Source organism: Miscanthus floridulus, chromosome 3, assembly GCF_019320115.1.
Source record: "Miscanthus floridulus cultivar M001 chromosome 3, ASM1932011v1, whole genome shotgun sequence".
NCBI lineage: Eukaryota > Viridiplantae > Streptophyta > Magnoliopsida > Poales > Poaceae > Miscanthus > Miscanthus floridulus.
This window is the reverse complement of record NC_089582.1, coordinates 136,967,749-137,039,620: the sequence shown is the minus strand read 5'-3', so window position 1 is coordinate 137,039,620 and position 71,872 is coordinate 136,967,749. Positions and strand designations below refer to the sequence as shown.

Sequence of the window (71,872 nt, the reverse complement as noted above, 5' to 3'; positions counted from 1 at the left end):
TTCAAATCATCAATTAGCCGTATCAACTCTTTAGCCTCTTGCCTATTAGAGTTATCCTTGGCCAGCAAAGCTTCATGATTGGACAGGTTCCTCTAAGTCTTTTTCACCTTCAGGGCTTGATCTTCAAAAGCAGACAAATATGACAAGACTCTAGAGAGGGCTAGAGATAGATCACCCTTTATAGCTAAGAAGACTCTTTGCATTGAATCAATATCTTGGATCAAATCAGCTATGTTCTTCTCAAGCATTGGCAATATGTGTGTTAGCTGATTTCTGGTCTCCTCCGACAGAGCTCCGCTAGAGGAAGTGGCTGACGATCTGATCTCATCTTCATCAAAATATTCCTCAAGATTGAGAGAGTAGCTCCGGGCTGGAGGATTGAGTACCTATGTATAAGGGAAATCTTGATTAGAAGGATCTGATCAGCTTATAATAGAATGAACGAGTAAGATGAGATATAGTACCTTTTCTGTGGTAACTTCTATCTGAAGGAAAGGAACAACTAATGATACACCAGTAATATCTGATTGAATTGGCTCAGAAGTCTCAACATTGGCATCTGCAAACATAGGAAGGTTTTTTAGTTCATGCCTGTTGTAGAGAGACAAATTGAGCAAATGAATCCCTCACCATCAGTTGTTTGCCGGACTAGAGAATCAACAGTCTGAGTGTTGACAGTAACAACACCACCTTCAACGCCGATAGGATTGTTGAGCGGACTATCAGGCTCCCGATCTTGCATAGGTGTTTTGTCAGGAAGTATCTGGCATAATAAAAGGTCAGGTGAAGGGTAAAAGACTAAGTAAATCAAGAAGTTAAAGGAAATACTTCGATAAGCATCAAAGAAAAAATTCATATTTTCTACCATTGTGGAAGCATCGGTTACTTCCACCGAAATTGGCTCCTTTTGAGGATCGGCCAAAGGAGGTTCAATTGGTGCTGAGTCAAATGCTTGATACAACAATTCTGCACCTAGGGGAGGTTGAGATGCGATGTTCAATAACTGTCAAAGAATGGGGTCAGGAAGTTGAACATCAGTTCGAGGAAAATTTGGATCGTTCACTTGAGCAGCTGATGGTCTCGCCCTATGGAGTCTTTTTCCAGTAGTGGCCTTCTGAGTTGCCCCTTGGACCGCCTTGCACTTTGGGGATTGACATGTCATAATCATGGGAGTAGCATGAGTCCTCATCAACTTCTTCAATGAAGGTGCGGTTGATCCCATCCTTGAAACTGGGCATGGTGGCTAGTAATGTATAGGACACCCTCTCCTATCTAGGCTCATAGGATCGAGTTCAATGTCTTGAAAGGGTCGGTTAGAATAGATGGCAAGAGAACTCACCGAGTAATCTCTTTGAAAAGGGAATGAAAAGATTACCTCACTATTAGAAGTAAATTCCTCGTCCAGAGCTATGCATAGAGGGATAGGAGCACCATTCTTGCCACCAGGAGTCAAAGATATTGGAAGAAAAGCTAGCCCTAACCTAGTCATGCAAGTAAAGGGAAGGAAGGTCTGATCCTAATTGAAAGACTCTAGAAGCTTCAAACACCTCACTGATATCTTCTCTTGGCTTCAGTATGTTCTTGAAAAATAGGCAAGGGGGAAGTTGACCGAGGCCAAACAGACAAGCCACAAATGAAGAGTTGTAAAACTCATAGGTTGGAGGGTTGCCTGGGATAGAGAAGCCTTTAACCATTTTGCCACGACCGTGATGAAATTCGGTTGGAAGAACACATGGCTTGATAAAGGAATTGAAGATCGCAGCCGCTGTCTCATTCAAACAGCCGAATTCAAATCGGAATTTGAATGGGAAAGTTAGTTCATCATCCTCATTATAAGGTAGCCAAGTTAGGACAACCGCATCAAACCCCCTGTAAAACTTTTTGAAGAGGTGGCCAACATCGAAGTCAATTATTATGGCCGATGCAGCCTCACCATAGCTCGTACACTGACGAGTTCTTCCTTCTTCGCCTCTATATTCCTCATTAAAGTTAGAGGAATGAAAGCTCAAGTCTCTGAGATCAGGCCTTACAATCTTGTGCATATACAAATTGAGCCACAGTTATATCATCCACCAAGGACCGCTAGTAGTCTGAATTGGTTCATTCTTCAGTAATTGGGCAGCCACCTGGTACATCAGATGATAAGCAGCTCCTAGCAAATATTTTCCGAGAGGAATATCCTTGCCTAATGCTAGGTACTCCACCATGAGTTTGTGATTGTAGGTTGGACCATAAGATGACCCATAGAAAACAAACCTTTCTAGCCACATGTTCAGGAAGGCCACGTATTCCCTTTCGGTGACAACTGATCCATCTCCAACGTGGTTCAAAATATAACTGGCCCATCCCATATAGTCTGCTATTTTGGCTCATCTCTTGGAGCCAACACTCAAGTACTCATAAGGCTATACTGATCCGGTGACTCTAAGGCCGGTCAACATGTAAACATCGGCCAGGGTGATGGTCATTGGAACGTGACAAAAAATAAAAGCATTCAGAGCGTTGCACCAGAAATAAGAAGCAGAGATAAAAAGTGAATCATTCCTCTCCATTTCGGACAACGTGAGTGTTAAGCATTGATTCAGATCATAAAGCTCTCAATCTCCACCCCTTTTCTCGGATATCCTATGAAACCAATTTCTCCATCCCTTAGGCGCTTTAGGCCAGTTTTTTAAGAGAGTTTTATTCCAGGAAGATGAATCCACTACAGAGTGTTTAAAGGGGATCTAGTTGGTTTCTTGACAAATAAAATCGGATAGATCAGGATCACCCATAGGCCCGAGAAAATAGACATTAGGGACGATAGCTGATGGAATCAAGATTTCGTTCCTTATTTCCTAGCAATCGGATGAAATAAGTTTAGAAAGAGAAGAAATACGGGGTAGCAGCCGGTACTTGGAGAACAAAAATTTGGAAGCAGACCTCAGGAACGTGGTCGGTGGTTGCCATCACAGCCGGAATTGGTTTGGATCTGACAAAGATAGCTTGAATGACGGTTTGATGAAACAGCGGATTGGCTAGGGTTTGAGGCCTTGGCGATGACGGCGTCGGCTGTTAAGGTTGGCTTGAGAAGGAAGGAGAGAGCCAACAAGCTGAGTGAGTCGAAAAATATACTATTGGAATATTATGTAAGATTCAGTTCGGGAAGTCAGGACTCACGCGTATATCTCGGAGCAAATCGGTTGCGGCATGGTAAACGGATAAATAGGAATTTTGGAATAAAATCACTTTTATCCCAAAATTGGGAGCATGTGTTTACACCAAGATTTGGGAGAAGAACTCGAGAACTCGCTGGCTTCCAAAATTGTGCCAATCAAGGAATCGATTGCATAAGGATCGCATCAGCCGATTCAGATACGACCCTGGAATCGGATCTCCTGGGATGACGTTAGCGGATAGCGATGATGATCTACGGTTGGCGACAGAAAAATACATATCAGACTCTACAAAAAGGGAAAGATTAGGGTCCAAGTTATCTTAAATTAGGAATGTTTTTCTTTTATGCCAAAAATTGTAATGAATCGTGCTCGAGTAGGATTCATGTTTAGACTTCAGGTATAAATACCAAACCCCGACTATTGTAAAAAACACAATCAATCCAATATACAAGTCATTTACTTTTTTTGGCTCTAGCCACCCCTTAGGAGTAGGAGTAGAGTAGATCTCGGTGAGTTCTTCAGCAAATACGGCTGCATCGATCCGGTCGACCTCCACTGCTTGTCTGTAAGTATCGTCATGGCTTATACCTCTGTTCGTACGGTTGCATCGATCCGGTCAACCTCCACTGTGACTCCGGTATAAGTTAGTTATCAATTCTTGTCTAGTTTTAGTATGGCTGCATCGATCTGGTCAACCTCCACTGCATGAACTAGATCAAGGTCAAGTTATCGGCTCTAACTTAGAATGGCAGTCTTTGGTAGATTCATTAAGTTACCGATATTGCTTATTGCCTCTATTATTTATCTAATTACAGCAATATCACTCTGCCCGATTGGGATTGATCTAGATCGGCCTTATATCTTATTTAACCCATCGTTTGCTAATCTCAAAACTGATCTAATCTACACCTTAAACGATGAGTTATGTTTTATCGGTTGTTTTATGTCAATCCTAATCGTGCATAGCGTGCGGTTAAGGCATGTTGCATCTTGAGTAGATCTATTGGCTAGCAAAAACCGTTCCATGGCCTATTATCATGGCCTGTGTGATTCTGCCTCACACCCCACTGTTAGCACCGTGGAGTGGGGATCGTTATTTAGTAGATCTATTCCTGATAAGGCATGACCTTAACTATGCGCTATTCCTAAATCGGTTGTTTTAGCCGATATCGAGTGCTTTCATGAACAGCTCGCATCATGAGACCATTGAAGTAAAGATAGGTTGAAAGATGTGTTAGCCCCATGATCTTATTATTATATTATGGCCTGCATGATTATGCCTCATGCCCCACTGATATTAGTAATGAGTTAGGGTCATCGAGTCTATTGTTGTTTCTACGGCCTGCATGATTCTGCCTCATGCCCCACTGGTCATAGCGATAGATAAGATCTAACATGTTCATTAGATTTATCTTCATTAAATAGTTAAATGGTGTTGAATTGTTTCTTTATATAAAAAGGGGTTCGGTTGCCTGTAATCATTGGCTCAGCATAAACCAAACATATTGATATCTTATTGCCATTGATTAATATCTGCTCAAATGATGATATTTATCCTGAATGATAACCGATTCTTCCTACATAACCATATGAGTTTTAACCGATTCATTCTTATGAATATGCTGGAATCGACTATTTAGTCGATCTCCTTCCATATCGGCTCTCAGAGCCGCACATTCGGGACTGTCTGGCAACACCGGCATGTTTCGTCCTTAATTACTGATAAACTTTCTCTCCTTGTTAATTGCAGGGTCAAATTGACTGGCATGTCTCGGGAGAGATTACGCAGGATCGACCATCCCTGCGCTAAAGCTAGGCGAATCTCTAGCTCCATTGAGCAGACCCTTCTGGCTTGCTATGTGTGTCCTCGGCATGAGACAAAATTTTGTGTCGACACTATGGTACCGGCTACGGAGCTGGATACAACTACAATCATCACGAGGACGACGGTGTGCTCTTCAACAGTCAGCGCTTCAATCCTAACCTCGAGGTTCTTCTGTCTAATTATGGCCCTAGGTGGGAGTATGAGCAAGGATGACGAGGTAGGCACAGAGGCAATGGAGCTTGCTGATGGAATGGCGGGTACCGACAGAGTCACAGTTATCAACGGCAGCGGGTGCCACCTCAAGGACTACCGCAACAGCAAGTGCCGGCTCCCCACTAGGTACCGATTTAGCAACAATAGACTCATGGGCAAATGCATCAGCATGGACAATAGCAACAGCGTGTGATGCAGCAAGGACAACAATGATAGCAGATACCGACTCATGGGCAACCGCAGCAGCATGGACAACCGCAATAACATGTGATGCAGCATGGGCTGATTCAGAATCAACAACAGCATATACCTCAGATCCAACCAATAGCTTCGGGGATGATGGTTCAGTCTTCACTGCCACAATCGAGGCTGGGTTTATAGGAGCAGCAAGCCGTCAATGTCGATTAGCAACAGCTACCAAGGAAAGGGACAGCAGGGACTGAACATACTATGGTTAGAACTGAAAACATACAAGAATCTCAAATTTTGCAGGGCTCCTCATCGGCCGTGGGAACAGGTGAGGTACATGTCGAGAACTCGGTGATTGGTACGACTACTGCTGGTGCTACGGGTGTGATCCAGAGGACAGCCACTACTAAAATGTGTAGACGGTGTGGAGTGAAGGGACACCTGATGTTCAATTGCATGGCGTCAGTGTTTTGTGATATTTGTAGAAGCACTGAGCATGCCATGAGTCGGTGCCCAATTCTCAAACAACCAAAACCGATAGCCCAGTTGGTTGGTCAGGCTACTGATGCACTTGCCAGTTTTCATATTCCGCATCCACCAATTCAACCAACAAAGAGAGATTCTAGAATGGCTATAATTTTGACTTCTGGCAAATTTAACATAAGTGGATGTTCTGCATTCTTGCGTGTGTTGGTTTCTGACACTTTTGCTTGGGAAGTGAAATGGCACAGTGGTTCTGATTTCAAGGCTCTTTTCCCAACAAAAGGAGATCTTACAAAGATGATGAGGTTTAATGCAGAAATGAAAGAAGGGGTGACTCTCAAGTTTTAAGAGTTTAAGGAAGAAGAAGAGTATTTTGGACATGCTCTACCAGTGGTCTAGATGCATGTTATGAACCTCCCAATAATTTTAAAGGAATATGTCATTATATGGGCAGGAACTCTTTTTGGTGTCACTCAGGAAGTGGATATGGTGACTACCAGAGCGAGTAGGCTTGGGCGGTTCACAGTGCCTATGCTAGAACCTGTGGCAATTCCGACCAAGCTAGATGTTATTATTGGCAATAGATATTTCCAATTGATCTTTCAGGTTGAACCTTACTTGCCAAATATTGGGTTGCGGAGCATTTGGAGCACCCAAGATGATGGGAACGGTGATCATGCCAATGGGGCAGCAAAGGACACTGAAATGAGAGAGCCACCAAATAATGCAGGTAATCTTACTTCGGATGCAAGTGGGGGAACTGTAGGGAATAATAGCATAAACAGAAAATAAGTCAATGTCTTTGAGGCACAGATGGATATAGATTTCTCTAAGGATGATTTGTTAGGCGAGGAGAATGAACTAAGTGAGGTGGCATGTGATTTTCTAGGAGTGAAAAGGGGTCACTCGGTGAATGTGAAGAGAGCTACATCTATGGCAGGCCATTTTGCGCCAGGACGCTTACTGCAGCGGCCTTCACAGTTCGAGCGGGCAGCAGGGCATGGTGGATCAGCTGAAGGTGCAGGAGAAGGGGTCGACTTCAGGCAGTGCAATGGGCCAAAAGCAGCAGCCTATAGAGGAGTTTGTGGCACATAATGTAGGTGCAACCATGGGTGCAACCATGGGTGCAACCCTTGACTAACAGCAAAGTCTCAAGCAGCCGTCTTTCATGATTGAGGAGGAACAAGTGGAGGTTTCAGTGGGATAGTCCGATGGGGCAGCAGGAGGGATTGCATATGGTGCTCAACACCTTGGGCCCCTTCTTGACGCCATGTTAGAAGCTGGAGTCTCAGCTGATGGTGGGGCAACAAAAGAATTGGGGAGTGTCATGACATTGGCGGTTCTATCAGATGGTGAGCTTACCCCAGTGTGGCGCAACAAGCGAAATGCAGGCGTGGTTGATGTTGACTCTCTTGAGAAAGCAGAAAAAGGGTTGCCATCAAGAACCTTGAGGAAAATGAAGGTAATGCAAAAATAAATTCATTTTGTTCTTTTTCTAACATTCGTATTGAGCAAAACTTAAAGGGAGTGGGGATCAGCTTGGGTGACAATGAAAATTTAACTCTTGGGTCTATAACATTAATCAAAGAGATAGAAAAAGAAAGGATGAAACCTTCTAATCTCTTAATTACACATGACAACGAAATTGATTCTGAGGAGGATGAGATTGATCCTGACACCACCACTATCAGTCGACTCTGTGGTGACTTGACGGAGGAGGTGATGGACGATAATAGTGTGGGTCTTGATGGAGTACTTGTTGATGTACCCATCAAGGTGGCAAAGAGTAAGAAGGAAAAGAAACTCCTCAATAAGAAGGTAGCTGCAAAGAAAAATTGTTCTAATGAAAGGTGTGTTCTGGAATTGTAGAGGGTTGCATGACCTGGCTAAACATACTTTTTTACATGATGTGGCCAAAGATAATAAACTTGATTTTATAGCTCTATCAGAAGCCAACAGAAATAGTTTCTCGACTCAGTGTCTGTAAAATTTCTGTACGGGGGCTGATTTTGTTTGGCATTGGCGGTGCCCTCGGGGTATGTTCGGGGGGATGCTAATGGGAATAAATCAAGGATGTTTTGAAGTTGAAAGTATTATCGATGGTGACTACCATATCAAGTTTGTCTTAAAAAACAAAGTAGATGGTTTTCGATGGGCCCTCTTGTCTGTATATGGCGCAACACAAGAGGAGCACAAAGAACACTTTCTATCAGAACTAGCACAAGTGTGTACTAGCTATGGAGATCTACCTTTCTTAGTAGGTGGAGATTTTAATATAATCAGGAACCCGTCAGAAAAAAAAACAACTCAAGATATAATAACAAGTGGCCACTTTTGTTTAATGCTATTATTGAAACATTGAATTTAAGAGAATTAGAGATGATAGGTGGAAAATACACGTGGGCTAATTATGCGAAGGTTCCAACTTATGAAAAGCTGGACCGTATCTTGGTAACAACAGAGTGGGAACAAAAATTTCCGCTTCCTTCTGTTCAGGCACTCACCCAGGAAGTCTCATATCACAGATCGCTTTTGCTAGATGGAGGGGAACCATCTCATAGAGGCAACATTAGAAATTTTAAATTTGAGTTAGGGTGGCTGTCAAGGGATGTTTTTTTAGTTAGTGAAGGAGGTTTGGGAGTCTGAAAATAGGTGTAGATCACCCATGGAACGGTGGCTAAATAAGAGTAGGAGATTGCGATGGTTCCTTAGAGGTTGGGCTAGGAATTTGGCTCACCAAAACAAAAGGCTTAAATCAAATCTGTTGGCTAAGATAGATGCATTTGACAGAAAGGCATAGACTAATTTGTTGTCACCTCAAGAGGGGGAACTTAGACATCATCTTAAAGAGCAATTAACTAAGTTGCTCAGAGAGGAGGAGATATATTGGCTCCAACAATCAAAAGTAACAAAGTTATTGCAAGGGGATGATAATACTAAGTATTTCCATATGGTGGCAAATGAGAGACACAGGAAAACAAAAATTATACAGCTAGAACAGGAAGAAGGAATTATTGTAGGGGACGTGAACTTGAAAGATTATATAACTGAGTACTATAAAGGACTGTTTGGACCTCATGTACAGAATTCTTTCTCAATGGATGAGACTTTGAGGCATGACATACCTCAAGTGTCGGTGGAGGAGAATGAAGTATTAGTGGCTCCATTCAGTGAGGATGTTAAAGTGGCAGTCTTTGATATGGAACATAACAAGGCATCTGGTCCAGATGACTTTCCCGCTGAATTTTATCAATTCTTTTGGGAGGTTGTGAAGACGGATTTGGTGAGCCTCTTTTATGAATTCCATGCTGGGAGATTTCCTATTCATAGTTTAAACTTTGGGGTAATTACTTTATTGCCTATGATCTCTGATGCAATTCGGATACAACAATATAGGCCTATTTGTCTCTTAAATGTGAGCTTTAAGATTTTCACGAAAGTGCTAAATAATAGAATTTTGAAAGTGGCTGACAAGCTGATAGGACCGTCTCAGACGGCCTTTATTCCGGGTCGCTATATAATGGAAGGAGTTGTGATTTTACATGAAACTATTCATGAGTTGCATAGGAAAAAACAAAATGGTGTCATCTTAATGCTAGACTTTGAGAAAGCATATGATAAGCTAAAGTGGCCTTTCATACAGCAAGTCCTCAGGATGAAAGGATTCTCACCAACTTGGTGTGAATGGATTTCAAAAGTCATATCTAGAGAGAGTGTTGCAATAAAGGTCAATGATAATTTAGGTCATTATTTCCAAACAAGGAAAGGAGTGCGTCAGGGAGATCTGTTATCTCCAATCCTTTTTAATACAGTGTATGATATGCTGGCTATCCTTATTTCTCGGGCAAAAGAAGCTGAACAAATTGAAGGGGTTGTTCCGCATCTAGTAGAGGACAGACTCTCGATCCTTCAGCACGCAGATGACACTATTATATTTATGGATAATGATTTAGAGAGGGCTAAAATCATGAAGCTCTTGCTTTGTGCTTTTGAACAGATATCAGGGCTAAAGATCAATTTTCATAAAAGTGAATTGTTTTGCTTTAGAGCAGCTAAAGCTAATCAAAATGAGTATGCTCAAATCTTTAGGTGTAATGTAGGGTCGTTACCCTTTAGATACTTAGGAATTCCTATGCACCATAGAAAGCTCATGAATAGGGACTAAAAACATGCTGAGGAAAGATTTCAAAAGAGACTAAGCTATTGGAGGAGTAAGATGTTGTCGGTAGGTGGGATGCTTGTCCTAATTAACTCTATTCGAAGCAGTCTTCCCATGTTCATGATGTCCTTTTTTGAAATACCTAGAGGGATTTTGAAAAAGTTGGACTATTTTAGATCTCGGTTTTTTTTTTGCAGAGTGATGAACACAAGAAAAAAAATATAGATTGACGAAATAGGAGGTAGTTTGTACACCCAAAGACCAAGGAGGGTTGGGAGTCTTAAATTTAGATGTTCACAATAAGTGTCTCCTAAGCAAATGGCTTTTTAAACTAATTAATGGAGACGGGGTTTGGCAGCAATTACTTACGAATAAATATTTAAGGGACAAAACCTTAACACAGGTTCAATACATGTCCGGGGATTCTTAGTTTTGGGCTGGCCTCATGAAGGTCAAGGGGGAGTTCCTCTCGATGGGTAAGTTTGATCTAGGTGATGGGTCTCAAGTGCGTTTTTGGGAGGATTCGTGGATAAGACCGCACCCTCTAAAATCGCTCTTCCCTACACTATATAACATTGTGAGAAGAAAAAGTGCGACTGCAAGGTCAGTGTTGGCTACGACGCCATTAAATGTAGCCTTTAGTAGATCTCTGATGGGTGTGAATTTGCGAGCATGGCACGAAGTGGTGGCTGGTTGTAGATGTACAACTAACGAACCAGAGAGATCGCTTTGTGTGGGGGCTACATCACAATGGGTTGTACTCAGTCAACTCCATGTACATAACTTTGTTAGAAACACAAGCTATACCGTATAGTACTTTAATCTGAAAACTTAAACTACCTCTCAAAATCAAAGTTTTCATGTGGTACTTGTACAAGGGAGTAATTTTAACAAAAGTTAATTTGGCGAGGCGACAGTGGCAAGGAGATAGGAGGTGTTGTTTCTGTTCTTCAAATGAGTCCATACAACGTTTACTCTTTGATTGTCATTATGCTTCAGGTTTTCTTTAATCTGATACCTCCAACTAGTGTACATAATTTGTTTACATGTTGGTTGGATGGGGTAAATAGGAAACTAAAATCTCAAATTCTTGTGGGTACAAGTGCTATATGTTGGGCGATTTGGTTAACTCGAAATGACATTGTGTTTGACAAGATCCCAGCACCATCTTATTTGTAGGTTATCTTCAGGGGGATTTACTGGGCCAGGTCCTGGTCCCTACTACAGAAGGAGGAGGATCGCCATTCGATGAAGATGGGATGTAGATCTATTGAGACAGTTGTGATGGAGGTGTTTGCTAGATACGGCTGGCGATTCAGCAACAGACTTGCTTTTTAGTTGTGTTTTTTTTTGAAAGCTTGTGTTTTCGCTATGGCTCAAAACTTTATTTTTTGAGATTCCCTGGACCATTTTATTCTTATCTGTAATAAGGAACAGTTATATGCATTGATCGATGCAGAAGCTGGGATATTAATATATTTTCTTTTTTTAAAAAAAAATCTTGTACCTGCATGGCTTGGCTATGGCTACAAAGTGTGATGAAACTGAGGTGTACTATCATGTCGTGAAATTGTTGGTTGGGCCACAATTACCAATCAGAAACAATGGTGATCCTACAAGGCTACAAGCAGCACTGGAGCCAGCACCAGCCGATGAGGACTGTTGCTGAGGAGTCCTGTCCATTAGCCCCGTGGGCTGTACAGGGAACATGTAAGGCGGGCCGCCACTCTTCAAGTCTGCATTGCCGTGCCCGGTCTAGGGCATTGGGCCATGACTTCTTTCGGATGGATTGGCCAGCTCGCACCAGGTGGGCTTTGCCCATCCAAAAATAGCGTCCCTGACTTGGCCCAGTGCTTTCTTTTAAAAACTTGGCCCAGTGCTGGGAACTTGCTTCGGCTTAGCATTGGCCACAGTGCCTTTTTTCTGATGATCTAACCATAGTACTCTACGTTTTTTTTAGATATATAAAGGAAATAAATCTGGCTTAGTATCTCCTGTAACCAAGAGAATCAGACCATGTATTATAGCAAAATAACAGTAACAAAAAATAACTTAAAACTTAATTCTAGCACTGTTTTTAGCCCACCTAGCTACAGGGTGCTGTGATAACTACCGGGCCGAATCATGAACATTTGTGTAGTTGCTCTAACTGTGAACGCGTCGGCGTCAACCAGACACCAGGGAGGCAGGGAGTAGCATCAGAATGGCCCCGTTTGCGTGCACTTAAATCCGACTTGATTCGTTTTTTTTATTTAAAATAATATTTTTCTCTCACAAATTTCTCCAACGTTCCTCCAAATCATTCAAATTCCTCCAGAATTCCTCCCAGCGAACATGAGTGCATGACGATGCCACAGAAACATTCCCCGCCTGCCTAGAGGCTACAGAGGCGTGCACTACTAGGCGGTCAATATTGCTCTGCACACAGCACAGTCCTGTACTCTGTACCTGCTGGCCATGGCCAGTTGGCCACCCATCATCTTCTTCCGGTCCATTTGATCTCGAGTGGACAGGCAGGCAGACACTGAGACACCGGCGATGATCCGAGTCTCGGCCGCCATGATGGGTCGTCGTCCGTTAGGTAAAGACGCCCTTTACGACGGACCGGACCGAGACCATACGATATGGGCACGATTGGGATGGCAGAAAGAGAGGCCGCCCGCCTCTGCGTCGTCCTCGTCCCCTGCATGCATGTGCCGTGTCTGCCTGTCTGCTGCCCTTCTTGTCGTGCCAGCCAATCCCTTTATTCCTCCGTCCGTCCGTGCGTGCACAGCATACACCATCGATACATGCATGCATGCACAGAAGATTAAGTTTACCACGTTTTGAGAGCATACAGACAGTGACTCAGTGAGTACGAGTCCAACCAACAATCAAATCCCATAAAGAAAGAAAGAAGATCTACGATCTGATGCCCGTCCGGTCGGCCGGCCGGGCTCACTGCCACCAAGCCCCATAGGCCGATAGATCACCCCATCCTGGACGGCCGGCCGGCTGGCCGGTTGTGGGTCGTCGCGCGGGCGCACGGACGACGCACGGTTGTGGAGATGCCGTCAGAAAAGGCTATCAGCCTGTTCGGCACATCGTAAACGATCGTGGATTATTTACTGTTAGCTGGTTTGGTGTGAGAGAAAAATAATATTTCAGCTTATAATTCACGATCGCATACGAGCAAGCGAATAGACTGTATATGTCAGGAGTGTCGAAACTCACTACCGCCGATCAGAAGCTTCCAGGGTGTTGATGCAAAAGTGGACCTGCAAACACAAAGGACTAATACCCGAATCGATATCCAAAGCGTGCCAGTCGATTTGACCTGTTAATCGACAAGGATGAAGATACGAGCACTTTGGTCCTGACAACAGCGATACGCCCGGAAGTTACGGCCAAGAGGTACTCACGCGGAACTCGAGAATCGCCGAAGGTCGCACTGAGGCTATACAACTCGCCGAATCAATGAGAACTCGTAAAAAGGAAAAATATGCAAATTGACGAAGTCGCCGAAAAGTAAGTAGATGCAAATAGGAGTAAAAAATTGGTTTTGATATTGATTGATATATCTTTATTACATTGCCCCTCAATCTATATTTATACCCTGATCTAAAGAGACATAACCAAATACAACTAGGACAACAAGTCAATATCTAAGGAAACACGTGACTCTTACATGAATCATATTTTAACAAATATAGAAAAGAAAATCAACTCCTAACTATTTCCCTATCCGTCTCAATTACGATGGAAATCTCACCGACCTCCTTTCCATCGGCATACTTCCTGTTTCATCGGCAGTAGTCTTCAAGCCTTCCTTCATCGGCATCGACAATAACATCCCCAACCTTATCGGCAACGCCCGAGTCTAAATCAACCTTTCCATCGATCACCACCATTCATCGGCAACCATCTTTATAAGCTGATTTTCATCGGCTGTATACAGTAACTTTCCTCCTGCCGATTAGCCTACTCTGATTATTTTGACACGTGCAAAAAACGGTGTCAACACATGCCCCCCAATTTCGGAGTATAAAACCATTAATGCTCCAAAATTTACTCCAGATAACGTTTGCCTTCGCCTAATTACCGTAACTCATCCTTCAAACCAAAACTTGATCTATTATCAAATCTAATCAAATCTAGTCCTGATTCACGCACCTCAGCAAATATCGCACAATTTCCAACTACTCTTGCCCTGATTATGGTTAAGATACCGAAACAATAATCCATCGGCAAGATCCTAACATAATAATGCTGCCATTTTCAGAATTAAAATATCCTGTACCGAGATCTCTTCCAAGTCATGATTACTTGCCATCGAATCATCTGTACAATCCCTTGATTATCGTGCGAACAGTTACCATATCCATCTGAACCACCTCGATCTACATGCGCGCGGCATAGAGATAAGTCCAAAATACCCCTACTCCAAGCGGCTTATAAATAGATTTCTCCGGAACGCTCGTCTTCTATCCTCAGACTCCAATCTTTGACATTCTCTCTTTCCGGCGGTGACTCCGACGAACAACTGCGCGACCTCAACCAACAAGAACTCTTCTCTAGCGTCAACCTCGAGTCTCCGGCTCGTGCCCCCATCTACCTCAAGATAATGGCAATCAACTTCGACGTCCCTGCGGTTCGTTCCACTTCCGTTACCTTTTACCTCGATTCCTCTTGTCTTTGCGAGTTCATACAGTTGGTAATTTTTCTTTTCTTTTGTTCTTCGGATTCTCTAAACTTAGGAACTGCGCAACAAATTAGTTATTCCAACCGATCAGCCGCATGTCCAATGCCTAGGACCAATGGGCAACCTAGATCCAACTGATCTGATTAATGCGGAGGTTAACAGAATCCCCTTTAGAGCCCAAAATTTCTCTCTGAATTTATGGAAAGATACATTCCGATCTTGGCCCAAAACCACCAAAGGGTGGAAAGATTGGTACTTGAGGGTCAATAGGTCGATGCAAGTACACTGGACAGAACGGAAGCTAGACCAATGCATTAGGCTATCCATTGCCGATATGCAAAAGAATGAGTCAATGATGATTGCAGCTGCTTACTTCTGGTCAGACACAACAAACACTTTTATGTTTGGACATGGCCCAGCTACTCCCACACTTGTCGATGTCTACATGCTCACTGGCTTGGATATTTCAACTGCCGATGAAGGCTCCATCTATGGCAGAAAATCTGAATATAGGGTGAATACCCGCAACATCGGCGGTTGGACGGGATACATTCAAGAATGCCAGAAGACCGGGACAGTTAACCAGAGGGAACATGCCATATTCTTGAATATGTGGTTAGAAAAATTTATCTTCTGTGGTCGATCAGTAGGACCAACCAACGCCTTCCTTCCCGCGGCTGAACTCTTGGCTAATGGTATAAGGTTCCCTCTTGGTCGATACCTTCTGAGCTCCACTTATCATCTTCTTCATCAAGTGTCTCAGAAACTTTTGCTTGGCGAACCCATCAGCAACTTAGGAGGCCTATGGTGGTTTATCAACATGTGGCTGAATGCCCATATGCACAAACGTTTGCAATAGAACTTCTTCGCCCAACAATTCCCACGAGAAATTGCTGAAGACCACGTGCTTGGGGATGAGGAATCGGCAACACGCTCACCCCTCAATTTTGGTGAAGCCATAATTGTCCTCCCTGGAACAAAGGCCAATGAAGACCAGATCGACAGATTCTTCCAAAGCTTCTACAATGGTCTTTCTCGTGATCATAGGGCCTGGGTACCTTATATTGACGAAGAAAACAGATTCCCCCTTCTTTTCAACTTTGCCGATGACACTCTGAACCAGGATAATGAACTCATGATGGCCATCATTACTCCCAGGGCAATCCCAGTAAACACCTTCGGTAGCGGGAAAAACACCAATATCACGTATGAATTTTACAACCCATCGGTAGTATCCCGTCAATTGGCTTTTGGACAACTGCCAATCAAACTTTGTTTTGCCGATGTGATTAAACCCAGAGAAACAATCACCTGTGGAACAGATTGGAGCAAGGTAGTGCGACTCTCCCCCGATGCCGATACTACAGATGTCGATATATCCATCTGGACGCTAGTATCTTTCATCACCGAATCATATAAGTAATGGTGGCGAGAGTGGAAGGAACAACTGTTTGCAATATCTACTCACACATATCGGCACATGATCGACCCTGAATACGCCATCCCCGATGACGCAGTAAGTTTCTTTTAACTCCCTTCTGCTTTTTTCTTTCATATATCGGTAACTGACTTTCTCATGACAGGTTAACAACCTAGTACCATCTATGAGCAAAAGTGGGAAACCCTTCGATCTTTAGCCTGTTTCCCCGATATCACCGATCGGCTACAACGCTCCCATCTTAGCTGCTTTGACTCACCAGAAGATCCGTGCCAAGACCATCACCTCCAAGTCCAAATTGGCTATAGCTAGGGCCACTCCATTGGCTACCGCTACAACCCTGATCAAAGCATTCAAGGTAACAACCCTATTTATTTCTACTCATGCCGATCATAAACTGTATTAACATTAATCATCAGGGTGTAAGAGTCACTGCTAGATCGTCATCGGCAATTCCTCCGACATTAAGCACCACTACCTCTAACAAACCTTCAGAGGTATTCCTTTGATTTTACATTTTATTTGTTAAATATCATATCTTACACTTGTTTTGCAGCAACAAATGGGTACATTGGCAAGCGTACCAGATGTCCAAGCTCCACGACCAACAAGTGCCGATGCCCCCCAGCCAACCGTTGCTAAGGCCCAAGCAAAGCGCAAAGCCTTAACAGATGCTGAGGCACAGCCAAAACGACAGAAATCCATGCTGATCCCCACATCTGCCACAATGTCTGCAATCCGGCCAGAATCAGTCGATGCAACTGAACAAGCAGTTAATCCTCCTGTATAGGACATACCATAAGTCATCATACCCCAAGAGCCAACCACTGATGAGGCCACAGAGGATATCCCATCGGCAAGCTCAGCCGATCCTCCACACGGCATACTCCAGACTGCTTCCTCCAGCCAAGTATAGGAAATTGCCTTGAAACAGGTAAGCCGATTGACCTAGTCGATTTATAATATTCATACTTATCCTTAACTGACCTTTTTTTCTTTTCCTCAGGAACAAGACTCCCCAAACAGCCTATTTTCCTTTGCCATTGACGTTTTTGACGATGATGGAGAGGAAACAAGTTCTTCCCTTACACTGGGAACAATATCGGCAGAAATTAAGTCCAAGTTGGAAGCTCTCCTAAACTTGTTACAGCAGGATACCGCCCAACTAGTAGATGACTCAGACCCTGCAAAGGCAATTTTCAAAACAATTCGTGGCCAGGTCCCTGCCGATGTTGAAGAAGTACTCTTCCCAGCAGCCCATTTAGAAAGCCGCCAACTGCAATATCAACGGGCTGCTCAACGCATTGCCAATAGAGCAGCTCAGGCTCAGCTCAAAGAAGAGATGCTACAACTGAAACAAATTGCCGATGAGAAGCACAAGGGCATCGGCAACTTGCAGACTTTGGGCGCTGAACTTAAGCAGAAAATCTTAGATTTATCGACAAAGAAGATGGCTTTATTGGCTGAATTGAAAGAAGTCGAGGCAGCCTTAACTCATGCTCAACAAGAAGAAAGCCAGCTACCCAATGCCATCAAGGCCCTTCAGCAAGAAAGAGACACCTAGGCTCGCAAAGCCTTAGCCATGAAGAAAAAACTCAAGCCTGTGGAGGGTGCTGTCGATGAAGACATCAAAGAAATGAAGGACGCCGACCAGATTCGTCTGCATGCGATATTGGCTATCCAATCCTTGTTAAACTTGTAAATCTTGTCTATTGCATCAGCACTTTACGAGACATTGACATCCTTATATAATTCTAGCCGATAGGACTGTTATCAGCACTTGTACTTTTATGCATCTATCCAGATACTAGGGTAATATTTTCTTTAAATATTTTCCATTTAATGCTCTGGGAAACACAACCCCTTCGAGGGTTTCTAGAATATATGCGTTACCAGGAACAGACTGATTTATCCGATATGGACCTTCCCAATTAGGAGACCACTTTTCAAACTTTGAACTTTTAGTCCCAATCGGTAAAATCAATTTCCAGACCAGATCTCCATCGGCAAACTCCTTTACCTTCACCTTCTTGTCATACCATCTGGCTACTCTTTTCTTATTTTCTTCGATGCTAACTAAAGCCCTTAACCGATGACCCGCCACATCTTCCAACTCATCCTTCATAAGAGTATCATAATCATCGGCTGTCAGCTGATTTTGAGAACGTATTCGCCTAGAGCCAATTTTAATTTCCCAAGGTAATACTGTGTCGTGTCCATATACTAACTGATAAGGCGTTACTTTGGTTGCACCATGACATGACATCCGATATGACCATAAGGCTTCATTTAATACTGTATACCACCTCTTAGGATTTTCTTTAATTTTGCGCTTAATGAGTTTGATGATCCCTTTGTTAGAAGCCTCAGCCTGACCATTAGCTTGAGCATAATATGGAGAAGAATTTAAAACTTTAATTCCCATACCTACAGCAAACTCATCAAATTCTCCTAATGTAAACATAGTACCCTGATCGATAGTGATAGTTTGAGGAATACCAAATCGGTAAACAATATGCTCTTTCACAAAATCGATCATATTAGCCGATGTCACCTTTTTTAAAGGAATTGCCTCAATCCATTTTATGAAATAATCGGTAGCAACCAGAATAAATTTATGTCCTTTACTCGATGGCGGATAAATCTGACCGATGAGATCGATAGCCCACCCCCAGAACGGCCAAGGTTTAATTATAGGGTTCATAGCCGATGCAGGCGCTCTTTGAGCATTACCAAACTTTTGACACCCCTAACATCTTTTAAAATACTTAAAACAATCTTCAAGAATAGTCGGCCAATAGTATCTATTCCTTCTGATCATCCACTTCATCTTGAAAGCCGATTGATGCGCTCCACACACTCCTTCATGAATTTCACCCATCAAGCTTTTCGATTCATCACCGCTAACACATCTGACTAAAACTCCATCTATAGTTCAATAATATAATTCATCATCGAGGAGCACATACTTGGTAGCTTGGAACCTTATACGTCTTTCAACCTTTTTATATGGATCCTTTAAATAATCGACAATCTCCTTTCTCCAGTCATCGGTATCGACCGCCGATGTTAGCACTTCCTGAATAGGCTGATACCCTGAAGCATGCTGAGCCAGTCAATTAGCCTCTTCATTATGTAATCGAGAAATATGTTCAAGACGAAAATCTCTAAACCCTTTCAACAATTGCAAACATCTTTCATAATATGAAATTAAAACTTCACTTCGGCATTCAAAAATCCCAGCCAATTGATTTATAACTAGCATAGAATCATCAAAGATTTCAACAGCATCGGCACGTATCTCCTTCAGCAATTCTAACCCTTTTATCAAGGCTTGGTATTCAGCCTGATTGTTTGTCGACGTAGCAACAATCGGCAATGAAAATTCATACTTCCTTCCTTGAGGTGAAATCAACACAATGCCGATACCTGCTCCTTCACCACATGTGGACCCATCGAAAAAAGTGTCCAAGGAGCAACCTCCAGAGAGTCCACTGTATTACAATGCTGAGTGACAAAATCAGCCATAACCTGCCCCTTAACTGCCTTAGTTGATTCGTAACGTAGTTCAAATTCTGATAATGCTAAAATCCACTTGCCGATTCTACCACTTAATATCGGCATCGACAGCATATACTTGACTACGTCGTCTTTGCATATGACCGTACATTCGGTAGATAATAAATAATATCTTAATTTGATACAAGAAAAGTATAAACACAGACATAATTTTTCGATGGCCGAATACCTTGTCTCAGCATCCACTAATCTTCTGCTCAAATAATAAATAACACGTTATTTCCCTTCAAATTCTTGAATAAGAGCTAAACCGATAACGGTATCATCAGTTGACAAATACAACCTGAAAGGTTTCCCATGTTGAGGTGGAACTAGCACTGGAGGATTTGTTAAATATTTCTTAATTTCATCTAGGGCTAACTGCTGCTTAGCTCCCCATACAAATTCCTGATCGGCCTTCAATTTAAGTAATAGACTGAAAGCCTTGATCCTTCCCGACAGATTAGATATGAATCTTCTAATAAAATTAATCTTACCGATCAAAGATTGCAATTCAGTTTTATTGGCAGGAGCAACCACCTTGTTAATTGCATCAATAGACTTCCTACTGATTTCCATGCCCCGCTGATGCACCATAAAACCTAAAAATTGACCTGCCGATACACCAAATGCACATTTATTAGGATTCATCTTCAATCCATGCTTCCTTGTGCACTCCAGTATCTTTCGTAAATCGGCTAGATATTTTGTGATATCTCCAGACTTAATCACTATGTCATCAATGTAGATCTCCACTAATGTGCCGATGTATTCATGAAAAATAAAGTTCATAACTCTTTGATAAGTAGCACCGGCATTTTTCAAACCAAACGTCATGACTATCCACTCAAACAACCCTACATGACCTGGACATCTGAAAGTAGTCTTAGGAATATCTTCTTCAGCCATGAATATTTGATTGTAACCTGCATTACTATCCATGAAGCTGATAATTTGATGTCCGGCTGCAGCATCAATCAACAAATCAGCAATCAGCATTGGATAGCCATCCATCGGTGTGGCTTTGTTGAGATTCCTGAAATCAATACAAACACGAAGTTTTCCATTTTTCTTATAAACAGGAACCACATTAGAGATCCACTCTACATATCGACACTGCCGAATAAACTTTGCCTCAATTAATTTAGTTATTTCGGCCTTAATGTCAGGAAGTATATTAGGGTTGCATCGGCGCGCTGGCTGTTGATGTGGCCGAAATCCAGATTTGATAGGTAACCGATGTTCAACTACCGATCGGTCTAACCCAGGCATCTCAGTATAATCCTAAGCAAAACAATCTTTATACTCTTTTAACAAATCAATTATTTGCTGCTTATACTTGGAATCTAACTTAGCACTAATAAAAGTAGGTCTTGGCCTATCGCTATTACCAATATCTACTTCAACTAAATTATCTGCCGATGTAAACCCTTGACCTAACTTTCCATCATCGGCAAACCTATCCATTAAAACTCTTCTTCAGAACCGACTGTTTGGATCGGTGGAATTTTATAATCAACAACTCTAAGGAACTCTTTTTCCCAAACTTCTCCTGATATGCATTTAGTTTGCTCATAAGTATCTGATTCTGCCGATGCGATGATATAAGAAGAATCACCAGGGACAAACTCAATCTTATCCCCAATCCACTGTACGAGGCATTGATGCATTGTAGAAGGAACACAACAATTAGCATGAATCCAATCCCTCCCTAGAAGCAGATTATATGCACCATTGCCATTAATAACAAAGAACATCGTCGGCAAGGTTTTACTGCCGATAGTCAATTCAACGCATACTGCCCCTTTAGCCGGTGACACATTGCCTTCAAAATCCTTCAGCATCATATCGGTTTTGGTCAAGTCTTGATCTCCCTTACCAAGTTTTCGATACATCACATAAGGCATAATATTAATCGCAGCCCCTCCATCGATAAGTATCTTAGATACAAGCTGCCCATCAACTCTGCCTTTCACAAACAAAGCCTTAAGATGTTGTCTCTCGTCATCGGTAGGTTTCTCAAAAACAGCCATCATTGGATCTAGTGTCAACTGAGCTACTTGATTAGAGAGAACAACTTCTTCCTCATTATCAGATAGTGCCAAAAATTCCATCGGCAACATGAATACCATATTAACATCTACCAATGGACCCTTATTTTTGTATTTTACCTGCCACTGCTGATGACCAGACCTCTCATTGGAGAAATTTTCCTCTTGGTATAAATCCTCCTGATGCTCACATTGCATCCTCCTTTTCTATGTCTTTGTCAGACCCTCCGGGCACCATCGAGGAAACTTGGTTTTCCAAACCGGCTGATAACAGGTCCTAGTTGATTCTACACGACGTATATTAGGGTCCCTGTAAAATATTTCTTCATCGGGAACTCTTGCGTTTGCCATCTCCTCAAGCTCCTCTTGATTCCTTGGAAAATATCCAGCGCGTTTACCAAGCCTCTCATGTACACTAAGTCTGCCCCCCAGCCGATCATGCACTGATGCTCTGCCTCTGATCGGCTCATTGATAAATAAACCCTGATTGTCAGGTTGAAACCTCCTTTCTGACCGATTGACCCCATAATAACCATTGCACTCAGGGCAATTTTCAACAGTTGGCAATTTAATACCTTCTTCCCAGCAATGGATGAAAAACAGGCACCTCCAATGATTTTTATGCCAATACCATTCTTTCCGACGTCTCTCTTCTTGCTGTTGTCGATATCGGTCCTCACACTGACGCCAACCCTCCTGCTGCCTTTGATGAGTAATCACAATGCCAGGTCGAGGAGGATTTTTGGAACTACTGCTTTCTCCCAGCAAACCCTTACTTTTTGCATCATCGGTAGTTATCCGATGTTGGGGATCCACTGATGCGTTTTTCTCAGCAGCCTCTGACGTTAATACCTTGGTCTTTCCTTTGGCCTTCAACATATTTGCTGGAAAAGAGTGTTGATCAATTTTCATCGGCTTCTGGGCTTTGGAAGTACCAAACTTAATTCTCCTAGATTCAATAGCCGATTGTAACTGTTGCCTGAACACCTTGCACTCATTTGTACTGTGTGAAGTTGCATTGTGCCATTTGCAGTACAAGATCTTCTTCAACTCTTCTGCTGATGGGATAACATGATTAGGTGACAGCTTAATTTGGCCCTCTTGAAGCAGAAGATCAAATATCTTGTCGGCCTTGGTGATATCAAAGGTAAACTTTTTTGGCTCTTTCTGACCAAAGGGACAAGATATCAGCTTTTTATTATTAACCCACTCAGCTAAGCCGATAACTGGTTCTTCATCAGAATCAGAATCTCCTACTTCTTCAACAAATGATACTTTTTTACTCCAATTCTTTTTAGGTTCAAAGACCCTAGTATCTTGATCAGAGATCCTTTGCACAAGATGACTGAGGCTTTCAAACTCCTGAGAAGCATATTTGTCTTTAAGATGTGGCAATAATCCTTGGAAAGCCAGATCGGCAAGCTGCCGATCATCCAGCACCAGGCTGTAGCACTTATTTTTCTACATCTCGTAGCCTTTGCACAAAGCTTTCTACCGATTCATTATTACGCTGTCTCAATTTTACTAAATCGGTAAGCTTCTTTTCATGGATTCCAGCAAAGAAATACTTATGAAATTGTTTTTCTAGATCAACCCAAGGAATAATAGAATTTGGTGGTAATGAAATGAACCATGTAAATGTCGATCCAAACAAAGATAATGAAAATAATCGAACTCTTAATTCATCTCTGCTAGCTGCCTCTCCACATTGAATAATGAAGCGATTGACGTGTTCCATTGTTGATGTATTATCTTGCCCAGAGAATTTAGTGAAATCTAGTACCTTGTACCGATTTGGGAGAGGAATTAAATCATATGCAGGAGGGTATGGAGTCCGATAAGAATAAGTATTGACCTTGGGCTTTATCCCAAACTGATCCTTCATAATTTCTGCTATCTTATCGGCCCAAAAAGCATCAGCCTCCTGCTGACGAACTGGCTGAATTTCTACGGGAGGTGCCTGCTGATATCCCTCCACATATCTTTGTGGCCCACGATCTCCAGCAATCGGCATATTTGCCGTTACTTGTGGTGCATTAACCTGTTGGAAAGGATTCATCGGCTGAGCTGCCGATGCTTGATTCTGGAAACCAGCTTGCATATGACCTTATTGAATCTCTGTAACCTGCTGATTTTGCTGAACTGTACGTTGAACAGGTAACTGTCCTGACCAACCATTATTAGAACTCATCGGTACAAAACTTACCGATGGCTGGTAATTTGCTGATATTATTGGATAATTATAACCAGCTTGAGGCATGAACTGAACCCCAGTTTGACTCATAGCAGGGGCTTTCTGCTGCATCGGCAGTAAGCTTGCCGATGGACTTGAATTGGGTGTTTGAACCAAAGGCATCTGGAAACCTCCTGGAGTTGGTTGCACAGTAGTTGCTGTGGCATATTGAGGCACTTGAGCCATCGGCAAAACAGCTGATGGTATAGGAGCTTTTCCTACAGCATCAAACACTTGAGGTAACCCAGGATTGAAAGCAGATAACTCCGGAGGCATACCATATCCCCACCAATTAGCAGGAATCTGGCTATTCTGAGACACAGGGCCTGACATAGCTGATGCCGCTAGATCTGTATTAAGTTGAACTCGTCCTCCTGGTAGTACCGGATCTGATCGTATCGGTATAGATTGAATATTAGGTAAGCCTGCCGATACTGGAGGAGAAGTAACTTCTGTACCCACAACGGCCGAGGGAGCCGATGGAGTATTAACAGATGCCGGCTCTGGTTGGTGATAGGCAGGCCCAACGTAATGCGGTGATGCTTGCCCTTCTTTGAGAGTTCGAACCACAGCATTATGAACAGTATTGGACAGCACATTGGAATGATTAATCAAAGCATGATTTACTGCAGAATTAATCATCTCTTGAAGTTTACCAGGATTGGAGTCAAAGGTAACCTGCCGAGGCAACGGCAAATCTTGCTTCTGGATGACTTGTCCACTCTTGTTCAGGCTAAACGATTTCAGACAAAGCTGCCTGTATTCTTCTACAGCCTTTTTCATAGCCTGTCTCTGCTCTTCCTTAAGATCTTCTTCTGATATTCTTCTGATACCGCGATAATGTTCTCTGAATTGATCTCGGAATTGAACATATTGATCGGATTGATTGGTCCCACCGAGCGTGCCAAAAGATGTGTTGATGCAAAAGTGGACCTGCAAACACAAAGGGCTAATACCCGAATCGATATCCAAAGCGTACCAGTCGATTTGACCTGTTAATCGACAAGGATGAAGATACGAGCACTTTGGTCCTGACAACAGCGATACGCTCGGAAGTCACGGCCAAGAGGTACTCACGCGGAACTCGAGAATCGCCGAAGGTCGCACTGAGGCTATGCAACTCGCCGAATCAATGAGAACTCGTAAAAAGGAAAAATATGCAAATTGACGAAGTCGCCGAAAAGTAAGTAGATGCAAATAGGAGTAAAAATTAGTTTTGATATTGATTGATATATCTTTATTACATTGCCCCTCAATCTATATTTATACCCTGATCTAAAGAGACATAACCAAATACAACTAGGACAACAAGTCCATATCTAAGGAAACACGTGACTCTTACATGAATCATATTCTAACAAATATAGAAAAGAAAATCAACTCCTAACTATTTCCCTGTCCGTCTCAATTACGATGGAAATCTCACCGACCTCCTTTCCATCGACATACTTTCTGTTTCATCGGCAGTAGTCTTCAAGCCTTCCTTCATCGGCATCGACAATAACATCCCCAACCTTATCGGCAACGCCCGAGTCTAAATCAACCTTTTCATCGATCACCACCATTCATCGGCAACCATCTTTACAAGCTGATTTTCATCGGCTGTATACAGTAACTTTCCTTCTGCCGATTAGCCTACTCTGATCATTTTGACACATGCAAAAAACGGTGTCAACACAGGGAGACCAGTTTTTGCCCCGTGCGTTTTACTGCATGTTTGGTGTGCCGGGCCATGCGTGCATGAACCGATGGATATATATATATATATATATATATATATATATATATATATATATAGTAGTACTTCCTTCATTTCAAATTATAAGCCATTCCAATTTTTTTGTATAGTCAAATTATCTCAAATTTGACTAAATTTATATAATAAAATAATAATGTTTATGATATGTACCATTAGATTCTTTATCAATTACATTTTTATAGTATACTTATTTGATGTCATAAATTTTTGTATCTCTATATAATTTTAGTCAAAAATTTGAGATGCTTTGACTCTTAGAAAAAGTTAGAATGACTTTAATTTGAAAGAAAGTAACAATTAATTGGAGACTTAGAGGTGTGTACGTACTTACATATATATATATATATATATATATATATATATATATATATATATATATATATATATATATATATATATATATATATATACGGTAAGGCTATTCTGCACCTGGCTACAGAATAACTTATTCTATAGCCACCTTGATTTACGATAATGTTTGTACCAATTTGCGATAATGACAATACACATTTATGATATATGGATTACTATAATTCAATATGATACTTACCATAATGTTATAGTAAATCACTTATGAGAGAGTTACCATAATCTCGTAAATTAGTATAGTAATTATCGTAACTCAAAGTGGCCACAAAATAACTTATTCTGTGGCCAGCTACAGAACAGGTAAGGCTATTCTGCACCTGGCTACAGAATAACTTATTCTATAGCCACCTTGATTTACGATAATGTTTGTACCAATTTACGATAATGACAATACACATTTATGATATATGGATTACTATAATTCAAGATGATACTTACCATAATGTTATAGTAAATCACTTATGAGAGAGTTACCATAATCTTGTAAATTAGTATAGTAATTATCGTAACTCAAAGTGGCCACAGAATAACTTATTCTGTGGCCAGCTATAGAACAGTAAGTCTATATATATATATATATATATATATATATATATATATATATATATATATATATATATATATATATATATGGAGAGTATATTCAGTAGTCAGCTATAAAATAAGTTATTCTGTAGCCACCTCCATTTACGATAATTTTATATACTAATTTACGATAATATCAATACGTATTTACGATAGTTGGATTCCTATAACACATGGGGATATTTACCATAACGTTATATTAAACCACTTATTCTGTAGCCACTTTGAGTTACGATAATTACCATGCTAATTTACGAGATTACAGTAACTCCTTACTAAGTGATTTACTATAACATTATTGTAAATATCACCGTGAGTTGTAGTAACACGAGTATCGTAAATGCATATTTTTGTTATCGTAAATTGGTACAAACATTATCGTAAATAAAGGTGGCTATAAAATAAGTTATTCTATGGTCAGCTTTCGGTGCGGACTGCGGACCATCATCTCCGGATGCAGATATCAACCATGCAAAACAAGAGTACTATACAGTGACACCGGATAGATTCCTTTGGAATTTTGGAAAGTAAAAAAGTAGGGTCCATATCCCTTAGCTTATATCTGTCTCTATATATGGCTTTAGTTCTCTGATTTTGTTCCAATTTTTTTTTCACGCGCACGTTAAGAAGCAGCTGATGATACTCCAAAAAATACGAGCCCAACCGAATCGCATCCACAACCGTGGCTTCGTTGCTGGTGCGTGGATTACATTTTCTATGCTAGAAGATGATCCTACCTGTAAGGCTGCAAGTTTGTACCCAAAAAAGAATAACAGTTCAGTCACAGAAGTCCAAGTAGCAGGGAGGATGCAAATTGCGAGACACGGCTGACGACTCACGACTCGAGGCCTTTACAGCTCACACGCTTACAGTAATCGACGGCGACGACGACGGCGACCGGGGAATAATAGAAATGACTGTCATGATCACGAACGGGTGGCCGCCCCTAGAAATTCTCGACACGGGCGGGCGCGGATCAGACAAAAGGCCCGCCCCCTAACAAGTGTCTTGTTCCCTTCTGGTTCACGTGACAGAAAAACACCCAGCCAGCCTTTTCTTCCCCGCGCCCTCGTTGTCGCGCAAAAGCGAAGCTTCACGGTACTCGCCGGGCACGTACATTCACGGCCTCGGACGCGCCGGCCACGGTACTCGCCCTCGTTGACACTACATCAATCATGCTACGTAGCACCACTTTAACTAAGAAGGGTAAATAGGACTGCATTGATAATTCGAAGTTAATATATTTTGTAAGCCGATTTGCTCCATAAACTATTAATTGGTGCTACTTAGATGGTTGATATGATGCTACGTTGGGAAAAAAAACCCATCATGTTAAAATTTAAGATGGGACAAAAATATGTTTTATTGACGAGAGAGAGAAAACGAACAACCCTTTAAAATCGAGGGGTCAAAGACCTTTTTAAAGTCAAAATCCAACGAGACGCCTCGGCAGCCAAGGAAGTCCATTTTCTCTAGCTTAGGGCATGTTTGATCAGTTTCGGATTTTTAAAAATCAGTTTTTGCCTCTAGTTTCTAAAATCTAGATTCTGAGCAAAAATTGGTAGGGTTTTTAGATCCCTTAGTTTTTAAGAATTTGGCTTCATTTATTGCTCTGTAGGTAAAAAAAAAACTAGCAAAAGCTGGGTATCAACAGCTTCCTAGTTTTTAAGAATATGGCAAAAACTGACAGTAAAAACTGAGGGTGTTTGGATCTCACCCACTTTCTAAAAGTCAGATTCTTAAAAACTAGAAAAAACTTGAGAAATCCAAACAGAGCCTTAGTGCCTTAGTGGCCCATTTGTGCAGGTCTTCAGAAAGGATCTACATGGGCAAAAAGTCCACATTACCTCCCTTAACTTTTACGAAAGTCTATTTTTCCTCCCTGAATTTTAAAATTGGGTACACCACATCCCTGAATTTTTAAAACCGTCCGTTTTACCTCTATAACCAGATATAAGTGGTTTACAAAGTCGGTTTTGTCTTTTTCTTTTTTATTTATTTCGACTAAATCTTTGAAGAATCATAGTAAATCATAAAAAAATTATAAAATTAAAAATCAAATTTTGTTGGACTCCACATGATTAGATCTACACAGTGAATATATAATATGGTATGTTTTAGTACAAATTTTTTGCTATAGCTTTAGATTTATGTTTTTCTGTAATTAATTCATAGCTGCAGCTTCTATGATCCAATTATGGTGAAATTTTTATGGTGGGCTAATTATTGTATGCTTGAATTGTAGTAAAATTTTGATACTCATTGGATCATGTATAACTTAGTTATAGATTTATAAACTTTTTAACATGCATAAACCGAAATAAATTTGTAGAATGGAAAGAGGAACTTTATAATCAAAGAAACAAATAAAACTACTCTAAAAATATTTTTAAGTAAAAAAACAAATTAATGAAAAAAGCTAGGGACCTAATTAACAGACGGTCTCTCATCCGGGAGGTACGTCGTTGGTGTGAACAGTAAAGCTAGCAGAGATGCAAAAATTTGCATTGCATCATCATCTGGAATGACGTGTACCGGCACCATGCCGCTTGCGTTGCTCCTTAAGATGCTGCGGCCATTTCTCGTCGACCCGCCGGAGCAGCAAAGCGAACACGTACCCCCGACGCCGTGATCCTAGTCTCTGACGATCGACGCGACGCCAGGATGCGCGTCGTGATCGATCGCCTCGCCACGCCCGTTATTAAGCCCACAGCTTTGGCTGCTCTCCAGACTCCAAGCAAGCAACTTTCACGGCCAGAGATACCAGCTGGAGCATCGGGCCACATCGATCGACTGTATTGTACGTGTTCATCATGGGTGCCGCCTCACGTTGTCTAGCCCTCGCCCTCCTGTGCACCAGCTTCCTGTTGGCCAGCGCCGCGGCGTCCAGCGAAATGCTCATGATGACGAACCGGTTCCACGCTTGGCGCGCCGCGCACAACCGGACCTACGCGACCGCCGCGGAGCACCAGCGCCGGTTCGAGGTGTACCGCCGGAACGTGGAGTACATCGAGGCCACGAACCGGCGCGGCGGGCTCTCGTACCAGCTCGGTGAGAACCAGTTCACCGACCTCACGAGCGACGAGTTCCTGGCCGCGTACACCATGCCGCCCGGGCAGGTGCTCGCGGCCCGTGACGAGGCCGTGACGCGGCCGCTCGACGCCGCCACGCGTCGCAACAACAGCTACTCGGACGACGCCTTCGGCCAGGTTCCCTACAGCGTCGACTGGAGGGCCTGGGGTGCTGTGACTCCCATCAAGCACCAAATGACCTGTGGTACGTACGTCAGCAAAAGATGACGCCTTGTCCACGTGCCATGAACATGATAAATATGCATTTGTACCCAGCATCCTCGTGACATGTCCTTGCACTGCAGGCTCTTGCTGGGCGTTCGCCGCGGTGGCGTCGATCGAGAGCCTGTACAAGCTGCGGACGGGCCGTCTCGTCTCCCTGTCAGAGCAGGAGCTCGTGGACTGCGCCTCCCCGCCCAACTACGGATGCGGCAGCGGCGATCCCGCGACGACCATGTGGTGGGTCGCCCGCAACGGCGGCCTCGCCACCGCGTGGGAGTACCCCTACGAGAGCAAGCAGGGGCAGTGCAGGCGCGGCAGGATCCGCCACGGCGCGGCTGTTCCGCCCAACAGCGAGGCCGCGCTGGAGCGCGCCGTGACGCAGCAGCCGGTCGTCGTGTCCATCAACGCCGTCACCTTCCAGCACTACAAGGGCGGGGTGCTGCTGGGCCCCTGCGACGCCGGAATCAACCACGCCGTCACAGTGGTCGGGTACGGCGCCGACGCCGGCGACCACAAGTACTGGATCGTCAAGAACTCGTGGGGCGACGCGTGCGGCGAGAATGGGTACGTGCGCATGGAGAGGCGCGTCAGGGTCAGGGAAGGCTTGTGCGGAATCGCCAGCAGGCCGTCCTACCCGGTGATGTGAGCTCAATGGATAAGAGGCTCAAATAAACTGCAAATCTGCGAGCGAGATGCTTCACTTTCGCCGGTGTGCACTGCACTTCAGCAGGAAACCCTCGAGGCCATATGCCAACGCAATGAAAACTTAGAAATCAGTATGCGTGGTGTCGTCGAAAAGATTGTTGTAGTACGAAGGGGAACCTCGTTGTCTGGTCTAAGATACTCTCGACACCTCAATAGTTTCAACTGCAGGAGTTCATCAGAGATGTAAAAATGGAACCATGTTTGCAGAACTGCACTACATTCGACGGCAGCACACCAACCCCCTGCTCCAGCGAGAACCAAATTCTACCACGTATTCCTAGGCGATAACTCTTTCTCCGCTGGCAGCTGCAGCACTTCGCGGATACCTTCACATACCTGCGTGTGGAATTACCAATGGCTAAGCAGTAGGGCACAGTAATATCTGGATTTAAGCAGATAACGGCATATGCAAGAACACCTATCATTTAATCCATTCCAAATTATAAGATGTTTTGACCTTTCTAGATTCATATCTTTTGTTATGCAATTAGATAAACACTATGTTAAATACATAGTAAAAGCAGCGTATCTAAAAAGACCAAAATGTCTTATAATTTGGAACAGAGGGGTATGATCTACGACATAATGGAACACCTAGACAATTATAATACATTGTACATACCAATTTGATTTGTGCTTTTATGCTTGCGATGAGATGTGTGTATTCATCTATTTGCCTGCAAAGTGCAAGATTTCCAAGGTTAAAATCTGGACAAATGTTGCTTCAGGGACATCTAAACATGTATATAACATGATTAGAGTATTTAACCATGAAACTATCTAAAATGAAACATCAACCTATCGATAAAATTTAGTCATGGGAACCCAAAACTGCAGAAGGAAAGTGTTCGACCATAAATGAAACAAACACAGGATCACAGGATCAGGCAAAGAGATAAAACAATAATGCTAGCGGTCAAGCTTAAACAGTGAAGCTTCTCTCTAAGAAGCCTGATGTGTTTCAAGAGAATAATGTGATGACTTCTGGAATCAGACTCCAGGGTACACAAATATGAACAATCACTTCAGAAGATCTGCTTAGATTCAGTGGCTAACTTGCTATTGAAATTCAACAGAAAGATGTCTCTTCCATCGCGTAACAAGATACATTAGCACTAACAAGCCCATCAAATCTGTGATTATATCCTTTGAGCAAACTGATGTCCAACAAAACCTCTCCGGTCAATGCTTAGACTATACTATGACGAATGAGTTGTATAAACTAGAGGGTTTAGAGATCAATAGAACAATCCCAGACCAGGCTAAAAGAGCATAGGCAACATACCTATTCAACTGTGGACCTGCATTTCACTGTAGCATAGTGTATTAGTGGTTTTGATATGACAATACTTTTATCCTGATAAATGCAGCACTAACCATTCCCCCAGAGCATGTGAAAGTATTGATCTCCAAATACCAATAATGACCATACAAACAAGCAACTGAATGCTTTTGTTATTTAGAAAAAGCGGAGTAGCTTTTACCAATAATGTTGCCATACCAATCTCTACCTAACATTAAAAGGAGTAATTTTCTCCCTCCTTTTTCTTCGTCCATCATTCATCTCCTCCCACATGTGGAAAAAACCAGTTTGAAGAAAAAAATGAATGGAAGAAAACTAAGAAATCCAAAGTTCAGAAGGGAAACTGTCCGCCTAAATAATAAAACGAAGAAACTAAGAAACATGAAGGCGTCTCTCAATTACAATTTTTTCCATCCTGATCTCTATATGTTCCCACCTACTCCAATTGTGTTCTCACGGATCACGTCTATCTAACAAAAAAATAGCTTCAACTTCAAAGCCAGAACAGAAATCAGATCAGATCACAAATCTTACATCAATCTTGGCTCATCCCGTCCGTGACTCCTCCCATCCTCGACGCAGACTGCCATATTCCCTCCCCTCACGCGATCCCAGCAGATCGCCATGGACTGGATCAGGCGGCAGCTTTCTTCAGTTCAACGGCTTCTGCCCGTGAACATGCTTCCAAGATTAATGGGAAATGGGAGGAGGCCTGCATATGTCCCCCACTCCCCCTAACAGCTAGCGTGGTTCATCCGTTGGGTGAGTGTGCTTCCAAGTCTATGCAAGCCTCTGTTCTTCACCCAAACTACTTACTGGACACACTTTTACAAAAAATGGCATAGAAAGATATATAACGGACACACTTTTACAAAAATTCACATTTACCCTCATAAGGTGACAATATATCCATATAGATTCGCTTATAGCAACGCATGGGCATATTTGTCAAAGGCACAAGTAACATGCCATAACCAGCTCTATGATATGCTGCACATTCTACGGATGATGTCTGATGAAGACAAGCTCCAACAAAACTAAATGTGTACATTTATTAGATGCTCCCAAATCCCAAATCATAATTTTTTACCAGGATTTAGAGCTAATATAGCAATATCTGCAGCCACATTTTTTTTCTTTTATTTGCATCTGCTTTTTTTTCATTTGGAGCTAAAATCCGCATTTCCTACTAGAAAAACTCACAAGTTATTATCATTTTTTGGGTGTCAAGCACCGTATTGACCAGCAAGCACAAAATACCAGAATCTTTCCCTGACCTCAATAATCAATATTATTTTTGAAAACTCACTTTAACAGAACAGAATGTTGCATCGAAAAAATATATCATACTCAAAACTTTGATCAGAATTGACTTACCTAGTCAACCTTGCCTCTCTTACAGATATGAACTGCAAAGCTTCTTGCCAAGTAAATTCCACATGAAAACCTAGACCAATATCCACAAAAATATGCCTTGTGTCCGGTCTACAGAAATCATCACACAACAACGAACATTTAGATCTCAGCGGTTCATGAAATCTGATTATAGGCATATATAGAAAGACATCACCCATGTTTCAAGAGAAGCGACATTGTTAGTTCCTTATTAAGTTTCCCCAACTATTCCAACTTTACGAACCTAAATAACAGCTTGTTAAAAAAAATAAGGTAAGACTGAAGTTAAAAGTAAAAACTAGCTTGAGAGCATATCAAGATAAGAAAGTTCCAAGTTTGCTTTCTGTATTATAACCTACAAATCAATGACCACAATTGCAAAACTAATCTGCTCGTTATACAGTCTCTTTTCCATATGTGTAAACAGCCAAACACCTATTTTTTTGACCAGGGCAATCACCATAAACACTATTTCTAATTTTCAGTCAGAAATAAAAGTAAGTCATATTTCAAACCTTTTGCATGTTTAGGGTATACCAGATATTTCAACTGAAAATCTCAATCTATTTAATTAGGTAATGTAAACACTGTAAGCATTCTCTTGGTTGGTTGAGAATTGGTGAAGGGGCAAGGCTTACACTTCTGCTTGCATGTACACCTCAGAGCCAAGATTGACCATGGACCGCATGCTGGTAACACCATTCCTCTCCAAATTTTCAATGTTCCTCTTCAAATCCAAGCTGATCAGCATCCAGAAAAGCGCCATCATCAGAACAAGTTGCAATAGACAAAGCTAATATACTACAAATAGAACCTGCAAATGTCCTACCACCAGAACCATGTAAAATTGGAATCAATTGACAGAAGAAAGTTCAGTGGGACTTACAAGGTCTTCTGCTGCTCGAACACTTTGTCACGCTGTGCGATGGCGTTGGCAAGGTCGGGTTTCAACCGCTGGTCCACGAACTCCTCGAACTTTCTCACTTTCTCCTGCCGCGCCCACGCCTCTGCTGCAGCCATGGCCTGACTGTACATTAGAGCTCTATGAGGGAAGTGGGTCAAATTGGAGGTTAACAAAGTCTGGAACACCTGGAAATATTGGTAGTTTTGAAGACATTCTGTTTGCAAACAGTGACATGCAAGATTCACCAGTCATTGTTGCTTTGTTTCCAGTGTGCCGGGAAAGTCAGCTGTATGTAGGGCTTAGTTTTTTGGATATGACCAATAGGAAGCTTGGGTTAGCTGAGTTCCCCGAAGATAGCCGATTCACAAATGTTGAATCAGCTCTTGTCGCATTAGGTTGCAAGGAGTGTCTTCTCCCAGAAGATTGTGAAAATCCATTGATCTGAATCCCCTTCGAGAGGCCATTAGTAATTGTAATGTTCTGTTGACTGAGAAAAAGAAGGCTGACTTCAAATCCAGGGATCTTGCACAAGATCTTGGTAGAATAATCAGGGGTTCTGTTGAGCCTGTACGTGATCTGCTATCTCAGTTTGACTATGCTCTTGGTCCCCTTGGAGCACTTTTATCTTATGCTGAGTTGCTAGCAGATGATACTAACTATGGAAATTACACAATTGAGAAGTACAATTTGAACTGCTACATGCGACTTGATTCTGCTGCAGTGCGAGCATTAAACATTGCAGAAAGGAAAACTGATGTAAACAAGAACTTCAGTTTGTTTGGTTTCGACAATATGATTGAAACGGTGCCGCAAGTAGCCGCAAGGATAAAGGAAGACATCGAGCAAAGGAAGAGAGCATTCGATTACGTTTAGCTCACATGCTTATGGGGGGGGTGGGGGGGGGGGGGGGGGGGGGTGAAACCATAACCTCGTTTGCCTTTACTTGTACATAAACTTTCTTACCCTATCTTAATTGAAAGGCAGAGCTCCTGCCAGTACGTTCAAAAAAAAAAAGAACAGAACCTGTACTGTTGGGATGGGAAAAAGATTGCTTAACAGATGGCTGAAACAACCTCTATTAGATGTTAATGAAATTAATAACCGATTAGACATGGTTCAGGCTTTGGTAGAAGACCCACAGCTTCGTCAGGGACTCAGGCAACAACTTAAAAGGATATCAGATATTGATCGTCTAACACATGCTCTCCGAAAGAAATCAGCTACACTGCAGCCTGTTGTTAAGCTTTATCAGGTTACTGCTGCAACCTACTGTTATCTTATTTTAATGACTTTGCAAAGATAATTATTTGCCTGAAAATGTATTTGAATATACAGTAATATTGGTTACTAGCTGCTAGTGTAAGGCTAGTAACATTTAATGAAAGGAGTGCACTGAACCTTTGTAGCACTCCCTTGAATTCCAAATGTAGGTCCCTTTAAAATCCTAGTTGGTCATTTTTTTTATAACTTGGCCAATCAATATATGGGAAGCTATATGGATTGACAACACATAGTTGATGTTACTAGAATAATCATGGAAAATACTTTCATAATATGTAACAGTCAAAGTGTTATGCTGGAGACTGTTGTTGTCCTAGACCTACATTTTGAATCACAAGGAATGCTTATTTCTGTGTATTTGTGCATAACCCTCGAGGAAACAGAGTAGAATTAGGCTTCTTAAACAAGGGCAACACCTCCTAAGATGCATAACTTTTACCACAATTTTTTTAACCCATTTACTTATTGGTTTTGCAGTCCTGTAGCAGAATCTCATACATCAAGAGCATTCTTGAGCAATATAATGGCCAATTTTCCACATTGATAAGGTCAAAGTTTCTTGAACCATTAGAAGAATGGATGACAGAGGATCGATTTGGTCGGTTTTCTTCTCTTGTTGAGACAGCTATTGATCTTGATCAGCTGGAGAATGGAGAGTACAGAATATCTCCTCTATATTCTTCTGACTTGGGTGTACTAAAGGATGAGCTTTCTGTGGTTAAAAATCACATAAATAATCTGCACGTGGATACAGCTAGTGATCTAGATCTTTCTGTTGATAAGCAACTGAAGCTAGAAAAAGGACCTCTTGGACATGTGTTCGGAATGTCAAAGAAAGAGGAGCAGAAAGTCAGGAAGAAGCTCACTGGCAGCTACTTAATCATAGAAACTCGTAAAGATGGTGTAAAGTTCACAAGTTCTAAGCTGAAAAAGCTAAGTGATCAATACCAGGCACTGTTTGGTGAGTACACAAGTTGTCAGAAAAAGGTGGTTGATGATGTAGTGAGGGTTTCAGGCTCCTACTCAGAGGTACACTAAGATAATTATCTTAGCTTCATAGTTTATTTTTTCTCTATACAGATTGGGATAAATCTTCAATTCTTGGTGTAGGTATTTGAAAATTTTGCTGCAGTTCTGTCGGAGTTGGATGTTTTACAAAGTTTTGCTGATTTAGCAACTAGTTGCCCAGTTCCTTATGTTAGGCCAGAAATCACAGCGTCGGTAAGAAACACTTCCTAAAACTCCTTTAAAATGACAAATTTCGAACGTGGCTCTAAACTTGAGAACACATTGCAGGATGAAGGAGATATTGTTCTACTAGGTAGCAGACATCCTTGTCTAGTGGCACAAGATGGTGTTAACTTTATACCCAATGACTGCACTCTTGTAAGTTCCCTGTAATATGATATTTGCAATTGCAGCACTTAATTACTGAAGTTAGTGATGGTTTGATGGCCCTAAATAGGTGAGAGGGAAAAGTTGGTTTCAGATCATCACTGGGCCAAACATGGGAGGAAAATCCACATTTATAAGACAGGTTAGTTTTGCACTCTCATGGTAATTTTTTTTATGAACCACTCAAGGAATTTATTTATATGCATTTTATCCAAAGACATGGAGGTGGCAATTTCTTATGAAAAGAAAAGAAAGAAAAGCAGTTTTAAGCCTAACAACCTTCTGAAATGTCATGGAAAGATGATCTTTCTGGTACTATATGTATAAGAAAGATGATCTTTCTGGTACTATATGTATTACCTCTCTTTATTAACATATAACGTCCTAGAATGCGTTCATTCAAACTTCTCTAGGGACCACTGATTTTGAGTAAAGCTATTTGTACTGATAATGCGGAAGTACTGTCAAATTTGTTGTGTAAATAATTTTCATAATATATATTTTTTTGTCATATCTGTATAAAAAGCTGTGGTCAAAGTTTCACATTGGTGGCCATGCCTATGTCCAAAACATAATACATTTAGATACAGAGGGAGTATATGACCACTATTCCTCTTATAATATAACATTTGTGCCAACCAAAGTTTGGCCATTAGAAAGTATTTCTAAATACAAACCTAATGCAACCACTTCTGTAGCACAAACTTTTCATATGATTAGACCAATTGTTTGTTAAAGGCAACAAAGTTTGAGTTTTGAAATATGTGTGTTCCTTATATTTTGCTATAGAGGGAGTATGATCAATGATTCATGCATATGAGTGTGAATAATTAACATTTATTTTCAGTTATAGAAAATTTCACTTATAGTTGTTTACTAAATTTAGTAGAGCTCTCCATCTGCACTTCCACTACAAAAATACATACTTAAAACATATGTGCACTTAAATGTGTAAATATGTAAATTTATTGCTACACTTGGATCCACATCTTATGTGCTGTTCCATTCTTATACCGATACATATTGAACTGCAAGTTGTCTCTGTGTGTGTGTTCGGGTCTATGTATGGCTCTTTCCTCCGGCAATAAATACGCAGCTCTCCTGCGTGTTCGAGAAAAAAAAGTATTTCACCACTACCACCCTATATGCATACAAGCATTACAATGCAATAGTATTATAGTAAAGAGTTTGTGTATTTTCAAAACAAAAAAAAGAGTTTGTGTACTCGATGCCTTCCGTGATATGTTTTTCTGTTTTCTAGAAAGCCATGTGGGGTGACTTATTGAGTAGTTGTATTCATACATATTTGATCCAAGAACTTCACACAAGCAGATGGATTGCCCAGAAATTAAATTCTTCACGATTGCTAAAGAAGGGTTTTGTTAGGACCCAAAATGTTGCTGGAACAAAGTCAGTTGTATGAGCATGTATATGTGACTCTTGATATACTCTTTGAAAAGTTGATGGTAAACGAGGTCTGTTATCCCAAGAATCCAGTAAAGAGTTTGAGCATTGTTTGTGACTCCTTGATCAATGTGTTTGCAAAAACTGAAAGCAAACCAGTTTGATTCAATTGGAGTGCATTTGGACATGTTAAACATACTGTGTGAAGTTCCTCCATGTTCTAGCTCCATCTTCTAATTCTTGGACGTTGGCTACTGGATTTAAAATATATTTTCAAACATATTATTTGAAACAACTAATAATACCTTTTGTTGCTTACATTCCTTCATTTATCAGCTTGTCTCAAGCCGGCGGCCGTGGGTGACCAACGGCGGCAGAGATGCCGTGCTATGCATCTTTGGCAACCAGAACCGGCGTCAAAGAGCAGAATAGGCAGGGTGCTAGGCAACGCACAAAGGCGAGGGCTTGGGGCAGGAGGTGCTCACCAGTGGGCTTGGCGTCGGGCGTCCACGCGGTGCAGGTTGGGATCGGTGCAGGAAGGGCCGAGGTCGCGTCGATGCGGTGTGGTTCGGCCTGGTGGTGGTGTCGAGGCACGGCGTCGTCTGCGACGAGGGCCGACACGGGAAGGGGCTCGACGGGGCGGCGTCCAGAGGCTGGCTCGGCGTTGCTGCAGGGTTCGGAACTTGGCACAAAGGCCGGTCAGGCAAGGATGACGACAGGGAAGGGGAAAGGCGAGAGCTTTGTTGCGGAGAGGCTCACCGGCGGCTTGCTAGTGGCGTTGGCGCGAGGATGACCGTGGTACTCGTCCTGGAGCGCCGGCGAGGTCTTGCGGAAGGGGACGGGCGCTGCGGGGGCGAGTTGCACGGGCTGGCGGTGAGGGCGGAGGCTGGTCGCCGGCGAGGTCGGAGGCTGACTGGCGGCCGGCGGGAGGCGGACCTGCGCGAGGCGGAGGCGGAGGCGGAGGCGGAGGCGGCTGCGTGAGGCAGAGGCAGAGGTGGCTGCGCGTGGGAGAGACTCGGAGGGGTCGGGAGACAGGAGTAGGGCAAAGGTGAGATGGTATTAAGCTATTGGGCCGGCTGGGCCATATCGACTGGGCCGAAACGTTTCCGATCGTCAGTTTCCGACCCAAATAAGCTGGAATACGCGAATACGCCGCGGATACGTATCCCGGCCGTATCCCTGGCGTATCCGTATCGGATACGTATCCGATACGGGATACGCCCCTTCCCTGCCGTGTCCGTGCTTCTGAGCCTGTAATTGTGTAGTGTGGCCTACTGGAAAAAATGTCAAACGCACCTGGTGAGAAATAAATGAGTAAATAAAATTATAAATCCTTAGTGCTGCTTTTCATAAATACTGTGTCAATTTAAATTGTACTCTGTAAAAGTTTTGTATCTTCAACAATGTTATTTTTCTTGGTTTCCTTGGATTACTCACATAACAATTACATTAATGGAGTAGGCTTATTGCAGAAAGATGTTGCTAACTTTGACTGTTATGTTTTCATAGTAAGTGGTAAAGTTACATGACAGAGACCGAAGAGCTAAAACATCTAGAATTTTCCACTGAGGGGGCTAACTAACAAAATCACCTGTTGGATACACTGATGGAACAAACTTCTTTCGGAAAGTCCTTAGCACAACAATATTTTTATCTGAATCAAAGTCTTCCAATGTAGAGTTAATGAACATGGACTCAAGCATGAAGAGAGACATTTCGCCATTCAGCTCTAGATGAATTAACTCAACAATCATTAGGACTATGCAATTTCAAATATTCCGCGCCCCTTGTTGTTTGTGGTCAGGCTAAACGGTTCCTTAGTGTATAATGCATACCGCACTTTGCACGAAACAAAAGGCGGATATCACTAATTCTACTGATAGAGAATCCACATTTCGGCGCTCCAGAGTAATAGATCTGGCGGGCAATTGACCAAAGCCTCGGAGGTGAGAAGGCAGGGGCAGAGAGGCCCTGGTGAGCTACATACACTGCCCTAAGCGCCGTGGTCCCGTGGAAGAAGGGACCGGCGCATCGGTGGTTCCGGAGTGGAGGTGCGCCGCCGCCGCCGCCACGGCGCTGAGGTTGGAGACGGCGGGCGGGAACGCGTGCGGCCAGGGAGGCAGGGACCTGGGTTTCACCTTGGAGACTAGGCGTGCGGGGGAGCAGACGCCGGTGCACTACACGACCCTAGGGTATCCAACAGAACGACGAATCCCCGAGATAACACCACCGCCCATGAACCTAATCGACGCACGCTGCAGGCGTGGAATCTAAGAAGATAGCGAGGCGGAGCGGGGAAGAAGAGGGGGAGAGAGCCTGCTTACCAGCCGGAGTGCAGCGGAGCGGAGGCCGCGAGGTCGCCGCCGTGAACTAGGGTTCGGCGGTGCGGGGGTCGGAGACGAGACGGAGCCGCCCGGTCCCGGTTTGATTTGTCCCGGTCTGGAGGAGGGAGAGGACGAGTCTGATTGGGGATTGCCCGAGGCGGTCGCGGGCTCGCGGCTCCGGCTTCCCTGAACGACTCGGTCGGACGGGTTGGGCCGGGTTGCGGTCGAACATTCAATTGGGCCGCGTCTGTCTTAAACTCTAGCCCTTTTGCCTTTTTTTTATAAAAAAAAAAAAGACATTGCAAATTGCGTTTTCATGTAGTACTCCCGATTAGGAGTACCTATTACCACATTCAGTCGGGTGGACATTGAGGCGGTCACATTACAAATTCGTATATGTACGAATTCCTAATGGAAATCAACAATGATATGCCACGGGCGGTAGACCTACGACTCTTGTGTAGACGCGGCTCCGCACGCTCCATCTCTCTCAGAAACAAGATAAAGATATGTCACGAGCATCCGATCTGTGACCCTCATCCGGACGCGGCTCTACAGGAGCAGGCCCCATCACTCTCAGAAACAAAAAAAAACAAATCCCCACTTGCTCATCTGCCCGATGCCCGCCGCAGCGTGGCCGCTCATTCGTCTGCGCCCTTTCCCCACCGTGCACTCATCGGCTGCTGCGCTGTGCCCTTCCCCCCACCACCCCGTTCCCCATCGCCGGCCGCGACGTGCGCCCGTCCCAATCACCTGCACCGCCCCGCTCCCTCGTCGTTCGTTCGTCTCCGTCGTTGTTGCACCGCCATGGCTGCTGGGTGCATGTGCCATGGCGCCTCAGGTCTTCCCTGGGTGAGCCAAGGGCACCGACGAGCGCGGTAGGTGCTAGTGATGCTCGCGCGCCGCGGCCCGCCGCGTGGCTCCCACCCTGACGACCGGAATCAACTGGCCCAGCCTTTCCCCTCCTTTATAGCGCACATGTATGTTTTAGTGTTTCAGACGTTTCAGATGTATGTTGTAATTGTTTTATCTTGATGTTGTAAAAGTAGATCGGGGGATGTTGCAAATGTTGCAAGTGTTTCAGAGGCATTTTGTAAGAGTGTATTCAAAATGTTTCATTTGTTTCCAGACGTATGTTGCAATCGTCTTTGATCTGGATGTTATATATGTTTCACATATATGTTGCAACAATATTTTCTAATGTTTCAACTGTTTTAGTCTTATGTTGCAACAAGTGGTTTTCATGTTGCAAGTTACAAGTATTTTATTTGGGTGTTTTATGTGTTTCACACACATATTGCAAGTACATGTTCAAATGTTTCATCTGTTTTTAGATGTATATTGCATTCAAATATTTTTTTTCATGCTGCAAGTGTTTTATGTTGTTCGGCCGGCGGACGGAGCGCACGGCGCACCGGGGGCCAGCGGACGGGGGTGCTAAGAGAGTCAGTGAGTCGTGCGCTTGCCGCCACACGGAGAGTCGTCCACACGGAGAGTCGGAGAGAGGGGAGTGTAACACCCCAGGTGTTACGAGTTTATTTAGTACCGCGATTTAGGCCTAAGAAAAATTTCTGAAACGAGTTTTTCGGGTTTTTAATTTAAAACGTACTTGCTGCAACAAGTGAATCCCGTGTGACTTAGTCTCATGGACTCAAATCAACGCTCAAGATAAATTACGCAGTGCGTAGAAATATTCAGGAATGTCCGACGACGATTCTAGAGAACGTTTTGTTCGGTTAGATTAAGCATGAAAATCAACTTTTATAAATAAAATAAAATCCATTAATAAATAGAACGATACATATAAACTTACGAGTTTATTTTGTTAAGCACGAACTGACGAGAAAGAGAGCGTATCAGCTTCGTTATTTTTTTTCGGCATGCACCATACTCGCATGGAATCCAACACGGTTCACTACGTCCGGCACCGTCTTGCACGTTGGGTACTGTAGCACCAAGGAAATCACTGCAGCACGAAGCCAGCACTGTTCCCAGAGTCTTACGGAGCACACAGGTTACGCAGAAAAACACTGTAGCGACGTGGGAAACAATGTAGCGGCGTGGAAAACACTGTAGCGCGTAGAAACACTGTTCATCCGAAAACGCCACGGTCGTGCGCTTTGTTACCTTTAAGCAAGCTAGTTAGCCGCTAACCTTACGACGCGTCGCTGTCGCGTCTTCGCGTCGCCTGCCATTAAAAGGTTACGCCGAGCCGTTCCGCTCCACTGCTCACTTGCTTCTCTCAAATCAAGTTTCTCTGTTCTTGTCCGTGAAAGTTGCGTCTATCGATTTCTCCCGAGCTGCAATAATCAGCTGAGGTAGCTAATCTACAATTGATATTCTCATTCTCTAATATTTCCTTGACCTGTGGTCTCCTTCCCCATTAATTCTTTGACCTGCATGAATGAATCAGCACTTCACCACGAAGCACGTTTAGCCCAAAGCACACTCTAGTCCTGATGTGCTCGTCAAGTCCAAAGACCACTCAAAGTCTATCATTTGAATTAATGCACTCATTACCAAAGACCCACTCCAAGTTCATCACGTGAAATCCAATTCACATGTAGCCAAATGCCAGCTCCACCTCTAGCCCCGCATCTCCTGCCTATAAAGGACACGCCAAGCCTACTGAGCCATCCCACTCCACCGCTCACCATCTTACTCTCTAAATCAAGTTTTTCTGTTCTTGCCTGGGAAGGCTACACTCTGTTGATCTCCTTCCTCAAGCTGCAATAGACCAAGGTAGATAGTCCCCATACATCCTCTACCTCCCTTCTACCTCCCCATGCCCTTAGATTTGGAAGTCATGGCCAGAATCGCCATCAGGCGAAAGTCCAGCAGCTGTCCATGGTGGACGAGCTGAGGAGCACAAACGCCCGATGCTCTCTGTCTCTCTCGAAGAATCCTAGCCGTACACCCACTCTACTCTTTGTTTAAGTCCACAGCAGCAGCTTGTCCTATGCCATGTGCCAGTTGCAAAGCCGAGAACCAACTCAGCTCCTATACACGTAAAGTCAAGAGTCATGAGCTATTAATCCACTCCACCAATTTCTTTATTCCTTTTCCCTTTCTAATAACCAGCGGCAGCTGGTGGCCACTAATCACGTTTTGTTTTCTCTCCTCGTGATTAATTAGCGGCCACCTTGCACAATTAATATCTCCACTATGCTAACTCCGATTCCATCACTTCTTCTTCCTAAATTCATCTAAAATCGAACCCTACCTATCCATAAAGTTTCATAATTTTTGGAACGCAGTTGAATTTATGTGAATATTTAATTGTGTCTGTTTGCCGAGTACCGCGAGTTTGACGTCGACGGAGGGACGTCGATGGATTGTGGAGTCATTGGGAATTGCTGAAGAAATGGTACTTTTGGAAGCGTGATTGGATTTCTAAGAATTTCGGCTGTCGTTGATTATTTACATCTATGCATTTGCATCAATACATATCATAATAGGAACAATGGTGGATCGTGGGATCAACTGGAGTAGCTGAAAGATGATGCTATGGTGATCATATCACGAAGATGGAATGCTAACTTTTGGTTATATTTTACCCAGGCAAACCCCGGTGCATAACCCCTACTTTTCTGCAGTTTAAATTATTTTTGTGCATTAAGTTTAAGGAGTTGAATGAAACCCACTTGCATATATATCTTTATTCCTATGAGTCTTACTAGTATGATAGGATCGTGTAGAATGCTATGCTATAGGACTCCGGTAGAAGTCGAGTGATTGCCTGTCACTCGTGAGAGATAGGAAATATATTATCGGATTACTATCACTTGGAAAATATCAAAATGGTGGAAAGAAAAATGGTGACCGGGCAGGGATATGGTTTGGGTATTGGTGAGTGTAAGGAGTTGTGTCGCCGTGGACACGGGGCATAGCTTGGTTACACTATTTTTTTCCTATCTAGTCGGTTAAGGACCGATCGTTGCATATGACTCTAGATAGGTTACAGACTTATTATCCCGAGCACATACTTGTGTATGAGCGCTTAGAAGACTTGTTACTCTCTTGTCGCGGATCCGGCTCTTTCCGGACCGACTGTTAGGGTTTATTTTAGTGGAGGAGGTCCTTGCACCGCACTGAGTCCGGGACTCAAGGGCGGGGGCTTGGAGTCCTAGTTTGGACGGGGACCTGGACACCCGGGACAGGAGAGTGATGAGTTGGTCCTGCTTATGCCTGCGGTACAAGCGGGGCGTGTGTTTTCGAGGTACCCAGCTGGGGATAAAGATGGCAACGGGGAATTCCCCGTCGGAGGTTGCCTCCCCATCCCCGTCCCCGCGGGGAGAAAAAATCCCCGTCCCCGTCCCCGCCAAAGCTCACGGGGACGATTTCTCCCCCATCCCCGCCCCCGCGAGGGGAAAAATCCCCGTCGGGGATCCCCGTCCCCGCATTTGTTCATCACCATTCAAGTTAATTCATCATCATTCACATGAGTTCATCGACACAATATTAGAGTACACCACGAATCATAATCCAAAAATAGCTAAATAGCAAGAAGCAGGATATTAATCATCACAAAGGTGTAGAACTAGGGTTATTGCTGTTATATATACTCAGAAGACATTGGGCCTTCGTGGGCTGGTTGAGCCATCAGGAAAGAGAGCAAAGCCTGTATATAAACGGGGCGGGGATGCGGGTATCGGGGACGGGGAATGCTCCCCCAGACCCGTCCCCGCCAAACCTGACGGGGGGCGTTTTCTCCCCGTTTAGATCCCCGTGGGGGCATATTTGACTCCATCCCCGTCCCTTAATAGGGGAATTCCCCGCAGGGAATCGGGGATCGGGTCCCCGTTGCCATCTTTAGCTGGGGGCATTGATTCGCGAATCGCCGGGCTATCCAGTACGGCTTGTCTGCGGTTTAGCATCGTAGTAAGAACTGAAGATGAAAGATGAAAGATGGAAAAGGAAATCTGATTGCTTACCACCTGCTTGAAAATAGCACATGTGCTTACATAGAATGGTTAGTTAATGAACCAATGCGGCTATTAATAAAAATCAAATATAAGGACGCACGCTTATAATGCTTCCTGCAAATGCAACCCATAAGCCAGATAGCCTTGCATATCCTTGGAGTCTTTTCTTTCCTCCTGTCGGGTAAGTCTTGCTGAGTACAATTGAGTACTCAGGGTTTTATTCCCCCTGTTGCAGGTAACTGGTTGATGCTAGATCTGACCCTTGTGTGTGGATTCCTCCTGATGGGCTCAGCGGGGATTCCTTTACGTCGCGATCGTAGTTTTTATTTATAACTCTCACCAAATGTTTTTATAAATAAAAGTTTCATAATCTGTTGTAGTAGTTTATATATCAATACTTCATCATATCATTAATAGATGTTTATTTCCATTATAATTCTGATCACATGTTTAAATTCCGCTGTTATACAATAACTATTATACTCTGATGTTGTACTAAAAGGGATGTATGAAATGGTTAAGAATGATGTAAGCTTTGTTCTCTCATTTGTGATCCTGATGGCAAAAATGTGGATTTTCGGGTTCTCCCCTAGGGTGTGCCCGACGGAACCGAGTAATTTAGTGTGCTCCCTTGAGTGCTTAGTGTCTAATGGAAGACAAGCATTCCTGTGAGGCATTAGATTAGACGGTTCTGCCACAGTGAGGGGTTCAAAAGGAATGGCGGGCTCAGAGACAGAACGGAGTGCACTCATGGAGCGGGGCGAAGGCGGACGAAGGTGAACAGGAGCAGGCTGCGCGGGCGTCCAGACATCTGGGCGCTAGCCACTCCGAATGGGAATTGTTGTCATGCTCATGCCACTGCAAATTGCGTAAATCCTGTATTTATTACCACTATCAGTGACACAGGTAGGCCCCATGTGTCAGTGACACGGATGGCAAATACCTGATTCGAATTTTCAGTGACAATCACAAATATCTGATTGTACAGGCAAGGCAAATACCGCCTTACTTTTCTTTGACTGGACGCATGCACAACACAATTCCACGTTTCGTCAAACTCGCGACGTGCCAATGTCATTAACGAAGATTTAAGATTCGTTTGCCCTTGCGAAATGCTGTGTCTTTCGAAGTTTTGTGCGTGTCTGGCAACGATGCCTGGAGTCCCAGGCTCCAAGCACAATTTTTTCTCTGCCGACCCAGGCTTGTAAAATCAGAATCAAAACTTACGCTCTGACCTAAGAGAGTTTGCGTAAGAGATGAAAATCCACGGTTATTCACAGATTATTCGGTCCTGGCAGCTTCAGCAGTGCTTAAATTCTTGATTTTTCCTACGATCGCCCGATATTCTCCACCAGGCGTCTCTCGATCTCCATCCTCTTCCTCATCAGGAGGGTGTACTTCTGGAGGAGCTCCCGGTCCTCCTCCTTGTCGCCAGCTGGGACCGCCAGCTTCGAGCCAAGGGAGGTCTTCTCCAGGTTGCCCTGGTACAAGCACGAGATGGGGAGAAAGCTGCCTTGGGCGTTGCACAGCCATCCGTGGGCAGCTCTCAGCGCCGCGCCCAGCGAAGCCGAATCTGGTCCATGGTCAGCGTCAGTTCAGCAGCAATGGATATGGCTGGTGCCATCGGTTTGTGTCAGGACAACCAGGTTCGTTCAGGGAGGAGATTTGAGCTATTACCAGGTCTCTGGACTGTGAAGACAGGGCAGCCGAAGATCTGCGCGATTGACTTGAGGATGCTTTCGTTAGAGGATGCCCCTCCGGTTGCTATGATCCGCTTGGGAGGGTTCAGCATGCCAAACCTCTCGGCATGGCCTCGCATCGACAGCATTTGACCCTCAATGATGGCACGAACCTACAGGCAGGCAACGATGTTGATGACAAGCATGGCAATCTGCTTGCCAAAATATCATATAAACTGACGAATATTTCTTTTCGTGAACCTCGGAGGGTGGGTCAAATTCTTCCACTTCACGCTCCAACAGAGTGTCTGATGAGACGTCATTGAGGTTTTCGACAGCGTACCGATGGAAACCCACTGCATGAAAAAAACTATCAGTTTCTGAGTTTTAGAATACAAGAGGGAAAACGCTGCAATGATGATAGTTTCAGAGTTTTTTAGAATAAAAGAGGGAAAAACGCTGCAATGATAATACATCAATACCTGGAAGTGGTGGAAGGATTTCATGGTCTTTGTAGTAGAATCCCAACTTTCCACCTGCATGCATGAAAAAGAAATCACATAGGGAAGTAACCAAGTAAATAGTAAAATTACAGCATGTCAAAATAAAATAAGCAGGCATTAGCATTGATGTATAACTTAACAATATAAAGCATGACATCGAAGGGTGGGCCTAGTGCAAGCGGTAGAGTCTTACCGCCTGTGACCGGAAGGTCCTGGGTTCGAGTCGCGGTCTCCTCACATTGCACAAGCGAGGGCAAGGCTTGCCACTGACACCCTTCCCCAGACCCCGCACAGAGCGGGAGCTCTCTGCACTGGGTACGCCCCTTTATAAAGCATGACATCCAAATTCCTCATGTAATCCCATAAAAGTAGCTTATGGCTGTTAGGTAGTATTAGAACTCTAAAGGAAACTTGATAGAAAAGCAGTTCGATTGAGCAAAATGACCATTCTCAACTTCTGTAAAATCTAACCATTTAAAAAAAAAACTCGACCTGCGGGGGGTTATGACGGCCCCCGGGTTTTCCCTTTAAGAAGAAGATCTTCTCACACAGATCGAGAAAACCCCCGAACCCCCGCCCCCATCCTGACGCAGGAGGTACCGTTACCCTGTGAGAACCGGGCCGGGGCCTTCCACTGCGCTTTGGCACATGGGGACGGGCGAGGGGATTTTTTTAACCTTAGCCTAAAATCCGCTCCCACGGGGAGTCGAACCCAGGACCTGAGGAGTGCCGCTGGGTCACCTAACCGTTTGAGCTAGGCGCCCTTTGGCAAAAAAAATCTAACCATTTAGAGGGGGTGTTTTCTCCAGATAATTGTTAAAAACATCCCATGATTTGTCTACATACCGATTTCGCACATCTGAAACCAAAATGTAAGTATCATCAGCAATGTAGTAATGACATAATGGCATGCATACTTGTAGAACAATAAAAAAGGAAACACACGTACCTTCTCTGGTCAAAGAGCCATTTTTGTAGCATAGCATCACCATATAACCATCAGGTTCAACAGGGTTGGGGAAAACATGCCCTTCAAGACTTGATTTAGCTTCTGCAGTTATCCCGAATACCTACAATACAATTAGAGGATGAATTACATAGAACCATTAGGTAAACATGGCTATCAACCAAATCAACATTGAACACGTCTTCTCAACTTACTGTATCGCTAGTACCAAGGCTAATGGCAAGATCGCCAGGAGTATTCAGAGTTAAACCTACAACAGATGCCAAGGTCTCATAAATGTTAATGTAAGAAATCAGGAAACTGTTTTCTCGCCAATTTTCTACAGATACATATAGAAGATCACAAATGCCAACTCCTCATTTAAGAAGCACTAGCCAAACCCACCTGCAAGGCTATTAGGATTGTCTCCAGACCACTGAATGACCAAACAGTTCTTATCAAACTGAAACCTGAAAATACACAATGTCTTCTTTAAGCAATTACAAAATTCTAGTGCAAAGAATATTTATGGCATTAGTCATTAGGGTGCATTTTTGTTATTAAGCTAGTTTGCACATTGACATTAGTTTTTTTTCCATAATGTCCAGGAACTTCATTTAAATCCGGTGATCATAATAAAAGGAATGATGGGTGGAAATTTTTTATGATGTGAACTCAGAGACTTCATCTAAATCCAAAAATTGTAACAAAAGAAATTGTGAACAACTGAACATAAATTTTGAGATGTTCAGACTTCAGAGTTCATCTGGATCCAATATGCATTAACAGTTTTACAATCAGAGTTTGTATGCCAGTTAACAGAAACATACTGCCTGAACCATATATTATGATTGGTTGCTCAATAACACCTGAGCAGTCATGCAAACAGTAATTTCTACTTGCAAATAAAAGAGAAGATAAGTACATGGTAAAGGTCATTCTGAATATATGGTTGCAAACAAACCAAGTACACTGAGAGTGTACATTTAGCACTGGCCCAATGTATAACCAAACAAAACTTACCTTTCTACAAAATAAGGAGCGATTCGGCCAGCAGCTGAATACGCTGGTGCTAGATTTCCAAGCTTTGCTTCAAGTCCAGGAGCAGTTGCCTAAAGAAAGGGCACAGTTTTGGTATTTTAGTCCATGAAATATCCTTAAATAAAAGCCTACTACAGTTTATGTTTGGACTTAAGTCATTCAACAAATCTTTAATGTACTACAAAATGAGGTAGCAAGTACAAACCTCTAAAACAGACTTTGACCAGGTCCTTTGGTTTATATCCATCAAGTTCATCCCCGCACCATCAGTTTCATCAATACTTGCATAGCTTCCAACAAGGATAGATGCCATGAATGAGCTCACCAAAGATATTCTCTCGGTATCTTCATAAACATCAGGCTCTGTCTGGTAGATCTTCCTTATCTGGGGGCCAGTGAATCTTTCATAGGCACGAGATCCTGTCAGTTTTGCTAACTCCAGTGCACCTCCAACTGCATTCTCTATTTCTCTGCATTGCTTGGTTGTGCTACTATCCATCCATATCGGTGAGTTCATTGTAGAAAATGCATCCTTGAGCTGTGATAACAAGCTCTTACTAGCATCCAAGGAGGACAACACAGCATGGCTGCCCTTCTTCCAATAAACACTGCCATGTTGCTGCCCACTCCCTGAGACAGCCACTACTTTACCGAAGTTGATCTTTGGTTTTAGCTTCTCAAGCAGCAGCTCCAGAGCTTCCACCCACATAATGGTTGGTGAAAAAATGTGGCCATCATCTGCGGGGTCTCGGTACACCCCACCTTCAGTATTGTAGTGTGGCAATTCAGAGTCAAAATTAACGATTTCAGAAGCTACAATCCTTAACTCATTGTTGAGGACCGTAGCTTTCAGCGATCTGTAACAGGAGAATGACAGTATTAGGTCCAAGTCTAATGGTAGACCCACAAATTTAGTATGATAACAAAATGAAAAAATAAAAACCCAGGAAAGGAATATGTGAAGCAAATGGTGCTGCGATCATGGTTATCAACTTACTGGTAATGCAGAATACAGAACAAAGAAACCAAATTTGGGCCAGGTAAAAATCTTGAAAGAGATGAACTTAAGAAGAATGACATCCAAGGTGTTTCTTGGTGCATACATCTAGTAAAGAACTTTGATTTCTCAACCCAATGTAGAGAAATTAGATGGCATTGCCACGTCACATGAGACTTGCACATACTACTTCCGATCGGTACTTCTGTAAATTTTAAATTTTATTAAGCACGTTTCATTTTCCTTCCACTTTTATAAGCAGACAAAGTCCCGACCTTTATTCATCTACTGTACCATGCCCATCGCTAGAACAATGAGCGCGTGATTAGAGGAATAAGCTACACCCAGAGCACACGAAAAATAAGATCCAGTACCCATTTGAGAACTGAGAGAGGGGGAGAGAGAAGGGACGAGACTTACTGAGTGGAGCTGTCCAATCCAAGAAAGAGCGAGCCCTCCGGGAGAGAGCCTCGCCCCGACATGGCCGCCGCCTCTCTCACCCCCGGCAAAATTCGCTCCAAGTGGGACGGGACTACGAGCAAGGGGAGTTCGACGCGGAGAGGGAGAGTGGGGCGACGCGGAGGGGGAGAGTGGGGGCGACGACGACGGACGAGTGCGCTACGGATCAAACGGAGCCGAGAGAGATATATGGAAAGCGAGCGGCGATCCAAAGACGAGAAGTGGACTGGGGACCGTCAAATCGGTTGGCTTCCGTCGGATAAGGATGTTTGTTCCCGATGGCTGGTACTGGGGTAGACGAGGTCACGAGGATCATCATCTGTGTTCTGCTGCTTGGGCAGTTGGAGTCAATCCTGCGGACTGCCGTTCCCATATCTTATCTTGCGCGAACTGTTCATGCCATTACAAATTCTGAAATATGATTACTATTCATCTATTTAAAAACATGTCATTATAGGGATGTTTGGGACTACTCCGCTCTCGTTTTTTTTAGCTCCGCTCCAGCTCCGCATTGCCAAACACTCCAGGAACTCCGCTCTATGAAAAAGGTAGAACTGAGGGCCAACTTACCTGAAGAGGTACTCCAGTTTTTGGAGTTTTGTACTCCCACATGGAGTTGTGAGGTAATTACCTACCCTGCCACTTATTAATCACGAATTACTTATCGCTTCCCCTCCCCGTACGCTCGGAAAACGCCACGACAGCGACCCTTCCCCTCGCGCCGCCGCTCTCCTCTTCCCTGGCGCTGCCGCTCCCCTCTATAACCCTAGCGCCGCCCTTTCTATCTGCTCTGGAGTTTTTTTGAAAAAAAAAATCAGTCTTCATGCCTCACGGCCCTCTTCCATCCCCAACACGTTGCACCATGCGCAGCTCGTAGCGCCACACTGTCACCTGTAGCGCCGTCGACCACCAGCGTAGCCGCGTGCTCCCACCGCCTCCTCTCTGCTCCGACCCGGCATCGCGCCGCCCTCTGACGAACCAGGGTCCTAGGGGTTCCCCATGGGAGTTCTATACGATTGGGCCCTGGGATGGCCCACGATCGGTTGAAGAACGCGACACAAGGTGGTGTGGACTTCACGCTATTCCAGATCAACTTAGTCGGCATACTATAAAAGCTAGATTTTGTAATAGGACTATGACTCTTCTCTTATAACCGACTAGGACTAGATACGTGCCCTTACCCTCTCCTCTATATAAAGAGGAGAGAATTCCTTATTTGACACTGGAAAAATGAGCCGTTCCTTTTTTGGCCCTAAAATTTTTTTCGTTCCCTATTTGACACTCACTTCAACTTTCATCCCTAATTTGACACTGCCATCAAATCCATTAGCTAACGGTGTTAACTGGCTGTTAAAAAGACATTTTTGCCCCTAGAAAAAAGAGCGGCGAAGCAAATTTGAGAGGAAAAAAAACCTGCACCCGCCTCTGATGCATGCGCCCTAGCAGCAAAAAAAGACCAGCCAGCCACGATGCATGCATGCAACAACGCCTCTGCATGCGTCTAGGGGCAAAAATATCTTTTTAATAGCAAGTTAACACCGTTAGCTGATGGATTTGACGGTAGTGTCAAATTATGGATGAAAGTTGAAGTGAGTGTCAAATAGGGAACAAAGAAAATTTCAGAGCCAAGAAAGGAACGACTCATTTTACCAGTGTCAAATAAGAAATTCTCTCGAGAGGTACGACACATCCCCTTGTAACCCTAACAATCATACAATCAATCCAACGCAAAAGGCAACACGCTGACTGGACGTAAAGGCTATTACTCGACAAGAGGGCCCGAACCAGTATAAATTGTTCGTCTCTTTGCGTTTACTATCGAGTTCTGTGTACGACGAAGCCCACCGAACACTATCCCAGGTACCCCCGTGATGGGTTGCCAGTCATCAAACACCGACAGCTGGCGCGCCAGGTAGGTGCTTTCGGTGACTTCGCAATCGAGAGCTCGGTGGACCTCGACAACATGATTTTCTCGCGTGGGAACCACCTTCATCTTCGGTTCCTAGATCTACAAGACAGACGACAACAGCAAGCTCCAAAGTCATCTCATGGAGATCCCAGCGCCTCAAGCTTCACTAGATGTCTCGACGATCACACTGGATCAACTCGTCGAGAAGTTTTCGCACCTCTCAATTTCCGATTCAACTCGAACTCAGGAGGTCACCATCAACCATGACAACCGCCCAGACACATCACTTTTGTCCAGGTTGGAGATCCTATCTGAAGTCCAACTCGAAGACCTAGTTCATTTTCCAGTCGGACTCAAGAATTCAGCTTCAATCTATCAAGATACGATTAGCCACCTCGTGTAGTCTGAGCAAGAAATCCCTCTTGCGGGTGCCCAAAGAGGATTGGTTCTATCCATCACACCTGAAGGAGGCATCATCCATTGGTCGGGTGCTCGACCCAACACTTCTTTAACAGATCCATCTTGTTTAGTCGGTATGGTGGAGCTCTTAACTTATCAGGACGGCATCACTGTTCCAGCGGACAACAACGATCACGATTCTATAAAGATATTGGACATTAGGATGACTGCAGAATCTAGTACTCACTCGGCCACGAAGCACTCTAGAGAAGTCTTTATGGCTAGGCAACCACCTCAGATCCCTATGCCTAACCCATCAGATATCCAAGATGGAGAGGAAACCTTGTCCGACATCTCCCTAGACACTGCGCCACCCAATGGAGAGACGGATGAGTAGAAGATGGCTAGGGAAAGGAAGAATAGAGCTCGACAGGCTCGATGTAACCACGCCCAACACCACAAGGAGGAGTGGTAGTGGTATCAATCGGCTTGTCGAGACGTTGGACGACGGTGCTTGGCTACAAAGGCAGCGTATGAACAGCGTCTACGGGGATGAAAAAGTAGAACGATAGCACCAAGACCGTGATGCCATTAGAGCCTCTGCATCACACAACCTTGAGCCTGAGTTCATGGAAGTAGCTAGCCATAGGGTCTTTACCACACCCTAGTAGAGGGGATGGCAGCCATAGAAAACCCTACTCCAGATCAGCAACGACTCAAAGTCGTTTTGGAATCAATGGCCCTTTAGATGCAGGCTGCAAAAGCGACATCTCAAGCTAACCCTTCCCAAGGACCAGAGGCACGGGCACCAGCCCACTCTCGTCTTGGACCACAGGGTAACCAATGAGGAGAACAACGAGTACCTAGCCCACTCCTATCTAGGACCGTGTGGCAGAACCACCTAATCTAATGCTCTCCTAAGAGTACTTGTCTTCCATTAGACACTAAGTACCCAAGAGAGTGCATTAAATCGTGCTATTCCATCGAGTACACCCCAAGAGAGAACTAAAAAATCCTATATTTTTCTATTAGGATCATAAATGAGAGAATAAAGCTTACAATATTTTAAGCTATTTCTTACATCACTTTATTACAGTAGCAGAATATTATCTCAATTGATTATAACGGTAGAATATAATAATGTTATCAGAGTTATAGGGAAAGCAAAGATTAATTTAATGACATGGTGGAGCATTAACGTAGTGTACATTTATATACAAGAGATGCTAGCAGATTTTATATTTTTTCTTATAAAAACCTTTAGTGAGGGTTATAAATAAACACTACGGTCAGTAGCGTGAAAGAAATCCTCTCTAAGCCCACCAGGAGGTTTCCACACATAAGAGTCAGCTCTAAGTATCCTCCAATCACCTACAACAGGGGGAATAAAACCCTAAGTACTCGATTGTACTCAGCAAGACTTACCCGACAGGAGGAAAAATAAAAGACTCCAAAGATATGCAAGGCTTATTTGGCTTATGGGTTATTAGCATCTGTGGAAGCATTACTAAACATGCTTCCTTATATTCAACTTTATTAGCAGTCATCATTAGTTCATTAACTAACCATTCTATGTAAGCACCTATGCTACTTTTAAGCAGGTGGTAAGCAATCAGAACCATTTTATCACCTTTCAAATTCTAATTCTTACTACGGTGCTAGACCATAGCCAAGTTGGTACCGTCTCACAGAAATGGTGATTCGTGAATCAATGTATCCCAGCTGGGTACCCCAAAACACACGCCTCGCTTGTACCCCAGACACAAATAAGATCAACCCATTCTACTCTTGTCACGGGGTCTAGGTCCCCGTTCAAACTTGGACTCCAAGCCCCCACACTTGAGACCCTATCTCAATATGGTGCTTAGACCTCCACCTTTCCTCTCCTCCAATCAGTTGGTCCAAAAAGAGCTAGAACCCACGACAAGAGCGTATGAGCCTTCCCACTCCCATAAGCAAGTATGTGCTCAGAATAATAAGTCTATGACCTAACTACCATCCACAGGTAATGGACGGTCCTCAATCGACACTAGGTGGAACAAGTGCAATCTAAGCCTGGCTCGAATGCCTAATCAAGTCCAGATCCAAAGTACCATTCCGTCTGATCTCCAATTATCCTCCATATATATTCCATATGATAGTAATATAATAACAACAATAATATCTTTCATATCTCTCACGAGTGATAGGTAATCACTCAACTTCTACTGGATCCTATAAGCATAGCCATCTACACGATTCTAACATACTAGTAGGACTCATAGGATAAGTGATAGGACCTATGATGTCGCCTAGAGGGGGGGTGAATAGGCGTTTCTAAAAATTAACATCTTTAAATGCGGAAGCGATTAGTAATAGGAGTTTCCAAAATGGAAAACTCCAAATAAGAGTAATACCACCCCTCACAAGTTAGCCATAGAGTATGTAAAAGATACTAAATAAATCTAGGAAGCCAGACACCTGCAACCAAAGAGTTAAATCAAAATACAATTAAGTTTTGCACAGGCACCAATACCGGTGAAAGTGCATTTGCCCCCTATGTGGGTTTTGGTGTATTGATGACATCCAAATTAGGGACTAATATGATCTTAATGAGATATGTTGCAGCTATTAGTCCTATGAAGGATTCAAAGAGTTGATAAAGATGAAAAGGTATCCCTCAATTCTTGAAGTTATAAAGGCGGCCGAACTCAAAACGCTCTACAAAGATTTTAATTTTGATTTTGAGTTTAGGATCCGCCGCACTATAAAGAGGGATGCAAACTTATTTGGTCTGAGAAAGATAGAGTGCTCAAGCATAAAAATAAAATAAAAAGGGGACACTCTAGCACTCCACAAGCACATAGATTATTTTTCTGTGACTGTCGGTGTCGGAAGTCCTCGACGTAAGTCAGAACTCCCGACCGTCAGAAGTCACGACTCATGCTGGAAGTCCTGACTCCCAGCCACTTAGCCTACGCTGTGACTGTGGACGTCGAAAGTCCCAACATGAGTCGGAACTCCCGATAGTCGGAAGTCCTGACCCAAGCCAGGGAGTGCCGGCATCAGTGGTTCTGACTGGTTGACTTCTGCGCTCGTTAGAAGTCCCGAGGTTTGTTAGGAGTTCCGACCATCAGAAGTCCCAACATTTGTCAGGAGTTCCAACATTGACTTGCATGCATGGACTTCTGACCTTTGTGAACAGTGTTTTTTGTTAACGTCGGAAGTCCCAAGATCTACGTCGGAACTTCCGACGTAGATCTGAACGGTTAGATTTTCACCCAGAGTATTTATACTCCTCTCTTCACTTCTAACCGTTACGGACTCATTAACAGTTGACCCACTTTGTGCTCAATAGCTCCCAAGCAACTAAAGCACCCCTCTCCTCCCCCTTTGCTCCAATCTTCGATTCCCTTAGGGTTTTAAGTAAAAGGAGAGTGGATTAAGTGAGAGCATCACTTGGAAAGCTTGAGCACTTGATTTCTTCATCAAGCCGGTTGATTTTGCGTCTATTACTCTTGAGGCTTTGCCCCTAGCTGGCTAGGTGTTGCCCAAGAGCTTCCATCTTGTGGAAGAACCTTGGGAAGTTTGTATTGCCCTTCAATTTCTTAGTGGAAAGCTCAAGTGACCTTTGTGGTCGCTTTGAGAGAGGCAAGGAGGTGAAATAGACTCTAACCTTGGTGGTCACCTCAACAACGAGGACATAGGAGCTCCTTTGTGGGGTTGGCGAACCTCGGGATAAATCCTTGTGTCCTGCGTGCTTGTTGTTGTTGTGATTGCTTGAGATTACTTGTATGCGTTTATCTCTTTGTCTCCAAAATCTCCATTTTAGGGTTTGGACTCGATTTACGGTTTGAAGGCTTTACAGCATCAAGGGAGTGACCCAACATCTTCACCAAACCACTAGGAAGTGAGGTTGTAAGATTATTTATCCGCAAAGTTAAATTTGGCGCTGCTTTTGTAGTTCACGTAGGCATCGGAACTACTGACGTTTGTACCGGAACTTCTGACAACGTCGGAAGTTCCGACCCAAACGTCGGGACTTCCGACAGTGGCTGACAGATTTAAACTTAGCATTTGCAGTAAATTTTTAGATACGCCTATTCACCCCCCCTCTAGGTATTGTTAGATCCTTTCAATTGGTATCAGAGCAAGGTCTTCTCTTTGCGCTTCATCGTGTGAGAAGAAACAATGTCGGAGTCCAACAAGATGCAAGTCATTGCCGCCGAGATGGCCAAGAAAATAGCTAAAGAGTTGATGGCTACTCAAGCCAAGCTATTTCAAGATGAAATGAAAAAGATGCAAGATGAGATGAGCAAGTTGAAGGAAGAATTGAGCAAGAAGGTTAATGATGCAATAAGTGGCAAGAATGATACTAGTGACAAAAATGAAGCAAACAAAGATGCCGCTAGTGATATTGGAGCAGGTGAACATGCTCATGGAAAAGGAATATATTCAAACATGAGTTTTGACTATGGATAACTCATGAAAGGTTCAACACTACACACTCCATCCGTCAACATTGTCAAGCCACCTCACTTTGATGGAACAAGATACACCGATTGGTCTTACAAGATGAAGATGCATCTCATTGCCGCAAGACTTTAGGAAGTTGTGGATATTGGTGTGATGATTCCTACCAATGAAGATAGAGAGGTAACTCCGGAAGAAGTGCACAACCTCCATCAAAATGCACAAGCCATAGCATTGCTTGTGTCAAGCCTAGCTCCGGATGAGTTTAGAAAAGTGAATGGAATGGAAAGTGCAAAACAAATTTGGGATACTTTGAAAGTATCATTTGAAGGAGATAAAAGTGTGAGAAAAGGCAACATAGAGTTACTCCATGGTGAATTGGAAAGATTTGTATTCTTGCAAAATGAAACAACACAATCTATGTTTGATAGGCTCATGGTATTGGTCAACCACATAAGAGCTCTTGGAAGCACCGAATGGGATGACAACAAGGTTGCTAGAAAGATGTTGAGAACCTATAGAGCCAAGAACAACATGCTAGCATCCTGTAATCATGGAAAGGCCTGGTTACGATGAGATGACACCTCAAGAAGTTCTTTCAAAGCTTAAGCATCATGAGTGTCTAGATGAAGATACAATCAATGCTCATAATCAAAATCCTAATGCAATGGGATTCAACAAGAGTGTAGCCCTTAAAGCAACTCAACAACATGAAGGTCAAGGTTCAAGTCAAGAAAAGAAGAAGAAAGTGAAGGATGATTCCTCAAGTGGAGAAGAAGATTCCGATGCGGAGATTGCATTTGTGATTAGAAATCTTAGAAAGTTTATGAAGAAGAAAAGCAACCGTAAGACTTATGGTGATGGTAAGAGAAGGTTCAAAAAGAGATTTTGCTATGGATGTGGTCAAACCGGTCACTTCATAGCCGATTGTCCTAATGAGAAAAAGAAGCACAAGCATGACAAGGATGAAGACAAGAAGAACAAAGGCAAGAAGAGAGGTGAAGCTCATCTTAGGGAAGAATGGGAGTCAAGTGATAGTAACTCAAGTGATGATGAGAAGAAGAAGAAGAAGAGATCCGCTAACATCACCATCCACCACTCTTCTTCACCGACCATGATCTTCCCCGACTCAACTTCACCACCAAAACTCTTCCCCAACCTATCTTCATCACCGAGGCTCTTCTCCAACCTCATCGACAATGACTAATACACCCCAACTTGTCTCATGGCAAAAGGGGAGAAGGTACATACTACACCCAGTTTCCTCTAGTGATGAGAATAATAGTTGTGATGAGAACATAGAAGAAATTGAAGCAACTATGATAAAGAAATTTGGTAAAAAGGACTTCACTAAAATAAAAACACTAATGAAGAAATTAGAGAAGAGGGATAGATGCTTAGAGATGCAAGGAGATATAATCACTCAAGAGAGAAAAATATTGCACTTGAAGCATCTATCACCGAGGAAAAGATGAAGGTTAAGAAGTTAACCATTGAATTGTATTTAGCCAATGACTCAATTGGGAAATTGACTAAGGAACATTCCTCGGTTAATGATCAAGTAGCTAGCCTCAAGTATGAGAAAAGTATAGCTCAAGAAAGACTCACAAGCTTGGAAGAAAAATACCAAAATCTTAAGTTAAACTATAATACTCTTTGGGCTAATACTTCAACTTTTCCTAAGGCAACCGAAGACTCTAATGTCTCCACTAGTGATGGTTGTAAAAGATGCTATAAAATTGATGTGAATGCATATGCAACTAACCTTGTTGAGTTAGAGAAGAAAAATAAGGAGATTCATAGGTTGAAGATGATATTGAAGAATGGGTGCAAGTGTCAAGAGCAATCTAACAAGACTACATACAAGTCATCAAGGCACCCATCAATCAAGGAAAGGCATTGGCTACAATAGGTATGATGGAAAGGCCAATGGAAGGAACATGATAAATGGTGTGCCTTGTGTGAAGTTCAACAAGGGTGTTGCTCTTGATGAGCTTATATGCAAGGCCAACAACAAGGTCTACATTCTCAAGATCCAACCTACAAGTAACAAGACAAACAAGACGAAGCAATCCGATGTCCCAAAGCCACTAGCACCACTTCCACGATGCTATGCTAGTGACTATATGTGTTGTTGGGGCAAGGATGGCAAGATTAGTGGTTAAGTATGTTGGTGCCCAAAAGAGAAAAGAAATTATGAGGAGTGTTTGGGTGCCCAAGTTTTATGTGACTAACCCCCTAGGACCCAAATCTTGTTGGGTACCTAAAACAAAAGCTTAATTTATCTTTGTAGGAATATTCCTCTGGTGGAACAAGTTGGGTGTTGGATAGTGGATACACAAATCACATGATCGGAGAGAAGGACATGTTCACATCATTCCAACCAAGTCATGATCAAAGTGGAAATATTGTGTTTGGTGACAATGGAAAAGGTGAAGTTCTTGGTTTAGGTAAAATTGCTATATCAAATGATAATTCTATTTCAAATGTTTTACTTGTGAATTCATTGAGATACAATTTGTTGTCTATCTCACAACTTTGTGAAATGGGTTATAATTGTCTCTTTACGGATAAGGGTGTGGAAGTCTATAGAAGGAAGGATTCCTCTTGCATTTATGGGTCATTTAAAAGGGAAACTCTATCTAGTTGATTTCACATCAAATAGAGTAAACCTCGAGACTTGTTTAATGGTAAAATCTAGCATGGGTTGGTTATGGCATCGCCAACTTACCCATGTTGGGATTAGGAACTTGGCCAAACTTCAAAAGGGATGAACACATCCTTGGACTAACAAATGTTTCTTTTGAGAAAGATAGGATTTGTAGCACATGCCAAGCGGGAAAATAAGTTGGAGCTAAACATCCCATCAAGAATGTTGTGACAATCGAAAGGCCATTGGAGTTGCTTCACATGGACATATTTGGACCCATCGCTTATATAAGCATTGGTGGTAACAAATATGGTTCTGTAATTATTGATGATTATTCTCGCTTCACTTGGGTATTCTTTTTGCATGAAAAGAGTGAAGTCCATGGTATCTTCAAGAAGTTTGCAAGAAGGGCCCTAAAATGAGTTTGATGTTAAAATCAAGAGAGTTAGAAGTGACAACGAGACGGAGTTCAAGAACACCAACATTGAAGAGTTTCTTGATGAAGAAGGAATCAAGCATGAGTTTTCGGTTCCATACACTCCACAACAAAATGGTGTTGTGGAGAGGAAGAATCGAACACTCATAGAAGCCGCAAGAGCAATGTTGGATGAATATAAGATTCCAACCAACTATTGGGCGGAAGCAGTCAACATGGCATGCCATGCTATCAACCGCTTATATCTTCACAAGAAAAGAGAAAAGACCGCCTACGAACTTCTAACCGGTAAAAAGCCTAAGGTGCACTATTTTAGAGTTTTTGGATCCAAGTGTTTTATACTTAACAAGAAATCCAAAAGCTCTAAGTTTGCACCAAAGGTTGATGAAGGTTTCATGCTTGGTTATGGTACTAACGAACATGGATATCGTGTTTTCAATAAAACCACTGGTTTGATTGAAATCGTGGTAGGATGTGACTTTTGATGAAACCGACGGCTCTCAAAAGGAGCAAGTCAATGTTGAAAATGTCGGTAATGAAAAAGCTCCACACGAAGCAATCAAGAAGCTTGCTATTGGTGAAGTAAAGCCCAGTTGAAGATGAAGATGAAGACCATGTTGTGCATGATGATCTTGATCGAACCATTCATCATGTTTCATCTAATGAACATGGTGAAGCTTCCGCAACAAGGAATAATCAAGATGGGAGATCAAATGAAGCACAAGGTCATTCTCATGAAGATGGTGTCAACAATGAGCGAGCTCAACCACAACTCAACAATGAAGAGAGAAGTGAAGTCAACCCTCCACAAGCTCATGATTGTGATCTTCCAATCAATTATGACCATGATGAGGATGATGATGATGGCCCTATCCAAAGATCAACTCAAGTGCCACATCCTAGAGTGCATCAATCCATTCAACGAGATCATCCCGTTGATAACATATTGGGGAGCATTCGATGAGGGGTAACTACATGTTCCTGTTTAGCAAGTTTTTGTGAATATTACTCGTTTGTTTCTCCTTTGGAACCTCATAGGGTGGAAGAGGCACTTGATGATCTAGATTGGATGATAGCCATGTAAGAGGAGTTGAATAACTTCACTCGGAATAAAGTCTGGTCCTTGGTGGAAAGACCCAAGCAAAATGTGATTGGAACCAAGTGGGTCTTCTGCAACAAGCAAGATGAGCATGACGTGGTAACAAGGAACAAGGCAAGGTTGGTGGCTCAAGGATTCACTCAAATTGAAGGCTTGGATTTTGGGGAGACCTATGCACCGGTGGCTAGGCTAGAATCAATTTGTATTCTACTTGCCTATGCCGCCCATCATGACTTCAAGCTATATCAAATGGACATGAAGAGTGCATTTCTCAATGGCCCCCTATCCAAGTTGGCGTATGTAGAGGAACCACCTAGCTTTGAAGACCCCAAGTATCCAAACCACGTCTACAAGCTCGACAAGGCGCTCTATGGGCTCAAACAAGCCCCTAGAGGTTGGTATGATTGTTTAAAGGATTTCCTACTCAAACAAGGTTTTGAGATAGGAAAGGCCGATGCTACTTTGTTTACTCGCAAAGTCAATAATGATATCTTTGTTTGCCAAATATATGTCGATGACATAATATTTGGTAGTACTAATGTGGTTTTTTGTGAGGAATTTAGTAGGATAATGACAAATAGGTTCGAGATATCCATGATGGGAGACTTGAAGTTCTTCCTTGGATTTCAAATCAAGCAACTCAAGGATGAGACGTTCATAAGTCAAACTAAGTACACCAACGACATGTTGAACAAGTTTAACTTGGACAAGGCCAAGCCCATCAAGACACCCATGCCAACAAATGGATATCTTGATCTTGATCAAGGAGCAAAGGACATCGATCAAAAGGTATATCACTCCATGATTGGATCACTTCTTTACCTTTGTGCATCTAGGCTCGATATTATGCTTAGTGTGTGCATGTGCGCAAGATTTCAAGCTAATCCGAAAGAATGTTATTTGATGGCCGTTAAGAGAATTTTTCGGTATTTAGTGCACACTCCTAATCTTGGCTTGTGGTATCCTAAGGGCTCCACTTTTGAGTTACTTGGCTATTCCGATTCGGATTATGTCGATTGTAAAGTAACCCAAAAGAGTACTACCGGGACTTGCCAATTTATTGACCGATCCTTGGTGTCTTGGAGTTCTAAGAAGCAAAATTCTATTGCTTTGTCCACCGCCGAAGCCGAGTATGTGGCGGCCGGTGCTTGCTGTGCCCAACTACTTTGGATGAAGCAAACTCTAAAGGACTTTGGATGTGAGTTAACTAGGATTCCACTTTTGTGTGACAACGAGAGTGCCATTAAGTTGACAAACAACCCTATAAACCACTCTCGAACAATGCACATAGACATCCAGCATCATTTTTTGAGAGACCACGAAGCCAAAGTAGATATCGCCATTCACCATGTGAGTACCAAAAAGCAATTAGCCGATATCTTCACAAAGCCCCTAGATGAGTTAAGATTTTGTGCTTTGAGGAGTGAACTAAATATCATTGATTCTCATAACGTGGCTTAATTCCTTGCACACACATTTTGTTTGATCTAGTTAGAAGAAAAGAATTAAGAAAACATTGCGTGACACTTTCAAAATCTACTTTATAATTTTCATGAGTGACTATTGCTTTGTGTAGGTTAAATGAAATCTAGTCACTTGTGAAAATGTCAGTGTCCATCATATTTTTGCCCCACATGGTAGAGTGAGTGCGGGTTGAGGTGTTTTTCTGTTTCCCTTCGTTGGAAGTCCCGACGGCCGGAAAGTACCGGCTCACGTCAGGAGTCCCGACCGCCAGAAGTCCCGACGTAAGCCGGGAGTTCCGACACAGATCTGACTTTTTGACAGCGCTGCTTCGGTTGCCCGATTCATTTACTCGGCCTAGTCCATTTACTGTAGTTATTTTATTCACTTCTCCCGTCGTCCTCAACCTTCCTCGTGCCCCTTTCGCTTCTCCCCGCACCGCCACCTCTGCCGCGTCGCCCCCTGCCCGACCGCCCGTAGTGCTCTGGCCCCCGTTTCCTCTCTTGCACCACCGGAGGCCTTGCCGACAGTCCCGACCTCCCCACCCCCGTTCCACCACCCGTGCCCTAGCAATTCTTTGGATCGGTTGTGGTCCTCTCATTGGTGTGGTGGAGATTCCTTTGGTGGTGGTGTTTGCGCTCGTGGATTGGTTTGTCGACTGCGATTTCGTTCTTCTTCGTCTCCTCCTTTCTCATTTCAAGGTACTCCATGGTGCCCTAACCCTAATCCAATGTACCTTGTGTTTTGACTCCATTCTTCTTCTCTCTCTACTCCTCTATCTTCCTTGTTTGAATGCGTATCATGATTTGAAGCCCCATGAATGGGATGGTCCCCTTCTGCACCGGAAGTCTCGGTGAACGTCGGTGGTTCCGACCATTGGAACTCCTGGCGCCAGGCCAGAACTACCGGCTATCGGAAGTCCTGACTTCGGCCGGGACTACCGACCCTTTGGTGACCACTCCATTCATGTTTCTTTGCTTCTTGATGTTCGTTCGCCTCTCCTTGTATTATCTCTTAGTTCTACTTCGTGTTCTTCACAGTCATGGATGGTGGTAGCAGTCCCTCGCGTCATCAGGAAAAGTGCTCCAAGAAGAACCAAGACCGTGCTGCTATCCCCAAGCCAGTCCAGCCACACCAAGGCATCATATAAGCGTGGTGGTGCTGGTGGCTCCCATGCTGCCCATAGCCATGACGACCAAGGGTCATCGGCTACCGTTCCTCCTCCTTCTCCGGCCTTTTGTTGGGGATATGCCGATTGTTGATGAGGAAGAGGAAGCCCTTGAGCTGTGCCGGCTGCACCATTGCTGCTCCACCTATTCGCACCTCGACTCGTGGTCCCAGCTTTGTCTCTCAGCTTGTTCCATTCACTGAGTGGTACGCTGGTCATGTGGGAGCCCATCATGGCTCTGAATCCTGCTTGGTGGCTGGACTCCTCCTCTCCTAGTGGATTATCGTCACTGGGTTAAGGACATCAGGTTCAATAGGAATCAGAACCTCTATGCTGAGGATGAGAAGGACCTCCGACTTGAGTATCGTTTCTGGCATCCCTTCCATTATGACTTTTGTGATTCCATTCTTTTTCAGAAGTTCTTGAAGAAGAAGGAGCCATCGGTCCTCCAGATGAAGTGCATTGATGCCTACTCTCTTGGTAAGTACAAGGAGCCTAAGCTGGTGCAGATGGTTCAGTGATATTAATTCAATGGGGCTGTCCTACCTGCTAGAGTTCAGGAAACATTGGAAGCAATGAGCTTATTTGTCAGTTTTATGCTTCCTATCATCATGAGAGAGACCCCACCGGTGCTATTGACATTGTTCATTGGACCACTGAAGGCAAGCATTATAAAGTGGACTTCATCACTTTCTCTCGCCTTCTCGGTTTGAGTCACAGCGACCGCATTGCTACTGAGTTGACTGAGTATGAGGATCTTGATATGGAGGAGTACCAACACATGTATATTGATGGACATAGGGCTGATGGACAAATAGTGTTTCTGAAGCCCTACTATTATGTTCTGAACAACATCTTGCGCTAGATATTGTATCCGAAGGTAGGTGATTCCACCTTCCTTCGTGATGATTCACAAAAGGTGCTTCAGAGATTTGGAGATGAGTTTCAAAAGTTTTCCATCAGCCGCTATATTTGGAACAAGATCCATGATGCTTCTAAGGATCCGGTGAAGCATCTTCCCTATGCACCATACGTTATGCATGTCATTGAGCAAGTGTCTAGGCATTCGTTTTCCCTATGACACGTAGCAAAAGCTTCTCAAGATATCCAACAAGACCTCCATCGTTGCTGCAAGAGAACTGCGGGACAAAGCTGATGTAGCCAAGGCTAAAGGGAAAGGTGTTTTGGGTTCTTGTTCTCGATGTGGTCCTACAACTTGCTGCTGCTGCTGCCTGCTCTTCAAGTGCTGAGCCCCTCTCTTTGTCCTCCTCTAGAAAGAAGCCCAACAAGTTGAAGTTCCTAATGACATACATGTTTGGACAGTGTTGTGCTAGTGCTCAACGTGAGCACGATATGCAAGAGAGGCTATATCGGTTGGAACAGCACGTAGGGATTGTCTCTTCTCCTCCACCGCAATTTGTGCATCCCCATGATCCGTTGGCTCTATATGATGAGGCTTGTGCAGGCCTACGACGATGATGCAACTTCTCGCCCTCATGGCAAGGGCAAGGCGACGAAAGAAGATGAGGAATACATCAAGGATGATGATGATGAAGATGACAACGATGGTGAGGACGGTGACCAAGATGAGGATGATGACTATGACGATGAGTAGTTGGATATTCACACGGACTACCCCTTTTGGCACTTGTTGACAAAGGGGGAGTGTTAGGCTTTGATCTATCTTTGTAATAAGTTAGTTCGTCTTCATGTTTCGAAACTTTAAAACCCTTATTAGTGCATGAACTATGTCAGTGTGGTGGTAACCTTGTGATGGACAACTATCTATATGTGTTTGTGATGAATGATTGTAGGACAAGTTATGGTCATCTATTTATCTTATTAGCTTATACTTGTCTCTAGTTATGATGGTGAATGCATTTTGGATGGCCATGTATAGCTTCAAATTCTATTTTGAAATCTTGGCCATCATATTCTCTTTTACTTGTTGTGTGAAATAACAAGTCATATTGCATTTCTTTTCATGGATATAAATTGGTTCACACACACTTGTTGCACCCCACAGATTGCAAAATTTAGGGGGAGCCTTTGTCTTGAGGTATGCAAATCATGTATAGATGATTCTAATTGATATTCAAATTCATGCATACATCAAGGGGGAGCCCTTCATAAATTTTGGGGTTCAAAAGTTTTAAAATCTTTCATTTTTATAAATGCCTAAGTTGGTTGTCATCAATTACCAAAAAGGGGGAGATTGAAAGTGTATTTGCCCCCTATGTGGGTTTTGGTGTATTGATGACATCCAAATTAGGAACTAATGTGATCTTAATGAGATATGTCGCAGCTATTAGTTCCATGAAGGATTCAAAGAATTGATAAAGATGAAAAGGTATCCCTCAATTCTTGAAGTTATAAAGGCGGCCAACTAAAAATGCTCTACAAAGGTTTTAATTTTGATTTTGAGTTTAGGATCCACCGCACTATAAAGAGGGATGCAAACTTATTTGGTCTGAGGAAGATAGAGTGCTCAAGCATAAAAATAAAATAAAAAAGGGGACACTCTAGCACTCCACAAGCACATAGATTATTTTTCTATGACTATCGGTGTCGGAAGTCCTGACGTAAGTCAGAACTCCTGACCGTCAGAAGTCATGACTCATGTTGGAAGTCCTGACTCCCAGTCAGTTAGCATACGCTATGACTATGGACGTCGGAAGTCCCGACGTGAGTCGAAACTCCCGATAGTTGGAAGTCCTGACCCAAGCTGGGAGTCCCGGCATCGGTGGTTCTGACTGGTTGACTTCTGCGCTCATCGGAAGTCCCGACGTTTGTCGAGAGTTCCGACATTGACTTGCACACGTGGACTTCCAGCCTTTGTGAACAATGTTTTCTATTAACATCGAAAGTCCCGAGATCTGCGTCGGAACTTCCGATGTAGATCTAAACGGTTAGATTTTCACCCGGAGTATTTATACTCCTCTCTTCACTTCTAACCGTTACAGACTCATTAACAGTTGACCCACTTCATGCTCAACAGCTCCCAAGCAACTAAAGCACCCCTCTCCTCCCCCTTTGCTCCAATCTTCGATTTCCCTTAGGGTTTTGAGTAAAAGGAGAGTGGATTAAGTGAGAGCATCACTTGGAAAGCTTGAGCACTTGATTTCTTTATCAAACTGGTTGATTTTGCATCTATTACTCTTAGGGGCTTTGCCCCTAGCTAGCTAGGTGTTGCCCAAGAGCTTCCATCTTGTGGAAGAACCTTGGGAAGTTTGTATTGCCCTTCGATTTCTTAGTGGAAAGCTCAAGTGACCTTTATGGTCACTTTGAGAGAGGCAAGGAGGTGAAATAGACTCCGACCTTGGTGGTCACCTCAACAACGAGGACGTAGGAGCTCCTTTGTGGGGTTATCGAACCTCAAGATAAATCCTTATGTCCTGTGTGCTTGTTGTTGTTGTGATTGCTTGAGATTACTTGTATGTGTTTGTCTCTGTCTCCAAAATCTCCTATTTTAGGGTTTGGACTCGATCTATGGTTTGGAGGCTTTACGGCGTCAAGGGAGTGACCCAACATCTTCACCAAACCACTAGGAAGTGAGGTTGTAAGATTATTTATCCATAAAGTTAAATTTGGCACTGCTTTTGTAGTTCATGTATGTGTCGGAACTGCTGACGTTTGCGCCGGAACTTCTGATAACGTCGGAAGTTCCGACCCAAACATCGAGACTTCCGACAGTGGCTGATAGATTTGAACTTAGCATTTGCAGTAAATTGTTAGATACGCCTATTCACCCCCCCCTCTAGGCATTGTTAGATCCTTTCAACCAGACGTGTTTGGTATACACGTGTTCAGTGGAACGGTCCCAAACTTGCTCTTTTGATTTCAATCTTCAATCCAAGTTGCAGGTACCTACTAGAAATGATATGATATACAGAGAACCTACAGAAGAGCTAGAGCAACACAAATATCAAAAGAAATGTGAATTGAGACACTGATATTTATTTTACTGAAGTTCAGGACTCGGTTGAGTCCTGCTCTCTATTGAGGGGGTTACGGGCGACCCAGCGAAGGTCAGTCCCTAGAGGGTACCACGAAATTCACTCTAGCCGGAGTCTTTTCCAACTCCTTTTCCTCCTTCCACTAGTTGACTCCTTCCCTTGTGGCAGTGGAATCGACCGTTACAAACTTTCCAAGGACACACCACAATCTCTCAGGTGCTCTCTAGTGACACCTAGCCATCTAGGACCGAAGAGTCCAAGAGTAACAAATGCAAATCACGAGATTGACAATATGCACAAGTGCTCAAGTGGTTGGATTGCTATCTTTTTTTAATTCTCTCTCAACCCACAAATGGATTTGGCAATTGGGATGAATCACTCACTAAAAGAGGGCTTGGAGAGTGTTTGCAAGGCTCAAGAACATGCTAGAGGATCAGCAGAATCAGCAGCCTCTAAAGGTGGAGGCTAAGGAGTATTTATAGCTCCTTTGAAAAACTAGCCGTTGTCATACCGGACACGTCCGGTATGACTTGCACTACACCAATGGTCACTGAGTTAAAGTATACGAGGTGTCGGAACTCCTGACGCTTTCTAGGACTTCCGACTGCCAAAACTCCTGACCAACTCAAGTTGGAACTCCGGACCCTTAGCTCATTTGAAAACTAGCCGTTGGGCTCTGGTCGGGCGGTAGGACTAGGATAGTGAACTCTCAAGTCAGTAAGGTGTCAGGACTCTCGACGCTTTTCGAAACTTCTGACCCCCAGAACTCCCAACACACGTCAAGACTTCTGACACACAACTTTCAAATTGATGCCGTCTCTTTCAATCTTCATCAAGTGAGGGTGCCAATATGTTGATATTGATCTTTTCACTTGAGCATAGCCATCTTGAGCACATGACTTGATTCCATTCATCAAATATGAATAACTCCAAATGCATCAAGTCACTTCCAACACTTTGTCCAATATAGATTTGACCCTCCACATCAATATGACCATCATAGCTTGATTAGTACCTCAACTAAATGTAAGTACTTCCTTCTTCACCTTAGCTAGGCTCTTTGGCCGCCAAGCCATCGCTTGCCCTTCACCCTTGCTTAGTACCTCAAAGTCTTTCCCTGCTATCTTCACCATCTCAAGCCATCAAGTCACACCTTGTGTTGAATCATACAATGAATTCCATACACCATCATCAATCATAGATATCCCACCATAATTAAGCCTTTGCATGAATTCCATTTACATTGTTGTTTTGTGCTTGAACTAAATTGCTTATACAACAACACATCATTTTGGCTTCATTAAGCATATGTGAGATAACCAATTTCCTGTTTCACACTGAGAGAAAATGTTAGATCTTTAATCACGTTATCATTCAATCATCCAAGACCCACTAAAGGGCTAGATGCACTTTCAATAAGGATATATATATGCAAGTGGTTTTCATTCAACTCCTTAAAACTTAATGCACAAGCATAAAATAATGTGCAAAATAATAGAGGTTATGCACCAGGGCTTGCCTGGGCAAGATGTAACCAAAGATTAGCATTCCATTGGTGACACGATCATAAAGGCACCATCTTTTCCGCTACTCCAATCATCTTCATGATCCATCGTTGTTCCTATTATGATATACGTGGATGCAACACAGAGATGTAAATAATCAACATCAACCGAAACTCTTAGAAATACGATTACACTCCGCAAGCTAACAAGATAGCTTTATTGACTAACGTACTAGTCTACGTATCCACATCGTCAAGTAAGGCTTTGTCTCCAAAAAATGTTTTAGTCCTACAATCTCAAATGTGTTTTGGTATTTTATGGATTAAATATATATTTTCGAACTAGGGCTCATTTAGCTACCTTAGCAAACTAATTATTATGGAGCTACAAAACTTATAATGAGCACCTACTAATGTGAGGAATTTACTATGAAAGTTTCAGAGCCAACACTATTACCAATTTATCACAAAAATTCCTACAAGTTTATATCTTATAATATTAAGCATCTCAATTTAATTAGATAACTCCTAAAAATATTATAAAACTATATGAATAAAATATACTAGCAGATAGATCATGATTTTAGGAACTGAAAAAATTGGTTTCACAATTTTTGGTTAACTACACAATTTTATACTGAATTTACAAGTTTACCTTTGAAACTAAATTAAAAATGCATTATAAAGAGAAAAGGGCCGGCAACAACCCATTCTGGCTCGGTAGCCCAATGGCCCAGCATGAGCGTGGCCTCGCATAGGTCGCGATGTCCCAACACTGGCCCAAGGCCATGAGGCTCGCGCACGACGGTGGCTTTGTAGAAAAGCCCTCGAGCTTTTAGATAATAACATGACTACTATGCGCACTATTCCTACCGTCAGTAATCTTGCAACCAAACCCTCAGAGGTCCCTGGGGATCCCCACGCGTGCCGGTGCGGTGGCCGACGGCATAAGGCAGTTACACCAGACAACCTAGGTGTGCTACGATGGGAGTAAGGGGTCGACCTCCATCTACAGCTCAACGCGCAAGCATGGGTAGTGGTTAGGGACTCAGAGGTGCCTTGTCACGGGCTACAGTGGTGAGCGGCTATCCATGGCGATGGCGTGATTGTTCTAGCAGCCTAAGGTTCTATCAGGGTGGTAGAGATAGTGGGTAAGCACTAGTAGCTCACCGGAATTCATGCTACGGTGACGGTTGAGGCGGTGGAGTGGCGAGGAGGCCTGGCCACGTGCGAGCCGCTGGGGCAGCGGTGCTCCATGATGGACACCCATGCATCACCATGTCTCCAGCAAGCACCTTGGTAAAATGGTGCGAGCACTAGATAGAGGAGGTTAAAGCGAGCTCATGGATACAAACAATTGAACCCATTTGGACCTTGCTCCAATTTCACTGGCACGGCGGCGCACCTAGCCGACGGTGAGAAAAACACCAAATTGGTGGCCAGTAGTGCTTGGCGAGGAGTCGAACTGTGAAGCCCTGAGCTAGGCAAATTGGAGGGCAAAAAGGCAGAGCTCAAGCTATGGTCATGCTGTGGAGAGGCACACGAGTAGGCACGAGCGGATTAAGACGACAGCTCTGATCGAT

General features: G+C 43.3%; 3 protein-coding genes and 1 pseudogene across 6 annotated transcripts; 2 read left to right on the top strand and 2 right to left on the bottom strand.

Moving 5' to 3' along the window:
• Positions 1–28,544: 28,544 nt before the first annotated feature.
• LOC136542553 (fruit bromelain-like) lies at positions 28,545–30,653 on the top strand. The gene is made up of 2 exons (XM_066535056.1): positions 28,545–29,977; positions 30,078–30,653. Exons 1-2 carry the CDS (start codon positions 29,515–29,517, stop codon positions 30,638–30,640), a joined length of 1,026 nt encoding a protein of 341 aa, XP_066391153.1. The 5' UTR covers positions 28,545–29,514; the 3' UTR covers positions 30,641–30,653.
• A 132-nt stretch (positions 30,654–30,785) lies between these two features.
• On the bottom strand, positions 30,786–40,853 carry LOC136542556 (uncharacterized). 3 transcript variants are annotated; one of them, XM_066535060.1, is made up of 7 exons: positions 39,141–39,428; positions 38,867–39,063; positions 34,284–34,424; positions 34,036–34,137; positions 33,380–33,487; positions 31,322–31,376; positions 30,786–31,035 (listed from the first exon to the last, which is right to left on the bottom strand). In XM_066535060.1, the coding sequence occupies exons 3-7, from the start codon at positions 34,415–34,417 to the stop codon at positions 30,964–30,966; spliced, it is 471 nt and encodes a 156-aa protein (XP_066391157.1). In that variant the 5' UTR covers positions 34,418–34,424; positions 38,867–39,063; positions 39,141–39,428; the 3' UTR covers positions 30,786–30,963. The 3 variants fall into 3 exon arrangements, with proteins under 3 accessions (XP_066391157.1, XP_066391155.1, XP_066391156.1); XM_066535058.1 differs by lacking the exons at positions 38,867–39,063; positions 39,141–39,428 and adding an exon at positions 40,706–40,853; XM_066535059.1 differs by lacking the exons at positions 38,867–39,063; positions 39,141–39,428 and adding an exon at positions 40,706–40,850 and having other exon boundaries at positions 34,284–34,420.
• On the top strand, positions 34,429–38,843 carry LOC136542558 (DNA mismatch repair protein MSH2-like; annotated as a pseudogene).
• A 5,824-nt stretch (positions 40,854–46,677) lies between the features above and the next one.
• LOC136547115 (xylulose kinase 2-like) lies at positions 46,678–51,579 on the bottom strand. Of its 2 annotated transcripts, XR_010781484.1 has the most exons (12): positions 51,217–51,579; positions 50,005–50,656; positions 49,782–49,870; positions 49,164–49,228; positions 48,974–49,029; positions 48,762–48,882; positions 48,659–48,671; positions 48,006–48,135; positions 47,792–47,845; positions 47,571–47,665; positions 47,308–47,482; positions 47,066–47,203 (listed from the first exon to the last, which is right to left on the bottom strand). XR_010781484.1 is itself a non-coding variant. In XM_066539086.1 (11 exons), exons 1-11 carry the CDS (start codon positions 51,276–51,278, stop codon positions 46,959–46,961), a joined length of 1,689 nt encoding a protein of 562 aa, XP_066395183.1. In that variant the 5' UTR covers positions 51,279–51,579; the 3' UTR covers positions 46,678–46,958. The 2 variants fall into 2 exon arrangements, 1 of the variants encoding a protein (XP_066395183.1); XM_066539086.1 differs by lacking the exon at positions 48,006–48,135 and having other exon boundaries at positions 46,678–47,203; positions 48,597–48,671.
• Positions 51,580–71,872: the final 20,293 nt, after the last annotated feature.

What these genes read in the sequence shown, in the direction of transcription:
- LOC136542553 (XM_066535056.1), top strand. Translation starts at nt 29,515, where the DNA reads ATGGGTGCCGCCTCACGTTGTCTAGCCCTCGCCCTCCTGTGCACCAGC. An exon ending in CAAGCACCAAATGACCTGTG is followed by an intron (nt 29,978 to 30,077) that starts GTACGTACGTCA and finishes CTTGCACTGCAG; the next exon opens with GCTCTTGCTGGGCGTTCGCC.
- LOC136547115 (XM_066539086.1), bottom strand. Translation starts at nt 51,278, where the DNA reads ATGTCGGGGCGAGGCTCTCTCCCGGAGGGCTCGCTCTTTCTTGGATTG. An exon ending in GGATTGGACAGCTCCACTCA is followed by an intron (nt 50,657 to 51,216) that starts GTAAGTCTCGTC and finishes CTCCTGTTACAG; the next exon opens with ATCGCTGAAAGCTACGGTCC. An exon ending in AATTTGACCCACCCTCCGAG is followed by an intron (nt 47,483 to 47,570) that starts GTTCACGAAAAG and finishes GCCTGCCTGTAG; the next exon opens with GTTCGTGCCATCATTGAGGG.
- LOC136542556 (XM_066535058.1), bottom strand. Translation starts at nt 34,417, where the DNA reads ATGGCTGCAGCAGAGGCGTGGGCGCGGCAGGAGAAAGTGAGAAAGTTC. An exon ending in TTCGAGCAGCAGAAGACCTT is followed by an intron (nt 34,138 to 34,283) that starts GTAAGTCCCACT and finishes GATGCTGATCAG; the next exon opens with CTTGGATTTGAAGAGGAACA. An exon ending in AGAGAGGCAAGGTTGACTAG is followed by an intron (nt 31,377 to 33,379) that starts GTAAGTCAATTC and finishes TGCACTTTGCAG; the next exon opens with GCAAATAGATGAATACACAC.